Consider the following 72089-nt stretch of genomic DNA (forward strand, 5'->3'; position numbering starts at 1 on the left):
ATTTTCATCATATCAAACTTTAGTTGTGGTGCTTCCTCCCCCCAACAGTGGTATCAGAGCCCTCGGTTATTCTGTCTATTTTATGCGAAGATACTATCTGTGAATAGTAATTTTTCGTGAATAGTAAAATTCGGTGAATAGTACTATTCACGTGAATAGTAAATTTTGGTGACGGTACAGTTTGTCACGACTGTTCGTAAAAATATTCAAAAACGATCTAGAAGGGTGTAAAGCAAATAACAATGTCGAGTACAACAAAGTTTGATGTTGAAAAATTCAATGGGACTAATTTCTCATTGTGGAAAATGAAAATAAAAGCGATATTGAGAAAAGACAATTGCTTAGCTGTAATTGATGGCAGGCCCACAGACTTTGTTGATGACAGCAAGTGGAACGACATAGACAGCAACGCAGTTGCTGATCTACACTTGGCACTAGCTGATCAAGTGTTGTCTAGTGTAGCGGAAAAGCGGACGGCGAAGGAAATATGGGATACCCTTATAGGGTTGTATGAGGCCAAGTCTTTGCATAATAAAATCTTCTTAAAAAGAAGATTGTATACTCTTCGAATGGCAGAGTCCATGTCAGTTACTGAACACATCAATACTTTGAATACTCTATTTTCGCAACTTACAACAATGGGTTGCAAAATAGAGGGTACTGAACGTGCGGAGCTTCTACTTCAAAGTCTGCCTGACTCGTATGATCAACTCATCATCAACCTGACGAACAATACAGACAGTCTAGTTTTCGATGAAATTGCAGCTGCTGTCTTAGAAGAAGAAAATCGGCGCAAAAATAAGGAAGATAGACAAGCAAGTTCGCAACAAGCTGAAGCTTTGATGATGGTGAGAGGAAGACCAACGGAACGTGGCCCCAGTGGGAGTCACAATCATGGCAGATCTCAATCAAGAAGTAAAAAGAATATCAAGTGCTACAACTGTGGCAAGAAAGGGCACTTCAAGAAAGATTGTCGGTTCAAGAAGAAGAGTGAACACCCTGAGCCATCAAATGCTCAAGGGAATATTGCATGTACCTCGGATGATGGCGATATTTTATGCAGTGAGGCAATATCAAATAATGAAGGCAGAAAACGTTTTGCTGATGTCTGGATCATGGACACAGGAGCAACATGGCACATGACTTCCAGGAGAGAATGGTTTCATTAATATAATCCTATCTCAGGAGGGTTTGTGTTCATGGGAAACGATCATGCTTTGGATGTTATTGGTATTGGATCCATCAAAATAAAGATGTATGATGGCACGGTTCGCACCATCCAGGAGGTACGACATGTAAAAGACTTGAAGAAGAATCTATTGTCTTTAGGACAACTAGATGATAATGGATGTTCGTATAAGACTCATGGTGGAGTCATGAGAATATCCAAAGGAGCGCTTGTAGTGAAGAAAGCAGAAAAACTTGTTGCAAATCTATATGTGCTTAAAGGTGAAACACACCAAGAAGGAGAAGCATCAACCGCCTCAGCAAGTTCATTTGAAGAATCAACGATGATGTGGCATCGTAAACTTGGCCATATGTCGGAACGAGGTTTGAAGATTCTTGCTGAGCAAAAACTTCTTCCAGAGCTCAAAAAGGTTTCACTACCCTTTTGTGAGAATTGTGTTACCAGCAAGCAAAATAGACTAAAGTTTAGCAGTTCCTCTGCTAAAAGCAAGAAAATACTAGATCTGGTTCACTCTGATGTCTGGCAAACACCGGTGGAGTCTCTAGGAGGAGCGAAATATTTCGTGTCATTCATCGATAATTACTCCAGGAGAAGTTGGGTGTATCCAATCAAGAGGAAGACAGATGTTTTTCCAGTTTTTAAAGAGTTCAAAGCGCGGGTGGAATTTGAATCTGAGAAAAAGATCAAGTGTTTAAGGACAGATAATGGAGGAGAATACACTGGTGATGAATTTAATAACTTCTGTAAACAAGAAGGTATTAAACGGCAATTCACGGTGGCATATACTCCACAACAAAATGGAGTAGCAGAGCGGATGAACAGAACCTTGTTGGAATGGACAAGAGCTATGTTGGCAACTACAGGGTTGGAAAAACCATTCTGGGCAGAAGCAGTCAAAACCGCTTGTTATGTGATCAATCGGTCACCATCAACCGCAATTGATCTGAAAACGCCAATGGAGATGTAGACAGGAAAACCAGCTGATTATTCTCGCTTACATATATTCGGAAGTCCTGCTTATGTTATGTACAACACCCAAGAAAAATCAAAGTTGGATCCAAAATCCAGGGAATGCATTTTCTTAGGGTATGCTGATGGAGTCAAGGGGTATCGCTTGTGGGATCCCACAGCCCGCAAGGTGGTAATCAGCAGGGATGTTGTATTTGTTGAAAACAAGATACAAGCAAAAGAAGGTAGCACTTCAAAAGAAAAATCAGAGACTACTACAGTTGAAGTTGAAGAATTAGAAGAAGTTCCAGTTTCTTCTGAAGCAGCACCAGAGCACGAAGAACAAGAGCAAGCTGAGATCGAAACTCCAAAAGTTCGACGGTCAACAAGGGAGAGAAGAGAACCATCTTGGCACTCAGATTATTCTATGGAGAGTAATATTGCATACTGTCTATTAACAGAAGATGGAGAGCCTTCAACCTTTCAAGAAGCTATAAAAGGCCAAGAATCATCTCTGTGGGTGGCAGCAATGCAAGAAGAAATGGAAGCTCTTCATAAAAATAAAACATGGGATCTTGTTCAATTACCACAAGGAAGGAAGGCCATTGGAAACAAATGGGTCTACAAGATCAAACGCAATGGTAATGATCAAGTGGAGAAGTATCGTGCAAGATTGGTGGTGAAAGGATTCGCTCGGAAAGAAGGTATAGACTTTAATGAGATATTTTCTCCGGTGGTTCGACTCACAATAATTCGAGTGGTCCTGGCGATGTGTGCTACATTTGACTTGTACTTGGAGCAGTTAGATGTTAAAACTGCATTTCTTCATGGAGAGCTTGAAGAAGAAATTTATATGCTCCAACCAGAAGGTTTTGAAGAACAGGAAAAAGAGAACTTGGTTTGCAGGTTGAACAAATCTCTATATGGTCTCAAACAGGCGCCGAGATGTTGGTATAAGAGATTGATTCCTTCATTATAAGCCTTGGATACAACAGACATAGTTCAGATCCTTGTGTTTATTACAAGAGATTTGGTGATGAAGATTTTGTTATTTTGCTGTTGTATGTTGACGATATGTTGGTAGCAGGCCCCAACAAAGATCGTCTCATAAATTTAAAGGCACAGTTGGCTAGGGAATTTGAAATGAAGGACTTGGGACCAGGAAACAAGATTCTAGGGATGCAAATTCACCGAGACAGAAATAATAGGAAGATTTGGCTTTCTCAAAAGAACTACTTGAAGAAAATCTTGAGACGCTTCAAGATGCAAGACTGTAAGTCAATTTCTACCCCACTTCCTATTAATTTCAAGTTATCCTCAAGTATGAGTCCTAGCAATGAAGTAGAGATGATGGAGATGTCTCGAGTACCGTATGCATCAGCAGTGGGAAGTTTAATGTTCGCCATGGTATGTACAAGACCTGACATTGCACAAGCAGTGGGAGTGGTTAGTCGATACATGGCTAATCCTGGAAGAGAGCATTGGAATACTGTTAAGAGGATCCTAAGATACATCAAGGGTACCTCAGATGTTACAATGTGTTATGGAGGATCTGACTTTACTGTTAAAGGTTATGTTGATTCAGATTATGCAGGTGATCTTGATAAAAGCAAGTCCACCACAGGTTATGTGTTTACTCTTGCTGGAGGAGCTGTAAGCTGGGTTTCAAAACTGCAATCTATCGTGGCTACATCTACGACGGAAGCAGAATATGTAGCAGCTACACAAGCTAGCAAAGAGGCAATATGGATGCAGATGTTACTGGAGGAGCTTGGGCACAAACAAAAGAAGGTTGCTCTGTTTTGTGACAGTCAAAGCGCTTTGCATCTTGCAAAGAATCCGGCATTTCATTCAAGAACAAAGCACATACGAGTTCAGTATCACTTTGTCCGTGAGAAGGTGGAAGAAGGCAGTGTGGACATTCAGAAAATTCACACGAATGACAACCTAGCAGATATGTTTACAAAGCCGATCAACAGTAATAAGTTCATATGGTGTCGATCTTCTATTGGCCTAGCAGAAACGTAACATTGCAGTAGTTGGGTAGAAAGGATGGTGTGAAGAGTTAATTGATTCTCAATTAAATCTTCAAGTGGGAGAATGCAGAAGTCAAAAAAAAGAGGCAATGCAGAAGTCAAAAAAAAGGGGCTGCCTGCCAGCACCCTTTTTTTGACATTGGTTGTTGAATGTATACAATTTGCTGCCAACAACTCTTACACGTTTTTGAAAACGCGTATACGCGTTTTCATTCTCCTATAAATAGAGGGCCTCTTGCCCTCATTTAAATCATCCCAGAAAAGAGAGAGTAAGAATACAAAGAGAGTTTTACACCAAGATAAATATTGTAGTCTTGAGTGTCCTCTTTAGTAGTTGTTCCTTTTACAAGAGAGAAGTGTTAATTGTTGTTTTCTCCTTGTATTTGAGAGCTGTGTACTCCATATTTTATAGTGAGATCCTTCTACCCCGTGGTTTTTCCCTTCTACATTTAAAGGGGTTTCCACGTAAAATTTTCGTGTCCAATTTATATTCATTATTCTCATCATATCAAACTTTAGTTGTGGTGCTTCCTCCCCCAAACACTACAGACAGTTCCTATTTGGATCAAACTACCAGGGCTCGATTTCAAATACTAGAGCAAGAAAGGACTAAGTAAGATTGGAAGCTTGATAGGTCGACCATTAATGGTGGATCATAATATGGAGGAAAGAAATGGGCTGGATTTTGCTAGAATACTGTAGAGGCTGAGATGGGAGAACAACTACCAGATGAGGTGAGATTTAAGAGTGAAAAAGGGAAGATGATTGAGCAGAAAGTGCAGTATGACTGAAAATCAACACTCTGTAAGTTTTGTGATAAATACGGACATAGAGAGGAAGTGTGTAGATTGAAGAAAAAGGTGCCAAAGCCTACTTAGGCTCCTCCAAAGCAAGTAGCAGGGTAGGTGGACGAGCATAAGAAACAATGGTAAACTACAAGAGGGAACCAACCAGAGAGGCAGGCAGGGGTCGTGATACATCAGCAAAATAGAATAATGCAAGGTGAACAAGAAGAAAGTAGCAGTAATGAAGGAGGGCAAACACCTTCTAGAATAGGGAAGACAACTCCCAAGTTTCCTCAAGGGAAGACATCACAGATTGAGAGTATCAATTCCTTTCAACTATTACAGAAGAAAAAGGCACAGGATGGTATCAGTGGGATAGTGGGTGGCCATATATGGTTAACTTGTTAAGCTGGAATTTGAGGGGGTTTAATGCTCCAAATAAGCAGAAGGAGGTAAAACTCCTTTGCAATGAAGAAAAGGTAAGCTGCAAATATGTTTGCTGGATGGAAGTACATAACAAACTTGGACAAGCACTACAATGGGAGGATATGGGTAACTTGGAGGCCTGATTACTATGTCCTAAAACCTATAAATATGACTGTTATACATCATTTTAACTCGAGGTCAAACGGTGTACAATATATTGGTAATTTCTAATTAATTAATTTAAGGAGTCGTCACCTAATTATTTTAAGGTAAATTAGGATGCCTTAATAATTAACTAATTTAATGCTAAAGTTAACTCCAAATAATGGTCTACTTTAATGATTCTAGTTAAGGGTTCCAGTTATCCTAAAAGGAAGGTGTTAAGCATTTTTTAAAATTCGTTAAAAATGATTACCGGTCAAATTTAGGTTAATTAAAAGAGGATTATAAAATATATTATTGAAAAGTTTAGAAAAATATTAATATCTATGATAACTAGATTTAAATTAACCTTAAGAAAATTTTAAAGTAAAAACAAAAATTAAAAATATACTAATTTCACATAAAAACTCAAAAAAAAATGAAAGAAAAATTATTATAACTTTTAAAGGAATTAAATTGGTTAAGACTTGATTTTTTTTAAACAAGTCCGAGAGCTTGAAAGAATGCGCATAACTTGCTGGATCTTTGCTTTTGAAACCAAATAGATGAATCAAATATATTTTATTAGAAGAAAAATATTTTCATACAACTAGTTAGACAAGAATTTCTTAAAGCTAAAGCAATCAAATTTTCAGCATTATATAATATGCATTTTTGCCTAAAAATATTTTTATTCACTTGAAAGCTATGTTTTATCTTCAAATCAGACCATTTAAATTTTCAAAAAGGAGTTGCGTTTTTTCTTTTAACAACGTGTCCATATTACATACTAAAAATCTGCATGAAAAAAATGCTAAGAAAAGGTGTATTCTTGCACCCAAAATCTTCCTTTTAAATACTCAAATTGCTTCACTTTAAAGCTTTTTAAAAAATACATTTTTTAACCTTAAAAATCTGTTTCTCAAAGTCGTTAAAAATATATATTTAAGGCTTTTAATTTATCGAAAATAGATATGAAAAAGCAGATGCATATCTACTTGAAAAAAAAAGTTCAACCTTCTTTGCAAAATTTTGCTGTCATAATTAGAAGAAATAAGTTAAATAAATAAAACTAAAATAAAAGCATCGTTCCAAATGAATATACTAAATCCAATATCTAAAGGCTGGATAGGTGAGTGACTACATCTTACTATCGTTCTTAGTTGGTTTGTACAAATTCAAACACAAATAAAAGCAAGCATAAATATTAGTGCTAAAATGTGTAAAACATTAACCAAAGCATAACACCATATGTATGCATAAAAAATATAAAGCTTTGAAGTGAGGAGGAAGTAATGGATTTTTCATTTTGGAGTGAGCAAATCACTATAGACTCGAGCCAAATGCATATATCAATCGCTTCTCTGATTTGGACAAAGATGGAGTCATGTCACAACTCCAAATATGCTCTCGAGTGTACGTGTAAATAAAAAGAGTAAGAGATTAGTAAGACAACTTACCTTATGAAAGCAAATAAAATTGCACAAGAAATGTAATATCTAAGATATGAGACAAGCAAATGTCAAAACAAGATAACTTTCAATCCAATTAAAAATAGTTAAATATGAACACACGTCTATGGATGTTCAAGGCATATATTGTAAGCATTCTTGAAACAAGAAAATTCACATACATTATCTGCTAAATAGGTATACAAAAACTAAAAATATGCATAAGGACGCAGAAGAGAGTTGATGGCGGTACACATTACCTAGTGTTTAGGGACTAAGCAGTAGCAAAATATGTAACCCTTTTTAATCACGCTTTTACTAAGTGAACTGATAACTTGAAACAAAAGAGACGTTCATTTATTAGCTAATCATTAAAGAAAATAATTACTATTTTTTTTTAGTTTTGCAAATGTGAGATACTCATATATAATGTTTTAGAAAGATGAATGTACAAACAAAATGGTACTATATGTATGGCATCTGATGAGTGACAGTAACAGAAATATGTCTTCATCATCTCCAAACAAAACACGGTTACATTTTTAATCACTCAATATCCTAACTAAATTAAGTAAAATTATTTTGGACACTTAAATTTTGCATCACACATTGATACAGAGGCTTAACAAAAGAAAAAGAGGAAAATATATCTATTGCGGGGCAGTGAATGGGAGCACTTCGGTCATGAATCTACCCTCGCTCTTCAAGTAAAGTCAAGTGCAATAGAGAGAAAATTCAAAAATTCTTTGCAAGAAATATTCAAATAAAGTGTAAGAATTTGTGTGTTAAAGCTTGTTTTTTGGCTCAAGATTTTTGTCCATGCTAAACTTGTTTCTTGCCTGCCTTTTTTTTCCCCTAGAGAATGAACCCCTCCTCTTTATAAACTTGTTTGGTTAACCCTCTTTCTATTTGTTGATATCTTTTCCTATAAAATAATACAGAATGGGCCAACTTATATTATATTGGGAAACGAATATTATATTTTTTTGAATAAAATAATAAAAATGGACGGATGAATATTATATATATATATATATATATATATATTGGAACGTTCAAGTGGGGACAAAGGGTGATGGATATTGTTGGGCAGTGGAAAGATTGTATGGGTTAAAGTATATGTGTAAGGATGAAAGTTACTAATATGGAGTATGGAATATATTAATGTTAGTGTGTTGTTGATGTTGTTGTGAAGGGAAAAGGGGGGGAGGGGTGAGTTGTTGGAATATTTTAAAGGATAATAGTGTAGGTGGTCGAGGGAATACTTTGGGGTTGGAAAAAAGTGGTCACGTGTAGGGGTTCAAATCTAAAGGGAGGTAGAACCTCAGAAGAATAAGAAAAAGGCATTATCAGAAGAATTGTGTGAAATAAGTGAATTTATCCAGGTAGTCTGAAAAAGGGAGATAGAAATGCGCTTATTTGAATATTGATTGGGGGAATTAAAGAATTGAAAAATATTGTCTAGTAGTGTGGGTTAGTTGGTGGTATATTTAATATAGTATTATATATTATAGGGAAGGTTGACAATTGAATTGGAAGTTGGGTCTAATTGTATAAAGGGCGAAATTCATTGGTGACCCCCTAAAGTTGGCATCAGTTTTCACTTAGACATCTCAACTAGACGTTGTTCATTTTAGACACCTCAAGTAAGGCTTCGATGTGTCATTTTGACACTTTGTGCTGACTTGGCATATTGCGTGTGCTACACCCATTTTAAGCGCGTGAAGAACGTTTTTTCTTTAAAAATGATTTTGTTTTTCTTCTTCTTCTTCTTCATTTTTTAGCATTGTTTTGAGAGATGAACATCATTCCTATTCTTTGTTCTAGTAAACAGTTACTCCAACTTTTATTCTTCCATCATTTATTTTTTTAGAGCCCATTTTCAAGGACCATTAAACAACCATCTCTTTTTATTTCTATTTTTTTTTACAATTCTTAATTTTGGTTGATTCTGATTCGAAGTCTCTCTCAGCCCGTCAGCCGGTCTTCTACTTTTACGACAAATTGGAGCTGATTCGAGACACCCTACATAGCTGGGAAGATGCGCACCACTATGGTGGTCATTTTGGCATTGGTTTTGTGCCATATAGTTCGCCGGAGCTCCTCCGCCGCCACTGTTGTAACAACCCCTAAAATGTTGTATGTCGGTATTTCAATTCTCGATAAAAATAATACAGCCTCTGTATTTTGGGCATAACTTTTCATAAGTTGGTTCAAATTAGGTGATTCAAATTTCTAGGTAATCACAACATCCTTACCTACAACTTTCATGAAGAACATAACTTCAAATTCGGAGTATAAGTAGGTCAAATAAATTAATCTTTGCAAGATATAGTGTTGTGACGAAATTAAGTGTTGATAGAAGAAAATTCATATCTCACTGTAGGTTGCTCCAAATTGGTTGATTCTTGAACGATATGAAACTAGACTTCCATATCTACAATTCTTATGAATAAACCAAATCCTAATAAGGAATTTATCTTATTCAAACGTAGCTTCGAAAATGAGTATTCTGTTAAAAAGAACTCATCTTACCTACCATGGAAACATCTAGATGCATTTGACATCATGCATGACATAAATTGTCCTCCATTTAACATCATCCATGACATCAATATATTCCATTAAATTTTCAGATTTTTCTTTATAATTATTTTATTTATTGTTAGGTCCCTCTTTCCCACCTATAAATACCCACCTTATTTCCTCATTTTATTCATCAAGCTTTCCTAAGCATTTCTTCTCTCTATATACTTCTTCTCAAATATAGTTTTAGTTTTAGTAGTATAAAAATACTACTCCGGTTATTCTTATACTCCGGGTAGTACACAAAATGCTCCGGCGAGAAGAAAAGGCTAGGGATCCAAGAGTATTCCAATTCGGAGTAAACCTTCGGATTTAAGGTATGTAAGGCTTTCATAGCATTGGATTGAGTTCGTCCATGCGCTCAATAATTAAATTTATTATAATTGAGTTATAGTTGAGTTTTATTCAAATCTTGAATTCTAGATGAATTAATTCTTCTTCTATTGAGTTTGATATATTTATGCATTAATATTATTATTATTGTTATCTCTCATATTATTGGAATTATTGTTCATGGCTACTTTCCCATGAATCCTAATTGATTTGATGTTCATGAATATTTTTACATATGTTTTGAGTAAAGATGTTGGCTTTTTATTATTTTTATTGATAAAAAGAGAGTTATATGAATTAATACTATATATGTATTTTATTGAGTTTTGAAAGAGTAAAAGAGTTTAATTTGAATGAATTTGAGAAAATGATATTTTGAGCAAGATGTTTTGATGAGATGTAAATGATGTTTTTGGAAGTATAATGATTGATGAACATGAAATGAGATGAGTTTGATGATTTAAATTAAAGTCCGATGAGACTAGATGATGAGTTTAATATGAGCACATATTTTGGGAGTAGTATTGAGCACCGAGTTGGGTAAGAGTTTAATTGACTCAAACCCCAGAACTACGTAGCCAGCGTAGGATGGAGGCTATGCCTCTTAAGTCCCAAAAAGAGGACTTTGATGAATGGATCCAAGATGGTGATGTCCTTTACCCTGGCAAGGTATTGGATGGATGTGGCAACGACATCGCTTCGTTGTATCATCGCTAGCTCATAAGTGATGGTTGTCGATTAGAGAAACTCCCAACTGAGTAAGCATTGCTTATTACTATTATTTTTATTATTATATTTTAAACTTGCATTACATATTCATGTTGAGATGATGTTGAGTTCTGAGCTGAGTTTTATTGAGAGGAGTATCTTGATATCTATCCTTACCTTCCTGCCATTTTACATACTCGTACATTCCACGTACTGACGTCATTCGACCTGCATCGTTTTATGATGCAGATACAGGTGTTAGAGATCCTCAACAGGCGCATCGTTGAAGATCATTTCTTTTCAGCTATTTGGTGAGTCCTTCTTGTATTCGAAGGAACTCCTTATCCTTTTATTATTGTTGAGTGTGATGTTTCTTTTGAGGTAGCCATGGACATGTCATTGGCACCATCTAAGAGTATTAGAGGCTTCATAGACAGAGTCTGATGATGTAATCGGAGTAGTTCTCCTTAGAAACTACTTCTTCTAATAATTATCTATTTTTCCTTTGATTATGACAAGCCCACATTAGTATTCTTAAGTCTTCCGCTCATGAATAAATAAGAAATGAGACCAAGTGGTTCTCTCAGAAGTCAGAAATGGTTTTTGAGTGCCGGCCACGCCTAGGGTACCCTCTCGGGGCGTGACAACTGTTGTCAGAGGTCTTGGAGAAATTCGACAACTTTGGTGATGATTCAAAATGGCGCTCATGGTTTAGAAGATGCACTTCATCATTAAGAACATTTTGGCATTTATTTTGTTTGATTTGGGTCGACGGAGCTCCGGCGCCACCACCATAAAACTCACCGCCGACGATTTTACCATTAGAATTGCCTGAAAATTGGCTGAGAGGTACTTCATGAGGTCGCGAACAAACCCCAGTAGTGTTGGGTCTCGAATGTCACCGGAGGTGCCTCGATTTTGAAGGCGGCGCTGCGGCGATTCACAGGCGATTCTGTCAAAGATCGCCTGTTGAGAACTCTGTCTATGCATAATTTTTTGGTCTAATTTTTGGACCATATGTAGCTCTTGAAATGGAGATTCATCTCCTATGGCTGGTTTCATTCGAATCATTCTAGTTTTTTGCAGGGAGATGATTTCGCTGTGTTTCATTATGGTTTAGAAGAGAGAAAATTGAGAGAGAAACAGAGCAGGAGAAGATTGAATAATTTGGATAGTTGTTAATTTTTATTTTTTTAAAAAAATATTATTTGAATTTTAAAATACCACGTGTCATAAAGAGATTGGTCATTTTTTATTCAAAAGTCATTATTTGATAATTATTTTGATATATATATATATATATATATGCCACGTGTCTTTATTTAATTCGCTGCTTTTGACACGTCAGGCGAGTGCATTACACACACTTAATATATTTTGGTGATTGTCAAAAAAGTGTCAAAATGACACATCGAAGCCTTACTTGAGGTGTCTAAAATGAACAACGCTTAGTTGAGGTGTCTAAGTGAAAGTTGGTGCCAATTTTAGGGGCCACGGATTTCGTGTTGGTCAGCACATTTAATTGTTGTGGTCGCGTTTATGACACTTTCTGCATTTCATATCAGGTTTTCTCCAACACTTGAAATGAGGATGATTTCTTTTCCTACAATGCTGACAAGGTGGAAATTTTCCGCCTTTATTGTCACTACTGAAATTGCTATCAGTTGCAACACCTTCTGTTGACGTAGCCTAGCCCTTATTGAACTTTTTCTTCTTGCCTTTGCCTCCAGAATTGAATTGTTGCCTTGCTTGCAACGTAGCTTCAACAGTTGCCTCGTTCCTCATCATTCTTTTTTGTTCCTGTGCTTGTAAGGAGTTCAAAAGTTCTGCCAAAGTAATATTTGACAAATCTTTTGTATTTTTCAATGAAGCAATTGTTGCTTCAAACTTTTCAGGTAAAGTAACAAGGATTTTCTGCACAATCCTTGTATCAGAAAGCTCGTCGCCAAGAAACTTTACCTTATTGGCCACACTAATAAGTTTTTCTGAGTATTCCTTAATTGTCTCATATTCCTTCATTTTTTGCATTTCAAATTCCCTCACCAGGTTTAAGACCTTGATGCCCCTAATTCTTTTATCTCCATGATATTCTTTTTCCAGAAAGTCCCATATTGCCTTAGCCGAGCTAAGAATCATGATTCTAGAAAAAATATTAGGAGATACTGTAGCATAGAGACAAGCTGTTATGTCGGAAATAGACGATTTAAAATTAATTTCAACTTTATAGAGAAAAAATCAATTTTAGAACAGAAGAGTCGCCACTTAATTTTTTAAAGAAATTAAGAAAACTTAATTTAAAAGACCCTAACAGATTTAAGTCTTAAAAATTCAGAGAAAAAGGTACGAGGTTCATATTACTATTTTAAGAAGGTTTTAGCACTTAAAATAGCCGCTAACATGCGGTTGTCCGACGATTTGAAAATTATTTGACTAACTTTGGAAAAATGTGTAAATAGTAAAGGTAAAAAAAAATTACTTGAGTAATAAATCAACTTGAAATAATTTATCAAAATACATACTCTATTAAAATGACTAAGTAAAGGAATTTCAAATATATTTAAAGAGAGCTAGTATATCTAATGTAAAATAAGGAGAATTACTTGAGTCATTCGGAGAAAATTAATTTAGAGAAAGACACTTTAAACTCAATTATTTGAAAAAACATAACTTGAAACTTTTAAGATAATTTGAAAGAAAATTATATTTTGCTAAAATGTTTAAGTAAAGAAAACACTTAAATGAAATCAATTTAAAGAGTGAATTAACAGAAAAATGATTTCTCTTTTAGGGAGTTCAATTAAGTTAAACCAAACTAAATTATCCTCTTAAGTATAAATAAACGTAAATAAATAAATAAATTATTACAATTCGAATGAATAAAGTATGAGAATTTGACCCAATACTTAGTTTCTGTACGTCTGGACTAAGTTGTTGGGCCACCTGCATTTTAGGTCTTAGGCTCAATTTCCTTGTTTATCACAGTTGTGTATACATTGTATATCAATGTATACACTGACTTTATACCAGTGTATTCTGACTGTAATCTAGCGATATACAACTGTACAACGCCCTTCGAGACCCTACTGAGCCTCCCTTAGACCTGCGTATCAGCTTCCGAAATTTGAACAATGATGAAGATGACTCGAAGAAGAGGGAATGTTGGGCTTCCACCCACCAAAATGCAAAGAGGGAGTCCCAATGGACTCAATCCAAGGTTTCACATGCAACGAAATTGAGATAAGGATTAGTAACTAATCATAGTAGGATTCTACTAAAATAATTAACCTCGATGAATAGTAATAAGTTCTAGTAATAAGTTCAACTTCCTCACAATAGCTTGACAAACATTCAACATATATTCATAATAATTCATCATGATGTAAAGATGTCCAACACTGTAAGCATCAAATGGATAAGCCAAAATATATATCCTATATCACAAAAAATGAATCAAGGACCAATCATATCTAAAAAAGGTCAATTTTAAGCATACTGGAAGGAACAATCATAAGGAATGATGTATATGTATATTTTTTTTTCAATCCATGCATCATACACATTTCAATAATCATTTGGGTGAAATCATATAGCCATATCACTGGACAAAATCAGATAATTGATGCAAAGATCTAATCCTTCTCCTTTAAAAGCAAACAAATCAATAGTTACAACACACAAGGACAAAGTAATATTAATATGCAAATTCAAAGAGGTAAAAAAAAATAAGATGGAAGCACAGACATCACAGTGAACTTAAACATGATAGTATCTAGTTTAAACTTAGAACAACATAATATTAGAACCTACGCACTAAATAAACAACCAGTCTTTGGAGAAAAAACATGCATTTTAGAGCAGAACATATTAATTTAAAACATGAGACAACCATTTGAAACCTCAAAATTTAGCATGGTAGTTGAAGACAGGAAAATACACTTCTCATAACAAGAGGGGAAGATGTGATTCAAAATCAAATTAGATTTTAGACTAACAAACAAGCTGTTGAGATGATTCATCTTTTATTTCTCCAAGTTTTAAGTTGAGAACATATATGCTCAAAACTTCATACATCATCCTAGAAATACTTGTTCTCTCAAAAATAGCTTATAATTTTAGAAAGGTAGTCACATAAAGAAAAGTCGTAACAAGAGCAAAAGACACAATCGAGATGGACTCAAAATCAGTATAACAAAGAACTAATGGATAATGTCCATAATGAAATCATTTTGATTCTCTCTGAGAAGAAACGCAGTGCTAAAGAATGAAATCAAAGTGGCAATTAAGGACTAAGATATTAAATGATTATGAGATCGTAATGGGAAAAAATGAGGAGAAAGTGTGATAAACACACCCAAACCATAAAATATCAGTAATGACTAAAAAAATAACATGATTAGGAATATTTCAACAAGATGCTAATATATGATTCCAAACACACAACTTTTAACAGAAGATGGAGACTATCACAAGTTCAATAGATATTTTTCACAAATCATATAAATACATCTCGTTTTCATCATTTGTAACAACACGAGCAACATAATGAAATTCACAATAAATCAAAGACAACACATACGGAATTATATCGACGGGTAGCAAGGAAAATAATAAAGATAATTAGGCATAAATTCAAATCATAATCAAAATAAAAGACCATTAGCAAGAAATAAGTATAGATAGAGAGTAATTTTACCCTTTTTGGAGCAGTAACCGGGACGACGAGTTGATGGGAATCGACTTCTACACCAACTTGGAGTACCAGTGACGACAGAGAGCAGTAAAAGCCGAGTGAGTATAAAAAAAGATCTATTCTTGGAGATTCACAAAAAAAAACTTATGAGCTATGAGAAACTTTAATAATAACAGGGGATTCCAAAGACAGAAAGAAAAACTATTTGTCAATTTCTCTTCCCCCTTAATGACAACCAAATATCCTCTATTTATAGCCCCCCCAAAAAGGTAACAATTTGAATCCTAATATACCAATTGAGCGGAACATCTCAAATTGATTGGAAAGAAGGAAGGAGAAGTCAAGTAAGAGAAAAACATACCCCTGAAAATCTAGATTCGATCTTGACATTCTCAGATTCAGATTAGATTTGAGGGATATTTTTCTAACCCAAGTCAATAATTGAGGGCTCGAGAGGAAGAGATTAACATTTGGACGGAGGATTTGAAATGTCGTCGGGGTTCGTTGTTCCTGTCGAGAAAGAAGACAGAATAGTGTGCGAGTACGCGTGATTTTGTACGCGGATGTGTATGCTGAAGGAGTACATGTTGCTCTGTAGATGCACGAGCTTTGAAATTATTTGATTTGGCCGATATTGGAATTAAATTTGGAGAAAAGGAGTGGGTTGCTATATGTATTATTGTATGTGTAAGGTTAGATAATTGGGCTGATGGAAAAATGTATTAAGAAAATAATTGCAGGAGGATTGTAAGTATAGGTGTCAATTAGTATGTGTCGTTATGTTGTTGTGGGAATGTGTATGTATTGACATGTATCCACGTGTTGTAGAGGCTTAAATGGGTAGGTTGGGCGTTATTGGGTAGGAAGTTGTTTAGTTGTAGGTATTAATTAGGAAATTCGACTAAAAAAATTTAATGGGGCAAATTAACATTAGTTAATTAACGAGCTTCTAAATTTTGACAAAGTAAAATAATTACTTTAATTTTTAAACTAATTAGCTTGAATAAAATCTATTAATTAAGCCAAACTATTTAATAAAATATTTAATTAAAACAAAATCTTTTTTTTGAGACGGTTTTCGAATAATCGCAAAAGTAGTAATTAAGGATTTTACTATAGATAAATATATATGTTCCAAAATTATAAAAATGACAATTAATTAAGAATAACAAAAAAAAATATTTTGGATTTTTGCAAGCAAATTATTTTAAAATTGTTTTAAATGAAGAAACTTGATTATTAATTTATGTTGTGGAGGGTCAAAATTGGGTGTCAACACAAGCTTTCGCCTTCGACTTCGACTTCCTGGTCTTCTTCTCTTTGTGAGTTTTTATCTGAGTCATCGTAGGATTGCCTAGTAAAGGAGGAACTTCATAGTCCTCCTTACTGCCTCCCAAAGATCACATGTATCCATGTATGCTTACATACTAATAGCCCAAACCTGATAGTTTTCTCCATCAAAAATTGGCGGAGCAATTGATGAAAAACTACTCTCACCCTCATAATTCTGCAATCTGATTTTATGAAATGGTCTAATTTAGTGTTTTGGGTTTCACTCAGTCAATATAACTCACAAAATCTCACAAGTCCCTTAAAAACTAAAGGGCTTTGATACTAATGTTTTTGTTAACAAAGGAGAACAAAGGCTCATTAAAGAAGAAAGAGTGAAAAAGTTCATATTATTGATCTTCAGAGACTGAATATATACATTCACATTAACTAAAGATGCAGCAAAGTACTCCTAAACAAGTACTACCTGAAATAAGGAATTAATTTTAAAAATAGCTGATAGACTTTTAAACAAACTAGAAAAGGGAAACAACTAAAATATAGGTGCAGTAATCCAACTTCCAACAAACACCGCGATAATTGAGGCACAATAACAAAGTAACTGCAGTGTAAGTTTCTACTCCTCAACAGACGTTTTGTATTAGGAGATAACTAGTATTTTGAGTTTTTCATTCAATTGTTTGCTAGTTCATGTTGGTCTTGGGAATTGATGATATTTTGAACTGTGATAGGGAAATAATTTACATTGTATGTGGTAGCCAGTTGGTTTAGAGTTTGGATTATTTCTCATGCACTCCATATCACAAAGCTGACAGAAATCATAAATGTTCGTGTCAATAAGATAGCAAAAGTTTCTTAACCTTAGGAAAAAAAAAAGGATGCAAATGAAAATCTGAATAGTAACAAGTAGTGAATCTAGCTCTTAATGGATATCTAGAAATACGAGTTTTCTTATCTTAATTTGGCAAATAGCATGATGGAACATATAATCTTTGATTTGATCAATTCTTTGCAGGTTCCTCCTGTTTTAGAGTTGCTGGAACACCACTAGAGAATCTTATGCCCACGGTCTAGATGTTCATATCATTACAAGAACTTGTTGCCCACCTACCTGAAAACTCTATATTGGTGAAATCAGTCAACAACAAATACCAAAAGTATTTTGATAAAGAACTCTGGTATCTCATATATACATCTTCTCCCGACTTGGATGGGAAAACAAGCCACACCCTTGCCAGTCCATTTAAGCCAGTCCAACGAGCTTCTCACTGACCTCCCATAGCTTGCGTGCCTTCTCTGCATCACTGGCTTCTTTCGACAGCTGGTTCTCAAACGAGGAGGAGGCACTGTTCCAACTCCAGTAGACACCAGATTTTGAAAGACTTGGATCACGTACTACCTGAATTTAGCACAGATGATTCAGTGGTATTCTTCATGCACTAGTTGATGATTCAATACAAAGGTGTCCAAGTTTGCTAATTTTGACTAACCTGTGCAAGTCTTTTTCCTGCTTCTTCTTCAGATACATAGCCTTTGGTAATATACTTTTGAAATGGTGGGAAGAGAGCCCTGAACAAGGGAATGTGATTCCTAAATAAACCAGTTTCAGCAATGCAGCCGGGATAGAGGGAAGCAAAGGCAATCTCGGTCTCCTCGTGGAAACGCCTATGGAACTCTTGCATGGTAAGCATGTTACAGACTTTGCTGTCTTTGTAGGCTTTGGCACCATCAAATTCTCCCCCATCAATCATGGGTGAGCAGTTTAAACTATTCAACCCTCCTGAAAGTCCTCGTAGATCTCCCAGATTAGCCTTTGGTGGCACATTTCCAGCCAAAGTATTTGTGTTTCCTGATTCAGAAAAATTATAGTATTAGATTCCAATCATCTTGGTTTCCTTTAATGATATGATAATTCACAAGGAGAAGTTGTAAATGATGTCCAGCATCTTTTTTGAGAAGGTAATATTCGTACTAAAATAGCTCTAAGTGCTACAAAAGTATTTACTTCCGAAGCCCAAAGAACAAAACAGTGTTTTCTCCCCTCAATATATGCTGTCCAGCACTTTATTTGACGTATCATGACGTGTAGTTTCTCCATTTTCTGTCTTGTGTATATCTACATATGTTAGTGCTTAATTACTTATAAAGTAAAGAACATCTACATGCTAGTTTGTAGAATTCTAGCTGTACAGCTTTGATAATTTGTTCCTAGCTTACATCAGGTGACCTGAAATTTAGTTGCTCAATGAAATCGAGTATGCTGGACATGAGAGCATAAGCTTTGCGTTTCAGACCAGTACCTGTAATGGAGCCAACAATTATAAGGCGCTTTCGTGGGTAATCTGATTGCTTGAGGTCATCTAGCAGCAACCTTGAAAGTAGGAAATGTCCGAGATGGTTGGTGCCCACGCTAAGCTCAAAACCGTCAGCAGTAAAAGTTGGCTCTTTAGCAGTTGGCAAGTACACTGCAGCATTGCATACTAGCGCATCAAGTGGCCTCCCTGAACGTCGGAAAGTATCAACAAATTGGCGGACACTTTCAAGGGAAGCAAGATCCAGATGCATGACAGTGTAGTTTTCCTTTGGAATGCCCACTGATTTTGCTGCTTTCTCAGCCTTGAGGAAGTCCCTACAGGCCATTATAACATGCCACTCTCCTGATTCACCTATAGACTTTGCTGTAGCTAGTCCTAAACCAGAGGAGGCTCCAGTAATTACCACGTTGCCTTTCCTGAGGGTTTTCTTCTGTCCTGAGGTAGACTGGGTGATTGCAGGAGTGGTAGCAGCTGTTTGTGCTCTAATAGGTACAATTGCTAATTTCCTAGACAATTCCTACATGATATGCGGTATGTTACCTCACTCTCTATAAAGGAATGAAACAGTGAATGATAAAGTTTATTTCATTCTCCATATAGGAATTAAGCAGTACATTTCAAGTGAGAAATGTTAGAGAAATGCAACAAAAGAAGGTCGGTTAATAAACTTGGCCTTTAGTCATTTAGAGATCGGTATTTGCACAATTTGCATCTCCATAAAGGCATAACAATATGTTTTTTCTTGCTTTAGTGAGATATTTCTATTCATGATTTGACGAACAAGAGTCAAGCAACAAAAGAGGTGAATCAAGAAAAAGGTCAAAAATATGTTTCTGCTTCAAATGGAGTAACCAAAACTCTAATAGATCATCAATTGTGTGTTCTAGACTAACCCAAAAAGAATTTTGTACTCAACTATTTGCGCTGTTGCTGTTTCTGCTTCTTGGGCTCTTACTTCTCTACTCTGGTAAGTAATTTGACTTCCTAAAATAGCTTTCCATGAAGAGAAGAGACTCTAACTGTGCTTCTTGTGCTATAATATACATTTTTCATTTAGTAGATAGTTATTTAACAACTTGCACACTAAGGACATACACTTTTCAACTTTTTTTTCCAAAAAACTGTTTGGGTGTACATTAGTCTGTTTTTCACTCCAACTTGAAGTTGAGTTTTTCAAGTTTGAAAAACTAGTTCAAACCACTTCTTCAAATAAAGTTTTTTCCGGGAAACTTAGTAGCCCAATTGATTGGCTACCAGAACGTTCACTGATGAGTATTTGATTCCCCATTTCTCCTTCCCCTACCCCCAATTTATTTAAATTAAAAAAAAAAAAAAAGTTTTTTCCCCTTGCAGAACTTCAACATTTGCATGTCTAAGCACAACTTCTATTTCCAAATACGCCTTTTCAACTTAACTTCAAATACTATTTTTTTCCAAATATCATCAAATTCATGTCCAAACGCCTATTAAATACAAAGATTTAACATAAAGACTGTATTTTTATGATACCTTGTTTCCTGCTGCAGGAGTAAATTTAGATTTCAGATTGCAAGACAATGCAACTCCAAAGAAGCTACTGTCCTTGAGATTGGCACTTGATGATTTACCCTGCCAACCACAATGAAGCCTTATAAAATCATTTTCAGGTCAGTAATTAAGCTAAGATAATTGAAAGTTTGCAGCTTTACCTCTTTGTGGAGTGAAAATGCAGATGGAAGCAAAGATGCTGCTTGAAGAGCCATTTTGGACCCTTTTTGTCAAATGATTTTTATCACTCAACTCTCTGCTTACAAAAGTGTGATTGGGGGAGTGGGGGGTTCTGGAATGATTTGGAGGTATGTAGACTTTTGTAGTGGAAAATCAGATTACAATGATATTTGGGTTTTGGGACAACGATAAGATGGTAATCTGAAGATGCCATGTCAGCTTCCTCTAGCCAATCAATGCTTGAGTTTGGATTCTTCTTGATATTTTAGTACTCCATCTATTACATAGTAACTGAATTGGTAAGAAAATGCAAATCTATTAAGGAAAAAAGTTTAGGATATAAATTGAACATTATTTTTTATTTTCATCATTTTAGTTATTTTTAAATTATTTTTGAAAATATAAATAATTCAAAGAAAATTATAAATATGAGCAATTAGCTCTCTTGAAATTATCACATAGAAAATGTAAATAAGGGACAAAAATGGAAAAAATTTAATTATTTTGAACTTTAAACAATTCACTTATTTTGAAGAGTGAAAAAATGTCAACAATTCACCATTTAATTTAAAATATGGAATGGAATAGAGGGAGTGTTTACTACCAAGGCTGATTAAACTGGGCTGGGCCTAAAATATTAAGAGGCCTACATTTTTTGTAGTAGAAAGAGGCCAAATCAAGACTCGAGAACTATAGGGCCATTGGATATTACCAATCTAGAATTAAAATATTTTTTTGGTGTATATAGGACTACTTTTTTTTCCCTTCCCAACGAATATGGACTTCTCTATTTCTTGAAAAACAAAGTCATAAATGTGAGGTTTCTATTTGTCATAGAAGTTGATGGACAAAAATATTAATTTCGGGGTCCATTAACTTGTGAAACAAAAGGAAGTATCACACAACTAGTATTACTTGTGTGAGGATTTGCTATATGGGTTCAATTTGATAACATTATTATTAGACTTCATTTATTGAATTTGATCTAGCTATGTTACAAATTTCTGTTTTCACGATTTTAATAAAGAGAGGTTGGGACATAGTAAGAGTGATTTACTGAAATTGGAAAGAAAAAGATTGAATCTTAAAAGTTTGAGCATCTGGCTAGCAAGATCGGGAGAGTTAGTGTCCTCTTAAAAAGGAATACCCAACCTCTGGGATCAGCTTCGATCACAAGGAGAGAAGAGCTAGTGGACCATTTGATTGGAAGATGATTTTACATCAACAAGTATAAAAAAAAAAGAAATTATTTAGTACTTATTTTTTATACTAATTTAAATTGTGTTACTGTGTCAGAAAAAAGATAGTTATACTGATTCGGTATATTCTAAAAGACATTTAATATGTTAGGTGGAAATTAAGTGAGAAAAGAAAAACACAAGTGTAACCATAGTATTAAATTCAATAATTAGGGAGATATTACTGATTTTATACGAGGAAGGAACAGGTGGACCTTTCCGTCTCTTTATGTATTAGCCTTTTTTCTAATACGTATATGCTTTGAATATACTGTTTGTTGAGAAAATACGGACTAACATAAAAATATATATGGTCAAAATAGTGGAAATAAAATGGGAAAATAATGACACCAAGAATTTTACGTGGAAACCCTTTTAAATAAGGGAAAAATCACGGGCCAAGAGGAGCAAGTGATATCACTATAATAAGGAATTTTACATTGGGTAGTCACGAGTACAACACTCAAAGTGACCATAACACACTCAAAAATAATAATACTCTTTTTGTTTTCTGCCTTACTAAAATATCGTTCACACTCTATTTTTCTTCATAGACTGTTTTCTTATAATCTATGAAATACCTCACTTTGCTCTCTAATACTTTTCCTCTCTATCTTGGTGTGTTCTTACAAATGAGCAAGAGCTCTCTATTTATAGAAAAAATTGTCCCTATTATGTCATCGGTGACATCATGAAGAAACAAATATTTCAAACTTTGGTAGGTTTATTCGTGAGATTTAATTTTACAAAAATGGTAATATTTTGGTTGTTGAGATTTGCCAACTATCAATTCCATATTTTTGACTGTCTAATTTTAAACCTTGCAACAACGTAAAAAATATTTATGACATAGGATGGACTTCTACAAATCTCCCCCTCCAATTCCATGCACCAAAAGGAGGTATTCTCGTCTTATCAGAGAGAACTCATGCCAACAAGTTCTTTTCATAATTCGAATTTGTCCCTTGTTATCACTTTGGTCAGCATATCTGCAGAATTCTCATTTGTAGATATCTTTTCAACCTGCATAGATTCATCTTCTATCTTTTCTCGAATCTAGTGATATCTCACATCTATGTGTTTTGTCCTTGCATGGTACATGTAGTTCTTGCTAAAGTGTATTGCACTTTGACTATCATAATAAACGACATACTCCTTTTGATACAAGCCAAGCTCTTGAAGAAATTATTTAAGCCATATCCTCTCCTTGTCAGCTTCAGTAGCTACAATATACTCAGCTTCAGTTGTAGACAGTGCAATACACTTCTACAACTTTGACTTCCATGATATAGCTCCCTCTGAAAAAGAAAATAAATATCCAGTAGTAGATTTTCTGTTATCAAGTTCACCTGTCATATCAGCATCTGTTTAGCCCTCCTTCAAGATTGGATTTGATCCTCCAAAACACAAACATTTATCTGAGCTTCCTCTCAGATACTTGAGTATCCACTTTACAGCTTTCCAACGTTATTTTCCTAGATTGTCGAGAAACCTACTAAAAACACCAACTGTGTAAGCAATATCAGGTCTAGTGCATACCATTGCATACATTAGACTTCCGACGACAGAGGAATATGAAATTTTGTCCATGCTCTTTTTTTCCTCCCCAGCTGTAGGACACATTTTCTTGCTCAACTTCATATGACCAGCAAGAGGTGTGCTAACAGGCTTAGTATTCTTCATGTTAAAGCACTCCAGTACACGTTCAATGTACTACTCTTGTGACAGATAAATCTGTTAGAAAAATACGGACTAACACAAAAATATATATGGTCAAAATAATAAAAATAAAATAGGAAAATAATAACACCAAGGATGTACGTGGAAACCCTTTTAAATAAGAAAAAAATCACGGGCCAAGAGGAGCAATTGATATCACTATAGTAAGAAATTTTACACCCTGTAGTCACGAGTACAATACTCAAAGTGAACACAACACACTCAAAAGGAATAACACTCTTTTGGTTTCCCACCTTACTAAAATATCGCTCATGCTCTATTTTTCTTCACAGACTATTTTCTTATAGTGTATGAAATACCTCACTTTGCTCTCTAATATTTCTCTCTCTTATTTTAGTGTGTTTAACAAATGAGCAAGAGTGTCCTATTTATAGAGAAAAAATTTATTCTCTTTGATGTTATTGATGACATCAATTAAAAATTAAAATTCAAACTTTGTTAGGTTTCTTCATAGTCAAAAATGGTAAGATTTGGTTGTTGAGATTTTTTTTCCAACTACCAATCCACATTTTTTGACTCACCAATTTTTTAATCTAACAAAGAAGAAAAAATTGGGGCATGGGATGGATACCAACAAATATACCCTTCCATTCCCAAATACCAGAAAGAGGTATCTTCATTTTCTTAGATAGAGCTCATGCTTACAAGTTCTTTGCACAATTCGAGTTTGTCCCTTGTTACCACTTTGATTAGCATATCTACAAGATTCTCATTTGTAGAGATCTTTTCAACCTGCATAGATTCGTCTTTTATATTTTCTCGAATCTAATGATATCTTACGTCGATGTATTTCATCCTTGCATGATACATGGAGTTCTTGCTCAAGTTTATTGCACTTTAACTGTCACAATAGACGACATACTCCTCCTTATGCAAGCCAAGCTCTTGAAGAAATTTTTTGAGTCATATCATCTCCATGCCAGCTTTAATAGTTGCAATATGCTCAGTTTCAGTTATAGACAATGCAACACACTTATCCAACTTCGACTGCTATGATATAGTTCTCCCTAAAAAAGTAAATAAATATCCAATAGTGAATTTTCTGTTTTCAAGGTCACCTGTCATATCAGCATTTGTATAGCTCTTCAAGATTGGATTTGAACCTCCAAAACACAAACATTTATCGAGCTTTCTCTCAGATACTTGAGTATCCACTTTATAGCTTACCAATGTTGTTAAAATCTTTAATAGTTTGATTCTCCATGAAGACGATATCGCGGCTTCTTATAAGCTTCTTCTCAATTAGACCATATAACCTGTAACCAATTCATCAAAGCCATATCCAAAAAAGATGCATTGCCATGTCTTGGCATCTACCTTTAACCTCTCATTTTTCGGCACATGTATAAAAACTTTGCAACCAAATACTCTCAAATGGTCATAGAAAACATCATTTTCATACCAAACTCTATTTGGAACATCACTATGCAAAGCAACAACATGAGATAAGTTAATAACATGAGCAGCGGTCAATAAGGCCTCATCCCAAAAAGAGTTCGACAACTTTGCTTCAGAAAGCAAACATCTAATTCTTTCCATCAAGTTCTTGTTCGTCCTCTCAGCTAACCCGTTAAGCTGAGGAGTCTTCTGGTATTCGTCAAATGATCCTCAGTATTCGTCATCATTATCAGTATGAATACATTTCATTTTCTTTTCAGTTTCTCTTTCAACTGAAGCTTGAAACTTCTTAAAGACACCTAACACTTGGTCTTTAGTCTTCAATACATAGACTCAAAGTTTTCTCGAGCAGTCATCAATAAAGGTGATAAAGTAGAGTGTGCCACCCAATGTCCTTTTTTTCATTGGACCGCATAAATCAGAGTACACCAACTCAAGCAACTCTGTCTTTCTTGACGGAGGTTAGACTTAAAGGAAACTCTATTTTGTTTTCCAGCCAAACAGTGCTCAAACTTTTCTAATTTAGCATTTTGAAAATCTGACAACAATTTCTTCTTGGCAAGAACATTAAGTCTTTTCTCACTGATGTGGCTAAGCTTCTTGTCCCATAAAGTTGAAGAGTTATCACTCTCAACTGCATTCACCATATTGGTACAAGTAGAAGTCATAGTCCAGTATAGACCACGACGTTTGTTATCACGAGCCACAACCGAGAAACCCTTAATGAGTTTCCACTTTCCACCACCATTGATACTAACATATTCTTCATCATCTAGAACCCCAACAGAAATTAGGTGCAGACGAACATCAGGTGCATGTTTTACATTATTCAAAACTAATTTAGTTCCAACACTAATTTCCAAACAAATTGTTCCAACACCAACCACCCTAGATACAATCTCATTACCTATGCTCAAGGTTCTAAAGTCACCAGGAGTATAGCAAGAGAAGAAATTCTTCCTTGATGTCACATGAGATGCAGCACCAGTGTCCACAACCCAACTTGACTCATCATAAGTAATATTTATCAGATCCGCATCAAGGACTGTCACAAGATCTTCGATGGAGATGGTGGCTAGGCAATTTTCATTATCATCTTCTTTATTATCCTTTCTGTCTTTGTTCTCCTTCTTCAATTTTCGGCAGAACTTCTTTATATGTCCTTTCATGCCACAATGATAACACTCAATATATTTAAGCCTGCCTATGAATTTTCTCATATTATGTTCTCTATTATTAGAACCACGACTCTTGTTTTTCCCCGTATAGTCAGTTATCAGGACATCCGACAAAGAAGAACCTTGAGATTTTCTTTTCATCTTTTCGTTCAAGACACTACTCTTGGCGGAATCCATAGAGATCACACCATCAGAAGGAGAATTTGACAATAAAGTTCTAAATGTTTCCCAAGAGTCTGGTAGGAAACTAAGTAAAAGCAAGCCTTGAATTTCTTCGTTAAATTTAATGCCTATAGCAGATAACTGATTCATAATTCCCTAAAAATTATTTTAATATATGCCATCGGAGAATCATCATGATATTTTAAACTAAACATCTGTTTTATTAAGAATATTTTATTGTTCTCAGTCTTCCGAGCATACAAACTTTCAAGATGCTTTCATAGGGTACGAGCATGTGTCTCACCATAAATATGTTTCAACACATTATCGTCAATTCATTGCCTAATAAATTCACAAATCTGTCTATGCAACAAATTCTACTCTTCATCTATTTTATTATCAGGCTTTACAGTGGTAAAGACTAGTTGATAAAAATTCTTGACATAAAGCAAATCTTTCATTTTTCCCTTTCAAATGGAAAAATTAACACCATTCAAAGTAACCATTCTATTTGTGTTGGCTTCCATCATTTTCTCCCAAAAATATATAATTGTTGCAAATCAAAGTAATTTTTTTTTGATGTGGAAGTCCAGGCTATGTTGCAATCACAGAGCATATTCAGATAAAACCTTGTTCTGATACCAGTTTGTTGGAAAAATACGGACTAACACAAAAATATATATGGTCAAAATAGTAGAAATAAAATGGGAAAATAATGACACCACGAATTTTAAGTAGAAACCCTTTTAAATAAGAGAAAAAACACGGGTCAAGAGGAGCAACTGATTTCACTATAGTAAAGAGTTATACACTGGATAGTCACGAGTACAACACTCAAAGTGACCACAAGACACTCAAAATGAATAACACTCTTTTGATTTTCCACCTTACTAAAATATTGTTCACACCCTATTTTGCTTCATAGACTATTTTCTTATAGTCTATGGAATACCACACTTTGCTCTCTAATATTTTTTTCTCTTTATCTTGGTGTGTTCTTACAAATGAGCAAAAGTGCTCTATTTATAGAAAAAATTGTCCCTATTATGTCATCAGTGACATCATAAAGAAACAAATATTTCAAACTTTGGTAGGTTCATTGGTGAGATTTGATTTGACAAAAATGATGATATTTTGATTGTTGAGATTTGTCAACTATCAAGTCCATATTTTTGACTATCTAATTTTAAACCTTGCAACAAAATAAAAAATATTTATGCCATGGAATGGACCTCTACACTTCCATGTATTGTAATTTTCACTCTTCCTTCTTTCTTTTTCTTACTTTATATTGGTCTTAACTTATTTTATTTCATGTTAGAGTTATTTTAGGATGACTTCTCTGATGACAGATTATTCCCTTGCAGAACAAGTTCTTTGAACATTATTTTCTATCACAATATTGTGGACTTTATGTGTCTAATTAATTCTTCTCGACGTTTTCCTTGTCAAATGCAATAATTGTAAGAAAAAAATAAAAAAATCACTACGAAAACAAAGTCAGTAATCTAAATATATAAATAGTCCTATGTTTATGTATATGATTGATTGCTGAATAAAGTAGAAGCTTGTGTTAACATCAAAATCGTATTGCCGTGTCCTAATTGGATTTTGTTTTGGTCATTGCTCGTATAAAAGAAGTTTTGCAATTCTGATTGTTTAATGAAATAATGTTGAGTTTCTACATCGGTGGATTATAATTATTTGATCTCTTTATATAATTTTAATTTTTGAGATTAAGTTATACTTGATGAACATTTTTTTATTGAGTTAGGCCCATCACATGCAATTAATAATTTAATTAATATCAGATATTCATTTTATATTGTCCATGCATAGAACTGGAGAAAATCGTTGAGTTCCTATATGGATGGGTGACTAGGAGTGTGGGGTGTTGAGTTTTTACGTCGGTGAGTGATGAGTTATTTGATTTCGTAATGTAGTCTTGGGTAATCGTCACTTTATGAGCTAACTCTTGAGGTTGAGTTGAATCTGTTTTCATCAAATGATAAAAAAGGGCAGCCCGGTGCACTAAAGCTCCCGCTATGCGCAGGGTTCGGGAAAGGACCCGACCACAAGGGTCTATTGTACGCAGCCTTACTTTGCATTTCTGCCAAAGGCCATTTCCAAGGCTTGAACCCGTGACCTCCTGGTCACATATAATTGATAAAGATTCAAATTTGAAGTTTATGGATTCCTACAACCACCTCAAGTTAATACTACAATAATATTTGAATTCACAATAACATATATATATATATATATAGAACTCAAAAGGTACATGGGTTTCCGTGAACTCGTAGACAGGCTTATACATCCATCCCAGATTGATAATATATATACTAAGATACATTGATAAGTATTTACTATGTTGTCAATGTATACAAGTTAAATTCATATTTTAAAGCATATATTAAAATGATAATATGCCATGCTTGATGGTCATTAATAAATTAGAGTGTAATTAATATAAAATTAGTGGAGATAATAGGGGTTCAGCCGCTCCATGACATCAAATGTTTGGCATGCTTTAGTTCTAAGCTAATTAAGGTCACTTAGCGAAATCTGTAGCTATCCAATCCAACCAAAAACATTTTAGATATTTTTGTCTCTTTTTTTTTAATATTATTATTTGTTGACAATTTTAAAACATATCATTTTCTCATCACAGGCTACATTGTTGTCCTAACTAAAAAATTAAGATGATTTCATGGGCCGGCAACTGGGGCCCCATTTCAATGGATTAACAATATAATTAAGGACTAAAAAGCATGTTAATGACATGTTATTAAATGGATTGACTTTTTTCAAAGGGGTAATCCAAAAAATATGCTGCTTTTTAACAAATATTCCTGAGTGATGTTTAACAAAAGAGTCGGATTGAAGATTTCAGGGTCAGTTTGGTACGCGGATTAAATTATTTTAGGATTATAATTTTTGGATTGATAGTGGAATAAAATAATCTCAAGCTTGATCTTAGGATAACTTTATATCGTCAATCAAATAAAGTAAAAATCTAATTCCAAATTTGATCATGAGATATTCCACCTTATCTAGTGACTAAATGACCCCTTAGAGAAGTGGATGCACTTCCTAATATATTCAAATATTTTTGTAAAAAAAATGATCACCCAGGGTAGAAATCTCGTGGGTATCCTATTTGGACATTGTTATTCAACATGTACTTATTTTTTAAAAAAAAATTGCAAGTCTATCCATTTCAGAGTATAACTTCAGACACATGGTATGTAAAGCTTGGCTTGACAAAGTGTAACTTAAAACAAAAGTTTCATAGGATTGAAAGTTTAGACAATTTGTCTGAAGTTCAAAGAAAAATAGTTGAATTTCAATTATATGTGCATGAACTTCTGAGAAAAATGACTGAACTTTAGCCGGTTATACCTTTGACATTTCAGACATTAGGCTTTGTCAAGACTATCTCCAGACACCACATTATCTGAAGTTATTTTGAAGCGGCTAGTCGTGCAACAATTTTTACAAAAAAGATGAGAGCTAACTAGATTCTAAAAGTTCAGATCGCCAGTTCCATATGGTGTCTAAGATATGCTATTAGTCATTCATCAGAAGCGGATCTAGAATTTCTAAAATATTGGTGCACCACTAATGAACCAAGCTTCACCCCATACTAATACTTAATTCAGCAGAGAGACCATGAATTCACGTGCACCACAATTTCTAGTGTAAATTTGCCTCTGCATTCATCACATATACTAATGAAATATTAGTCCTGGAAAAATGGGGTGGGCAAAACTTGCTAACCATATTTGAAGTTGTTTCTATCACCATCATTATTATTTATAGAGGAACAGAAAAGGAAACAAAACACTAAAAAAGTGAAATGTTTTTTTTTTTTGGCTAATGCCAACCTAGACTGTTATGGCCGTTTCTTGAATGTTGAGCAGGGACCATTATTTTAACACCTTTTTGTAGAACAAGCATGTTCTGCTTTGTTGTCATGCTTGTTACAAATTACTTTTTTTTTTTTGCACAAGAAGAAATATATCAATCAAAAGAGGAACACTAATATCTTCAACAACAACAAATTACAACATATAGATCTGAAGTGAAGATCAATACATATACAGACACTTCAACTTCCTCCATCCTCGCGAATCAAAAATGAGCTCATGATGGAGGGACTGTCGAGGGTAGATCATAAAACTATCTCCCTCGACGTCTATGCTAAGATAATTTAACTACTACAAATGAAAGAAAATATAATGACACCAACTACTAGCGTATGGTCTCACTAAATGTGATACATATGTATGAAAGTACTAGAAAACAAGTAAAAATTGTCACTTGCAAGAAAAGGCTTTAAATATGCAGCCATTTTGCAGATATGACAAAGTATGGTGGATCAAGTGGAAGAGGGTCTAAAAGATGGCATAGTAAAAGAGTTAAAAAGGGCTCTCTCCTATTGCAGCAATTAAGAAAAAGAGATGAACGAAGACGGTGTATGAACTCACAGGCCTGACCAAAAAGATTCATCCAGTGGATGAATCCCGCGGAGATTATCTAAAAGAATCTCCTATGGACAAAGGGAGTTGTGAATCTTGAAATGGTATAAAGGGTAGTCTAGTGCACGTGCAAGGTCCAGGAAAGGCCCGAATCACAAAGTCTATTGTATGCAGTTTTACCCGCTTGTTTCCATGAAATGGTATGTGACACCTAAATCCTAACGGGACGAATGTATGAGAAAAGTTGAATCTAAAAGAAAGGCCTCATGGGACATGAAGGTGAAGATGGATCTCTATTAGTATCATGATGTTGATGGGGATCAGAATTATAAGGCTCTTGCTGACAGAAATTCCCAAAATGAAGATTAGGTGGAAACATGAGGTTATTATTTGTGTCCAAATCATCCCAAACTGGACTACCTGGACCCCAACCTGCTGGTATTGCATTGAACCAAGCCTCAGCCATATCACCCCATACTAATTCAGATGATTGTGAATTAGTAGTAACCTCACTTGATCCAATTCCTGAGTCCTCGTCGTGGTTATCACCTTCTGGTGGTGGCTGTGGAGGCGGTGACGAAGGCAATTGTTCATTATTTATAGGTTGTAATTGAAGACTTTCTGAATTTTGTTCAGGCAGTGAAGATTCATGAGGAGTAATTGGAGACGACGGAGATGAATTATGCTCAGTAGATGGTTCTCCTCTGTCTTTACCAATAAAGAGTTCGGGGAAATTGAGCTTAGCATTGTCTCCTCTTAGCTTATACGCCTCGCGGTCATAAGCCATAGCTGCATCTTCGGCTGTGTCAAAAGTACCAAGCCAAAGACGAGTCCTATTTCGAGGAAGACGAATTTCAGCTACCCATTTTCCCCAATGTCTCTGCCTTACTCCTCTGTATAGCTTCGTAGTTGAAATTGGCTGTACTTGTACCTGTTGAGGCCTATAAAATCCCCTGCAATCTTGCCCCAATCTACTCATCATCATCATTCTTCCCCTCGGACTTAAATTTAGCGTTTCGTTCCAATACTGCAATAGCTGCTGTTGATTCTGTGATGGTCCTAATTCTCCTGCAAAATACGGAGGGTAAAGACATTGTTGAGGTGAAAATGAGATCATTTGCTGCTGATTTTGCTGCTGTGGGTGAAACAGAGGCGTCGCGTTCGGTCCCAATTGGGATGAACTTTCCATGGACTGGTGCGTCCCATCATAAGCAAAAGGGAAAACGAGCCTCGACGATGACGGAGGAGGAGGAAATGCCATGGATGTGGGATTATTATAAGGAACAGAGGAATTTAAAGCCGATTGTTGAACAGAGGATTGAGAATATCCTTGGCGTTCTGGACTTTTGATTTTCTTGAAACGCCTGTTAGACATGGAAGCTTCTTCAAAAACTGGCCTCCTTTGTTGTCTTTCAAATGTATTATCATCAAAATCCATTTGTTCTTCTTCCATTGCCGCCATCCTTGATTTTCCCCTGTCCTCTGATTCAGCCATTTCCACTCACTATTCGCCGCTCGCTCTCTTGAGCTCAGAGTAAATAATGAACTCAACTCTTGAATATAACTGGAAATGGTTTAGAAACTAAAAATTAATGAAAACCCAGTTCATAAAAAAGGTATCTAATCAAAACTCAGATCTTAATTTGGTCTAAAAACAACAAAAAATAATCTTAGTCAAAACAAGAGAAAACAGAGCAACCATCCCAAAATGTATACAAGAAATGTTTTTTTCGGAGAGAGAGAGCGAGCGGCGTCGAGAAAAGAGAGACGAGAAATCCAAATTTTGTAAGTAATTTATATGAAAATTGCAGTGTAAGATTGAAGATGGAGAGAGGAGAAGAGGAATTTGATTTTTAGATATGAGAGAGGGAGAGGAGAAGGGGGAAAATGAGAGTAAATATAAGAGAAGGGCAATTGACAAATGAAAAGAGTCGTATTCTTAGTTTGGTTTATTTGGGACCCACGCGGCTTTTTCTTTTATGAATTTCCTTTGCTTCCACTCTAACCTTCTTCAACTCTGTTCCCTCCACTGTAATCCCCCTTTTCTATTTTCGACCAAATATGTAAATATGTCATTTAATTTAGTTTTTAAATTTGAATGTATATAAATAATCACTTAAATTTATATAAATTTGAATAAGTAGATATATATATGTCCTACAAACGTAATTTATATATAATATCGCGTAGGATGAGAATCGCTACATATATGATGGCACGTAGAACACGAATTGGTATGTACGATGCATGTGTCTACTTGTATAACACTATACAAGTTTAAGTGTCTACTTGTGCACATCTAAAATTGAAAGGCATAGACGTCAAATAAGATCAAGTTAAAGAAAACGTTTGTGTGTTATACATTTTCATTCTCTTTCCTTCTCTTATCTAGCTCACAATTCGAACGGTGTCGAATAGATTGATTGGAAAAAATTTGAACCAATGAAAATAACTGACTTATTCAATAAATAAGGAGTTGATTAGTATGTTAAGGTGGAGCTAGTATTCTATTATAGATTCGGTAGAAATCAAGGGTTCATCAAAATCCTCTTCAACGAATAATTGCACTATTTATATTGTATTTGACAAAATAACAGCTTGTGTACGTGACAGAAAGCAGAATAAAGAGTACACATGTGGCACCAATAAAGGATGTTTGAGGAAATTGGTTGGGTGGAATAGCCGGGCTTGAAGATATGTTAGGTGAAGATAGGCTTTGTTTAGTTTTCGAGATCATAGATTGATCATCATCGAAAAGGAGGGAACTCGTGGCCCAAAGATAGAGCAGAACTCGTGTCCGGATGATGTAGCAAAAAGGACAAAAAGACGGATATACCAGATATGATCGTAGGATATCCTGTCTGCAATATAGAAATATAAGTTGACACAAGTAACAGTATTTCCACGTGAAAATCAACCATTGATCATAGTACTTTAGGGATCTAGTGGAACTTCTCTATTGGTTGATGTATTACCTTTGTAATCTATATATAATAGTTTTAACACAATTGTATGGAGATTGGATTCTGAAGAATACAAAAGCAATATATTGATATTTTTGTACTTCAAATTTTCCTAATTTCACTAAGTCTTTACTTCGCAACATTTTTGTTCTGAAACGATATTGGAACTAAAACTAACATCACTCTAGCCTCTCCAGATCCAGTGCAAGCAAATATCATTGAAGCTGCTTCATACAACTTTTCTTTATTATTTTTATGCTCTCGTTTAAATATTTTAACTTAATTACAAACATATTTAATTGCTAATAGTCAAATTTAACGAATTAAATCAAGACGTGTGTCCTTGACCTAATTACATATTTAGTTGTACTATTTTTCCCGTAAACATATATATTATAAAAATTATCTTTTTATGTATATATAGTAAATGTTGAATCTCCTTCAATTTTTTCGCATATTTATACTTTTTTATATTTGTATCCCCTTAGTAAAAAAAACTTATCCCGCTACTAATTGCAATTTATACAAAATTATTCTGTTGAATTGAAAATTGGATTTTCTTTTAACATTATAACCACTATGAAACTAGGTTGTTAAATATGTGATAAATGATATAATGTTTGAAAAGGAATTGCTGGATGTGATACGCATAAAAGAGAGGAAAACGGTGTTTTAGGTAACTCAAGGAATTAGACATGTATGGACTTTATGGGTTTAATATCTCACAGGAATAGGAAGATACACATTATTGCAAACATAGTCACTTCATTTATTTTAATTTATTCATTATTTCAAAAAATATATTTTTATTTTTACTTGTTATTTTTAATATATCAATTTTTTTTAATTACTTTTCATATTTATTCTTAATATTAATTACTTATTTTTTAAATTATTTTTTAAAATTTAATACAAAATATCAATTAATATGAACATTATGAATAAAACAATCATATGAATCATTAATTTTTAATGGACATGCAAAATTCAAAGTGAAATTAACGGAGGAATATAATCAAAAAATTAAAATTTGGCCCAATAAAATTGAATTATGTGAGCTAGGGCAAGAGTGGGTTGGTTAGAAGTGCTCCAATATGAATAGACCAATGAGAGCGCGCCACATATGTAGTAGGGTGACGACGTGGAAAACATTGGTGCAAATAGCAAATCCGTACAATGAGGTGGCAAGTTACAGTTGGTTGTTGAAAATGGACAAAAATATCTCAAAGTTCCAAAGGTGATCAAAATTCATTGTTCCATAATAATGTTTGACTTATTACACTAACCACCTTCCTCCTATTTAGTGAAAGCACATGCTTTTCAATAGATCCTACATGTGTTTTTCTTTCCTTTTTCACTATTTATTTTGGGAAGGTGAGGGTTGAGTTGTTAAATAGATGGATCGAACTGAATTTAACAGGTTAAAATAAATTAAGTTAATATATAAATAGATGGGTATTTGATCCTCAAAGTTATTTGGATTGAAATAAGTTAGAGTGATCATTATGAATTCGTTTACGGATTATGAACTTCTAGCCCGAATAAAAAGCAACGATGGCATTTGAGGAATAAGTTAATACATTTTGTTGGAATGATCGTTACGTATTGTTTTATAATATATCGAATTATATTATATTGTGTTGTATTTGTATCGCATTATTTTATTTTAACGAATACAATGTTTGGACATATTGTATCATCTTGCATCGTTACATAATATCACATATCCATAATTTGAATGATAAACTTATCAGAAAACTAGGATATAAGGTAAAACTACTGTGAAAAAGTAGGATAAAGGATAAAGTAGAATTATTAAATAATAAGTAAAGACAAAATGAGAAGAAAATATTAAGATAACGAAGCGATCACACAAAATTGGTCACTACACAAAATGGGTGTTTTCGTTATACTTAACAATGAGTTTATACGATACAATAAAATAAAATTATTTAAATAACAATCAAAACAAACTATATTTAAACTAACAATACAATACAAAACAAACAAGATGTTGGTATCATTTTCGAGTTCTTGGGTCTATGTTCATTGTATTTGCCCTCTGAGGAGTCGTCTATTTTTAAGTCTAATACTAAGACAGATATTTGACGAAATGATAAAAATGATCTCTTATATTTAAAAATAGATTTACGGGGGTCCTTTAACTAATATCGTAAATTAAAAGTGTTAAATATGTATTTAAAGGATCATTACAAACCTACTCTCAAATATAGGAGATCACTTTTATCATTTTCTCGTTAATATCTATAATCAAGCCTTCGTTTTAACTTTACTTCCTCTCCTCCCCTTCATTCCCTGATATAATGAAAAACATATTTGTTCTGTTTTAATTTATTTGTGTTATTTTTTTAGTCAAAACAATTTATTTATTCTAACTTTTACACAATATGTTTAATATTATAACATTAAAGATATTTAGATATATATTCTAAATTTAATTTAATATTACCAATTTAAATTTTTTTACTTTATTAAATTCTATATCAAATTAAAATTAAACAAAAGGGCATAATATTCTTTTAAAAAAAAACTTACAAGTAATTTGAAGTTGGTAAATATAATTGAGTTTGAGAGAACAATCATTGGGGGAAGCTGAATGACAAAGGCGTGGTATTACAATATCCCACGTAATCACTAACTTTCGGCAAAGGACTTAAATATATATATATTTTTTAAAATGTCAGGTTTTTTTGTACTCTGTTCGTCACATATTAATTATTTATTTTCTCCTTTATAAAAATAAAATGATATAGATTTATAAACTTGTGTACATTTTTAAAAACAATTAATTATAAAAGTAAAGATGAGAAAAATATAATTAATTTTATTTTGATTTTATAAATTAAAAACTAATTTAAAATGATTACACTATATTTTAATTACGTGAATAACTAATATGAGACGAAGATAGTAGTCAAATCGTTAACAATTTTCCCAAAAATAAAAGTCAACCAACAAACCGGTGTCTGTTGAGTGGGTCGGCAAAAATCGGCACGTGTCGGTGTTCACCCGGTCACTTCATGTGGGACCCTGCGACCACAGAAAATAAAAGAAGAAAGAAAAAAGCTACTGTAATTCTCTTTGTTTTGTCAACATAAATATCTCAAATTCTTTGTAAAATTAATGTTCATCTTTATAATTTTATTCATTATTACTAATTTACTATAGAAAGTTGAACATAAGAAGAGGATTTCCTCTTTTGTGATTAGAATTGTTTTAAATTGTTACTTCCTGTTATAAATTATGTGAACTTATATTTAGACAGTAGTCATATTATTTTAAGATAGAAAGAAAAGTTTAAATTAAAAAAATTCAAAAATATAAATGAATCATCCTCTTTAAGAAAACAGAAAAGAAAAATATATTCACATAAATAGAAACAAAAAATGTAACTGGCTTGCATACGTGCCCAAGAGAAATCAAGCCTTCAACAAGGAGGATAGAAAAACATAAGCAAAATTTTATTTCTACCATTGGATCAAGAAACTATTTTATTACAAGATTCTCGATAAATATTTCTCAATATAAACATAGAATTTTTGAACAAAAATTACTGAATTATGAGAAATCCACTCTCATCACCCTAGATCTACCCTCGAAGAGAGGTGTGGTTTCTTTAATTACCAAAAGTGATTTTAATAAATTTACTTTTATGTTTTTCTACACCAAAAAATTTTGCGACATAATTATTATTTATTAGTATTAATTAAAATATACTATTAAATCTACGACTCATTTAGCAAAAGCTAAGTACGTAATTAATTAAATTAAATTAAATTAAAACACCAGATCCGATAAATATTTCCTTTTCTATTATCGATTGCCCAAGTGTGACGTTTGCTTGATGAAAAATTAAGTAGTCCATAATCATGTTCAAAGACTTTGGAGAGATATTAGACTACCTAGACTTGAAAAATAAGTGACAACCGACCTAAAGAAAAAGAGGACAAAACATTAATGTTGGAAAGACATTAAAAGTTGGGAGCTACGATTATTATTTAATTTATTTTGATTTAGATAATTTCAGCTAAAGTAATTTTTAAAAGAATTAATAATTCAATTATTTATAAATTAGCTTGCTCAAATTCATTGTAACCTGTCCATTTGATCCAAATAGTTAACACAATGGAAACCAAGAGATTTGTGGAGAAGCTAATGGATTAGCAGAGATTAATTTCATTAATTAATGTGAGAAAAGAGAGAAGTCATTATCTTAGGGCCATCCATTAATGATGAAAACTAACCAACCAAAATCTATCTACATAGATTAGGTGTCCAAAGCATGCATGAAAATGTCATGCAAATTAATCATGAAGGGACTGATCCTTCTATCCTAAAACAACATTATTTGACCATGGAAATATCTTTAGAACTAGCATCTTTCTCATCCCACAATGAAATTTTCTTTCTTCTTTTTAATTTTTCTACCTTTAGACTACATATTGGATGAGCCCTAATTAATTTATATTCGTAATATCTAAGGTTCATCTAAAAAAATATATTTTTATATGTAAAATTTGAATTCGAGATCATTAATTAAAGATAGAGGATTTTTTTCCGACTCACCACAATCTTTACTAATAATAATGGATGATGGTGTTAGGTTTGCTTCTGACAAGATAAGGAGTAAGAGGTAGCACGTAAAGTTAGAATATGTGACTGATTTTTTAAGGATAAATTTAAGGGTAATTTATGAATTTTTATTTTTATGGAGATAAATTTAAGATTTTGTAGGCGTTAGACCATGCAATTTGGGATCTCAATTTTAAGTTTGATTGGAAGAAATAGATGTGCATTTATGGAATCTTCATAAAATTTCAACTTCAATTTCAAATTTTAATGTTAATTTGATTCTAAATTCCCCCAAGAATATGATTTCCAATTTCAAAATTTGATTTTTAAAAAAATATAAAACTTAACCCATAATAAATTTTGTAAAAAATAATACTCATGCTTAACGTGAATATATCGTTTGTACCGAGTGGAAAGACTATATATATTAAAGAATAACTACTATTGTTGATTTTTTATACTACTAAATCTTTGTAAATCATTAATATTTGAAAGCTTGAAATAACATGTAGGAAGATATGTGATTATTAATATGTCGTGCTATGATATTTGATACCAGGGGTTATGCACATGGAGAGGAATGGGTTCACATGCACCCATCCTTTCCTCCTTAACCCATGTGTAGCACTGCTATTTTTCTAATTAAGTTCTTAAATATGTATAGGTGAACCTATTGACAAGTGAGTACTTTAGTGTATTGATGAGTTTGTATAAATAAAGGGGTGCATGACCTGTAGTTTTGGGGTTCGAACTCCTTTGTCCACAATATTTTAATTAATATAACTAATAAGTGCAATGGTGCCCCCATGTTGTTGTAATCCTGGATACACCTCTGTTGATACTCCCTCTAGTCCATATTAAGTGAATTGTTGGGGTATGTCCACACCCCTTAAGAAAAATATTTAAGAATATATACTAAATGCTACTTTCCACTATTACCCTTATGATTATTCTCAAATTATTCTCCTATAAAATGTAAAGTTTATTAAGAACATCATTTAAAAGAAGAGTAAATATGAAGGGATAGGAAGTTATTCATGCTAGTCAGGGCCCGGGAGAGAAGGGCACACGATGTGGATCAAGTGAAGTGCATTAAAGACGAGCACGGAAAAGTATTTGCAGAGGAGACCCTTATCAAACAAAGATGACAGTCATACTTCCATAAACTTTTGAATGACAGTGGGGACACAGAAATTGTGTTGGGAGATTTGGAACATACAGGAAGGAGTCACGATATTGGGGGTTGTAGCAGTATTACGGTCGATGAGGTTAAAGGTGCTGTTCGTAGGATGCGCTGGGGAAGAGCAACCGGACCTGACGAGATCCCTGGAGAATTTTGGAAGAGTGCGGGCTTGGTAGGTTTGGAATGGCTGACTAGGTTATTTAATGTCATCTTTACGACTGCAACGATGCCCGTAGAATGGAGGTCGAGCATCATGATCCCTCTATACAAAAACAAGGGGATAGCCAGAGTTGCGACAGCTACAGAGGTATCAAGCTTCTAAGCCATACTATGAAAGTGTGGGAAAGAGTGGTGGAGATGAGGGTGAGGAGAGGCGTGTCTATTTCAGAGAATCAGTTCGAATTTATGCCGGGACGCTCAACTACGGAAGTCATCCATCTTATGAGGAGACTAATGGAGCAATATAGGGAAAGGAAGAGAGACTTGCATATGGTATTCATCGACTTAGAAAAGGCTTACGATAAAGTCCCACGAGAGATACTATGGAGATGTTTGGAGGCTAAAGGTGTACCGGTAGCGTACATAAGGGTGATCAAGGACATGTACGAGGGTGCGAAAACCAGGGTAAGGACAATAGGAGGGGACTCAGAACACTTCCCGGTGGTGATGGGGTTGCATCAAGGATCAGCCTTTAGTCCATTTCTATTTGCCTTGGTGATGGATGTATTGACGCGACAAATTCAAGGTGAGGTGCCATGGTATATGCTTTTTGCGGACGACATAGTCCTCATCGATGAGACTCGTAGCGGAGTTAACGCTAAGTTGGAAGATTGGAGACGCACCTTGGAGTCTTAAGGGTTTAAGCTGAGTAGGACTAAGACAGAGTACCTAGAGTGCCAGTTCAGTGAGACACCTCAGGAGGTTGGCGCGGAAGTTAGGCTCGGGGACCAAGCCATCCAAAAGAAAAGTAGTTTTAAGTACCTCGGTTCTATAATGCAAGGCAACGGGGAGATCGACGAGGATGTCACACATCGTATTGGGGCAGGATGGAGGAAATGGAGGCTCACCTCCGGTGTGTTGTGTGACAAGAAGGTGCCACCACAACTTAAGGGCAAGTTCTACAAAGTGGTGGTTAGACCAGCTATGCTATACGGGGCGGAGTGTTGTCCAGTTAAGGTCTCCCACGTGCAAAAGATGAAAGTTGCCGAGATGAGAATGTTGAGATGGATGTGTGGGCATACCAGGAGCGACAGGATTAGAAATAAGGATATTCGAGACAAGGTAGGAGTGGCCTCGGTGGAAGACAAGATGCGGGAGACGCGACTGAGATGGTTTGGGCATGTGAAGAGGAGAGTCCCAGATGCACCAGTGCGGAGATGTGAGAGGTTGGCCATGGATGGTTTCAGAAGAGGTAGGGGTAGGCCGAAGAAATACTGGGGAGAGGTGATCAGACAGGACATGACGCATTTACGACTTACCGAGGACATGACCTTAGATAGGAGGGTGTGGAGGACACACATTAGGGTAGAAGGCTAGCACATAGTGGCATTTTCCCCCCTTATCCGTAGGCGTATTAATGCACTATGATTTCTTGTACTTTGATTTATGGTATTTATGTTACTATCTAATAATACCTACTGTTTTTTGTGCTTTGATTATTTCGTTATCTACTTATCTACTTTTAATATTCTTGTCTGACCTTTTTCTATGTTTCTATTGAGCCGAGAGTCTTTCGGAAACAGCCGTCCTACATTGGTAGGAGTCAGGTCTGCGTACACTTTACCCTCCCCAGACCCTACGATGTGGGATTTCACTGGGTTGTTGTTGTTGTTGTAAATATGAAGGGGAAAAAAAGCCCTAATAATTCTCTTGAACTTTGAAAAAACCACTTTGGACTATGGAAAAAGTTCAAAAATATATATAATATGGACTAGAGGGAGTACCTTATTTATGAACTATTATTCGCTCATTTTGTAAGACACTATAAAGTTGGACAATTTTTGATATTTTTCATAAATTGTTGGACTTTCATATTAATTAATAAAAATACAATGTAAGAAGTCAAATCGAAATTGTATGTCTAAACAAAATTCAACTTCAAATCAACCTGATTTCGAATCACAAATAATTTGAAATCATGTCCTAACTAAGAATTAAGTATTTAAACACTCTTGTCCACTTCAAACCACATCTTAAACTAATGTTACATTAGAATAGTAATAATTGACAAAGAAAAAGACTACTTTCTAGTGCAGTCGTAGGTTATAGACATTAACTCAGGTTTCGTCGAAAGCTGGGAATTAACAACTTGAAGATTAAAGCTTGATTATAATTAAGTAACTAAACAAATAAATAATCCCAATTGGTCGGCTGCAAATAAATTAATTAACTAGTGTTTTGTCGACGAGATTCGTGTTATCATGAAATTTAATTACTAAAAAATGACTATTAGTGGCCATTTGGATGCCATTTCATTAACCACTATGATGCTAGTTAATTAAGATTCTCAACAAAGTCTCTCTAGATTACATATTGAAGAAGAAAGTAAAAGCTTTTTTTAAAATTAAAATAAGAAAGTCAATGCTTATTATGGTTATTTAGAAGAGGCCTACTCTATTTGATATTTCATTTTATAATACAATAATAATATTTAAAGGAATCAGATAAAGATTGACTTTATAGAAAGTCAATTCCTCGTCATTAAAGTCTAGATAGCGTCAAATGTCATATTCTTAATTATGTTGGTACAATGATATTTTTTTACTTCTAAATATCTCATATATAATTATTATTTTTGGTAAATGTGAACCCAATGGGCGTGCTGGCACGATGCAAAATATTCTCTATGAAAATAAAAGGGTGTTAATTGAATTTGCTAGATTTGTTGTTGTTTAGACAAATTGATAATTGAAGTTTATTTTTTATGATGTATGAAATTTATCTTTTAAATTTGAGCTTATTTGGAGTAGATTTGAGTATCGAAATTCGAAGAACAATTTTTTTTATTTTGTGCGAAAAAATTCAACAGCACTTCAGATATACATGATTGAAGTTTTAACCAATTTTTGTGTGTATTTTAGTCATGTGTGACTGAAATGACATTTATCTCTACAACCTTAATAAAAAATGTCTGAAGTTTGACTTTGTTAAGACCCCAACTTCAATAATAAAATGTCTAAAGTTAGCCTTTACAAGTCGGGCAAAATTTTAGTAAAAACTGTTTAAAGTTTAACTTGTAAAGTCCATAAATTCAGCCTCGTTAAGCCATACCATATTTTAGACAAAAATGTCTGATGTTTGACCTTTACAAGGTCTCACTCAGACAAAAATGTCTAAAGTCAAGAATTTGAAACTTCAATCACATTACCTGAAGTTGTTCATGAAGTGGATAAACTTGACAAAAATAAGGAGTAATTAAAAAGCGAGCGCAAATTAAATGGTGGCTCCAGATGTGAATAATTGTGCAGTTCTGCCATAACACCAAGATAATGTTTGTATTGGGCCTTTTAGGGTAGAAAGCCCATTTCAAAATTTGGATCATACGAGTCCATATCAATTTTGTACATATTGTTCCTTGTTCCTCCTACTCCACTAACAACATAGACAAGAAGAATTAATTCCTTTATAATTATATGTCAAAATGAAAAATAAGTGCTCTTGAAATAATTTTTTAAATTGAGTCCCAAATCCTTAAATATTGAGAATTTGAGATATAAAGATTGAAATTTGAACTTTTGACTGACTTTCTTTCGTGTTTGAAGAGAGACCTGTCTAGAACTCCAAACCTTCGAAGGAAGTTTTCAAATCAGATTGATTGAAGTTAGACTTGGTCAGTTCTCAAAATCAGAGCCAAGGATTGAACTGGAGCTAAAACTTCAAACTTCAAACTGAAATCTCATGTTTAATTTCAAGTGGCTAAATTTAAATAATTACTAATTTTGGCTATGTCTTAAATAGTGTTTTTTTTTCAATTGGTTATTTTTGCACTTACCCTTGGATATGCTTGACACATGGGCTAGTACTTGACGGTTCATGAAAAAATAATGTTCCCTTATACCACATGCCTAAGCTATGTTGCTTGGACTCTTAAAAAAATATAAATGGGTGAGTGTATTTTTGGTGGATGCGGCAACAAAGTAAAACTTTTGGCAGAAAACATGTTTTAAATAAAAGGAAAAAAATGATGAGTAGTAATTATCTGCTCAAGAATATTATATCAAAGCTGCAGCAATTACTAAATCATTACTCATTTCACTCCAAGACTTGCATAAAATCACCAAAACACTCTCACACACACAAAGAAAAATAAAATTTAAAAATCTATGTACAATGCAAGTATGCTTGTGCTAGTTATATGAACAAAGAATATAGAAAAATATAACTAACTCATGGCCGTGTTATGGTAAAGCCATCGATATAACACTAGCATTTCTTTTGCAATTTCTCTTTCTTGAGAGCCAAGAATGTAGCTGCTATTTCGTCGTAGTTTGGTAGCTTAGGATGGACATGTCTATTTTCAGATGATCCATTTTCAGGCTCTTGAACCGCGAAGGAACTTGACCGAAGAAAGTTTTCTGTGAGGCCATCTTTAGGCCTTTCAATAGGCATAGTCATTGCCCTCAAATAAGGGGCCTGGTTTTCGTTTCTTGCCCTTTGATATGTCATTCTTGATGTTGATGACACTGTTGAATTACAAGTTTCTTGGCTTTTCGATACCTCCTCTGTATCGTGTTTTACAGAATGATCCCTCATTGATTCAACATTTTGATTGCTAAAATCCTTTGTAGTTTTGACTCTTCTCCTTGGCACGCGAAGAGGAGATTCCCCGTTACCTTTTTCATCAGTGATCCAGTAATAACATGGATGTTCCAAACTGCAGTGATTTTCCATTGCCCCATTGCAGCTGGAATGATCATCGATGCACTTGACAAATGTCATTGTGCTTCTGAATTTGACATAGCAGGGTTGATCTTTACTGTCATGTGCAAATGTATAATAGGATTTCTGACTTTCCTCAACAGAACTCTTCCTTGAACTCCTTCTCCTGTTTTGGCGTTTCAGTTTGCTATCAGAGCTCTCAGGTAAGTTTCCGTAGTAGATTGTACTATCAGTGTCTGACACAATTGAACCTGATTTCCTTCTCATTCTTTTTCCAGGTATCGTTCTGTTCTTCCTCGAGGTGTTTGATCGTTCTTTAGCATTCCGTGACTCAATTTTTTTCTCAATGCCATCAAATTTGCTTCGAGTATCTATCTTTAGTCGCGAAGGAACAAAAGGGGCTTTAAACATGAATAGCCTTTGATCCTGGAAGTTCACATCTTTCTTCACAGCAGACTCAAATTCCTGAATGTCATCCAAATAGATGATCTGTTCAGGGAATTCAGCTGAATCTCCTGTAGAAGATTCTGCAGCTCTTCTCTCTACGTTTTGCTCCGAAGTAAAGGCATTAATATTCCCCTTTTCCCTTCCTGTGACACGTTCAGAATCTAGAACTCTTTTGTTACGATGATCCTTCAAACAGTTTACTGAATCCTTACAGGACTTAGTTGTTGAGAAACGCATTGAATTTTCAGTAGAAAGTAGTTGTTGGTGAGAATCCGATGGATCATCTAGAAGTTTCTTGCGTTTAGATGAATTATCAACACATACAACATTTCCTTCTGTCTCTGTGATTTTGGGATCCGTAAGCCTCATTAGTCCATCTTCCTTGTTATCAGCTGCAGCATTACTGATTTCATTTACCTGCAGTTTCTTGGCATTAGGAATTGGGTGGTGCCAATAAGAATGAAGCAGGACAAACATGTGTTTTTTTCCTTAGGCTATTCCGTCACTACAAGAAAAACAACAATTGATCTTTACACAAATAACCGGACATACTTACTTTTACTTTTTCTAGCTGGTACACAAAGACAATACACTTATTATACACGATCATGCACATATTATACATATATAATACATTGGCAGGCGATTTTTAATTTAATCAGTTGGGTGAACGGCTATTTAGGTTAATTCTTCTGTTTCTAAACAGTAAAAATCCATCCCTAATCCAATTTAACAACGGATTAGCAAGAAATCATCATAATATCTTGTTAGCTACGTATTAACAACGGATTATGGATTGTACGAATACTTACCAACTCATCTAGCGATTCGCGTCTGAATTCAAGAAGCAAAGGTCCTTGCTGATAGCAACTCCTTGCAATTTCATCCATCAATCTGTATTTCTCTTCTTCTGATACAGAACTTTTACATATATAATCCATTATCTATAATCAAAACAAAAGGATCAGAATTCAAAAAATCAACAAGTTACAATAATACTCTATGACGTTTTAGGTTTCGAAAAAATCCTTAACCTGATGGTTCACAAGATTCCCAGGAAGTAACTGAAGTGCAGATTTTTCAAATATCTGACCATAACGTTCACTAAAAAACTTCCGAATCGCTGCAAGCTCGGGCAAATCCCCGAGTCTTGCTGATGCAAATATGAGACTTGACACTACTTCATTGATGTCATCGGGGAGGTCCCTGAGGAAAATTAAACAAATATGAAAACCATATATCACTAGTCATTATATTTGTATAACATTGAAATGCTTGTTGTTTCTTACTTGTGTTTCCGAATATACGGTAGGTTAATGATTATAAATTCACAGTAATTCTCCAGTAAGTCATACAGTGTAAACTTTCGTTCATCCAACCAAAGCTGTTCAACCTGAAAATCGTGCGAAAACAAACAGATTAATCATCGATTCTGAAAGTAAAAGGAACAAATCATGATATAAAGAAAGAGAAACAAAAACTTCACATCAGTTATATATCTGACACACAGGTGCTATAACATTTTTCGAGAGTCAAACAACATAGGTTGTATGAACAGAGGAATATATTAGGCCAACAGGGGAATTCTTGACAATTTCGAAGCAAAAATGAGAAATATAATTCTGTTCAAACCATAATTATTTATTTGAAGAATTCATATTACACTTACCCTGTCAATGACCATTTCGTAATGTCCATTTCTGAGTAGCTCAGATAAATCACCCCTCAACTGCTTGATAATACAACTTCTCTTGTTCTTCAGCAGTTTAAGCCGGCACTGAACCCTTCTAATCAAATTCTTACTGTAACAAATAACAACTATGTCTCAATTCCAAACAAACACTTTCAATCAAAATTCTTACCGCTACAGAAAAGAAAAGTTGATTTCTTATATAGTCACTCAACTAATAGTTATTATCTAAAAAAATCACTTTATTCAAAGAAAAATTGAAATAAAAAAAATGACGATTTTCTGAGATAATAACACTATTAATTGAATAACCATACGAGAAATCAAACCCTGAAAAACATAACCAAAAGTAAACATAAGTTGGTATATACTTACCATTTATAAGCTTTTGTCCACCCAAAGAGTAAATCAAACATGTCTGTTGAGTTCCTCCAAGCTGACTAATTGATGTGGCTGGGGACAAATTCACACTTTTGGGGTCCTTATAAAAAAAGTGAAAAATTAAAGCTGGTTCTTGGGCTAATTAAGTTGGGTAGTTTAATTTAGGAGAAGGGGTTTAGTGGATTTGGAAAAAAATCAACAACTAATTAGTGTTTAGAAACTGCTCCACTTATTTCTCTACCATCAACCCCTTTTTGTTCTGTCACGATCGTTAATCTTGTTACTTTCTTCCCGCCATTAATTGTCTATTACTAGTAAAGTTGTTTGGTTTGAGAGGTAAGGGATTATTATTTTGGAATTAAATTCGGGATTAGTTTATCACACATTTGATAATATTTTTATTTTTAAATTCAAAGATTACTAATTTTGTGATAATTAATATTATGATTGTAGTATTATTTTTATCCACCCTATAAATATAGGATGAAAATGACATATTAGTCCTTTTCCAAAACTCTAGCCCACTTAATAATTTCGTCATCATTAATTTTAATATTATCATTTCATTATTATTAATTCTGGGAGAACTTATTCACTAAAAAAAATCAACCCCTTAATAGATTAACTTTATCGATGCCACAAAGCATAAAATACAAAGGATTGAAATAGATTGACGATCAACTTAAATAATCTAATCATAACTGAATTACGATTGATTGAATGTTGTAATAATTTCCACCAAGGAAAAAAAAGAGGTTCACATTTCCCTTAATACATATTACTTCCTCCGTTCAATAATAGTTGTCCATTATTGAATTGACACACATTTATTAAATTTACCCTTTGAATATATTAAATTTAATGCTTTGAAAAATGTATTAGATATTGAATAGTACTCCCTCTATTTCATATTAACTGAATTTCTAGAGTTTTTTCATTGTTCAAAATAGTTGAATTATTCAAAGTTCAAGAAAAATCTTTGAATCTTTTTCCATGTTTACCCTTTGCATTAATGAAGTTTTGTAATTTTCTAGGAGTTAAACTACATTACTTGCAAAGTTATACTTCAATAAGAGACTATTTGTATTTATAATTTCACATTTAATTATATTTATGAGACTGATTAACCAAAAGGGTAATAGAGGAAAATATGGTTCAAATTTTGTCTTTGAATATTTTTTTTAATATGTGTGCAGTACCTTAGAAATTCAGTTAATATGAAATAGAGAAAGTATCTAATAGCAAGGGTACAATGAATACAAATGGATAAATAATTCATTGATTTTTTAAACTGAACAAGTATTATTGAATATCTATTTTTATTATAGTAGACAAGTAAAAATGGACTGAGGAAATATTATCCAATTTTATGTAAATGGACTGAGGAAATCTTATCCAATTTTATGTCTCTTGAGCTAGGAAATATATTTATCTATTCTTTTTCTTGAATAGATCATGCTAACATGGGAATATATAATTGGGTTCCTTAAAAAGCACGCAATGATTTCTTGTCACTCAGTTTTAATTTGTCAGTTTAATAGTAGTCTTTTATAAAAGAATGTCTTTTTCTAATTTAATAATTCTTTAATTTCAATGTTCATTAAATTAAAAAAATATTTAGATACATTATATATATTTTTAATTTAAGTTAACAAGATTTAATATTATTTTTTTATCTTATTAAATTTCTTACTCAATCAAATTAAGATAAAGTAAATCAAAATGGAAGAACTAGTTGTTTAAATGGTATTGCTTTGAGTCAAACGAACAGTTTACCAAATTCGACACATTTTGGAGAAAAAAAAAAAGTAAGGCAAAAATAAATAATGGAGAATTTAGTAGAGGAGAAGGCAAGGAGTTGTTAACCAACTGCAAAATAACTGAAACATTTCATTAAAATATGGAAAGTGACATATGAAAATTGAAGTTGTATGTGTCCCTCCGTACAAATTAAAATTGTTTTTGAATTTTTGTCAGTAATTCAAAGTGAAACAAGTGAATACATATTATTGCTGTTATTTAAATTTCGAAATTTTATGGCAAAACGTATTTTCTGGCAATTAACTCTAAAAAGAGTTAAAAAAAAAAAAGAAATTGTGGCCAAATGCACGCTTCGACTTTATGAGTTTAGGATCAACAACAGTAAGTGTTTGAATTTATTTTGTGTACATGTTTTTTTAGTCTTTAAGATATATACAGAATTTGAGATAAAGTTATTGAATTAAGCCAAACTCATATGTTAAAGCCTACCTATGCCCCTGTACAATATACATATTGTGTTTACGCTAAATTATATTATAGTTTTTAAGATTAATTATAAAATTTAATTAAAAATGTGTTAATGAACAACGATTAAGTGATAATCGTATCATGTAGAGTAAAAAGACGTGTATTTATTGAATATGTGTAAGCATCCAAAATGAGTGAATTTAATTCAGTTACCATTTCGTCCACCATTATATTTGGTACTAATTAAATTCTTTTTTGTTAGCTTAACCAGCTTGAAGTTGGAAAGTTTGAAAATTAGGCTAGTAGGTAAGCAAATTTGCATTTGGTTTTACTTAAACTGCATTGTTTAATTAGATGACCCAAAAGCCGTAACAAGTAGTGTTAGTAAATTATAGTACGCGTGCACTGCACTAATATTCGAGGAAGTAGCTTCTGACACGAGGAATATACAAAAAGAGTTTAACTTATATCCACCGATAATACAGACAATTTCTTTACACAAGCAAGTAACTTAATGGAAAAATACCTTTTACTAATGAGTTCCTATTATCAACCAAATAATATCAACCAAGTAAAATGATTGTCCACTTAAAATGGTGGATAGTCCATTTACTTTTTAAGTGGGTAAAATGTCCATTAATATTTTCCTCCACTTGTAAATATGGCTATAAATATAGCCTTAAACTTCAATGTAAAAACACACAAACACATAACAAAAGAATTACTATTACTCTCTCTATATTACTACTCTCTCTATTAATACTTTCTATATACATATTCTCTTGTTCTTCTTCCTTTATAAAATTGTCAAGTTAGTTAATTTATAACACGTTATCAGCACGAAGCTCTAATTTTTCAGAAAATTAACTTCTATATCAGGTATATCTACTAAAGAAATTTAATTTTTAAGTTATCTTTGTTACTTTCAAATTAATTTTCATCATGTCAAACTTGTCAAAATTGGAATTTGTGGCACTTGATATTTCTGGTAAAAATTATTTGTCATGGGTACTTGATGCTGAAATTCACCTTACCGCTAAGGGTCTTGGTGATGCTATAATTGAAGGAAATACAGCATCAAGTCAGGATAAAGCAAAGGCTATGATTTTCCTTCGTCATCATTTAGATGAAAGCCTAAAAATGGAATACTTGACAGTGAAAGATCCACTTGAATTGTGAAAAGACTTAAAAGGGAGGTATGACCACCTCAGGGCAACGATATTGCCAAGGGCTCGTTATGAGTGGATGCACTTACGGTTTTAAGATTTTAAAACCGTAATTGAGTATAATTCTGCTGTATTTAGAATAACTTCCCAATTAAAATTATGTGGGGAAAATATAAATGATGAGGACATGTTAGAAAAGACACTAACTACTTTTCATGCCTCTAATGTAATATTACAGCAGCAATACCGTGAAAAGGGTTTTAAAAAATACTCTGAATTGATATCATGCCTTCTGGTGGCTGAACAACATAATGCCCTTTTAATGAAAAATCATGAAGCCCGTCCCACTGGAACTGCTCCGTTATCGGAGGCAAATATGGTAAAAGCACATGGCCAGTCTGAAAGAAGACATAATAAATATCAAGGTCATAATAATGTGCGTGGGCGTGGCAATGGCAGAGGACGATATAATAATCGTCGTGGTGGTGGTCAACATAAAAGGGAGAACAATATCAGTTCTCAAAATGGCCCTTCAAAAAGTAACTGTCATCGTTGTGGCATGAAAGGCCACTGGAAAAATGAATGTCGGACGCCTGAGCATTTTGTAAGACTTTATCAAAATTCTTTTAAAAGAAAGGCAAATAGAGGTGGTGCCTCTTCTTCTAATGCTCGGATAGAGTCACACTTGGCGTTCGAAAATAATGTTGAGGCAAGGCCTTTGAATAATGATAATATTGAAACAAATCTGGCCTTAAGGGATGATGATTTTAATGACCTCAATGATATTACTCATTTGGAGGTTGAAGATTTTTTTAAGGATCTTAATTGATGTTTAATTTCATGTTTTTCAATATGTTATCATGTACTTCGAATTATTGTGTTTTTACGTTTATGTATTTGAAGAAAAATAATAATAATCAAGGTCACATTTTTATGATAATTGTATATTGTTTATTAAATTGTGCTATTTTACAATATTGTAATTAATTACTATTAGTGTGCTATTATTTAATCTTAATATCATATTGTTACTAAAAATAATATTCGCCTTATTTAATGTCATTATACTAACTGTTTATTCTTGTTAATGTTTTAGACATTAATAATATATAATGATTGTATTATTTTTGTCAATAAACAAATTATCTATACATGATGAATATTATATTAATGTTTTATAATATTTTATATTTATTTTTAATACTTGTGTATAATATTTATTTAAGGTTAATAAGTATACAATTCCATAAACTAAATTATTGTAACATTCATCATAATTGAATCATATAATTTTTTAAATTCTAAATTACCATAATTTAACTTTTAAAAAAAAAAAGGACTTATGTTTTTCTAGCAAAATTGTTACTTATTTTATTTCTTACAATGCATTTTTATTTTATGAAGATAAATAAATTTATCAGTCTTCAATTGGATTCAAGATGAATAATGGAGATATGTGCATTTTGGATAGTGCCACAACTCATACGATATTAAAAGAAAAGAAATATTTTTGTCATTTGATTATGAAAAAGGACTATGTCAATACAATATTTGGTAGTACAAAATTAATTGAAGGCTCTGGAAAAGCAACCTTATTACTACCTGGAGGAACGATATTGGTAATTGATAATGCATTATATTGTAGTAAGTCTCAAAGAAACTTATTAAGTTTCAAGGTTATTCGCCAAAATGGCTATCATATTGAGACTGCAAATGAAGGAAAGGTTGAATACCTTTATATTACTACAATAAATATGGAGAAGAAAATTGTGCACGAAAAATTACTTACACTTTCTTCTGGTTGTACCATACAAATATTGGTACTGTTGAATCACATGCCATTGTAAACAAAAGGTTTACTGATTCTGATGATTTTATCATTTGGCATGACCGGTTGGGCCATCCCGGTTATAATATGATGCGCAGAATTATTGAGAATTCACATGGGCACACTTTGAAGAATCAGAAAATTCTTCAATCTAAGGAATTCTATTGTGTTGCTTGTTCCCAAGGAAAACTGATTATCAAACCATCAGCAACTAAGGTTGGGATTGAATCCCCTGCGTTTCTGGAACGTATACAGGGTGATATATGTGGGCCAATTCACCCTTCATGTGGACCATTTAAATATTATATGGTCTTGATAGATGCATCTACAAGATGGTCACATGTGTGCTTATTATCAACTCGCAACATGGCTTTTGCGAGATTGTTAGCTCAAATTATAAGGTTAAGAGCACAATTTCCAGATTATGCAATAAAGACAATTCGTCTTGATAATGCTGTATGGGGGCATGCTATTTTGCATGCAGCAGCACTTGTGCGCGTAAGGCCAACAAATTATCATGAATTTTCCCCATTACAGTTAGCGTTTGGAAGGGAGCCAAATATATCCCATCTTAGAATATTTGGGTGTGCGGTATATGTCCCAATTGCTCCACCGCATCGCACAAAGATGGGTCCCCAAAGAAGGTTGGGAATATATGTTGGGTATGAATCTCCTTCTATTATAAAATATCTGGAACCTATGACTGGAGATTTATTTACGGCAAGATTTGCTGATTGTCATTTTGATGAATCAGTATACCCAACATTAGGGGGAGAACATAAGCAGATGAAAAATGAGATAGATTGGAATTCATTGTCACTATCTCATTTAGATCCTCGAACAAATCAATGTGAGCAAGAAGTTCAAAAGATGATTTATTTGCAGAATATTGCAAATCAACTGTCGGATGCATTTACTAACCTTCCACGGGTTACTAAATCGCATATCCCAGCTGCTAATGCTCAAGTTCGAGTTGATGTCCCGGTAGGACAACTTATTCAGGCAAATGAATCTAGACCACGCTTAAAACGTGGAAGACCATTTGGTTCCAAAGATAAAAATCCTCGGAAAAGGAAAGGAATGAATGATCAAGATGATCATAATTTGGAGGCGAGTGCTCAAGAAGAGCCCAGAGACACAACAAATGGTGATACCACCGAGGAGGTCCAAGTACCTGAAAATAATGAGAATGAAGAAATCTCAATAAGTTATGTCTCGACAGGAAAACGGTGGAACCGAAATAATATTGTGGTCGATAATATTTTTGCTTATAATGTTGCCATTGAAATAATGCAACAAGATAAGGATCTTGAACCAAAATCTGTCGATGAATGCAGACAGAGAAATGATTGGCCAAGATGGAAGGATGCAATTCAAGCAGAGTTAACTTCACTTGAAAAACGTGAAGTTTTCGGATCAATAGTTCGAACACCTGAAGGTGTCAAGCCAGTAGGGCACAAATGGGTTTTTGTGCGTAAACGAAATGAAAAGGGTGAAGTCGTAAGATATAAAGCACGACTTGTAGCCCAAGGTTTTTCGCAAAGACCTGGCATTGACTATATGGAAACATATTCCCCTGTGGTGGATGCAATTACTTTCAGGTATCTAATGAATTTGGCAGTTCATGAAAAGCTTGAAATGCAGTTAATGGACGTGGTCACTGCCTATTTATATGGCTCATTGGACCACGACATTTTTATGAAAATTCCCGAAGGGTTCAAAGTGCCTGAAGCATACAAGGATTCTCGAGAAAATTGCTCAATAAAACTTCAAAAATCCTTGTACGGGTTGAAACAATCAGGGCGAATGTGGTACAATCGTCTTAGCGAATATTTGCTAAAAGAAGGATATAAAAATGATCCAATTTGCCCTTGTGTCTTTATGAGAAGGTCTGGATCTGAATTTGTCATAATAGCAGTATATGTTGATGATTTAAATATTATTGGAACTCCAAAAGAACTTTCAAGGGCAGTAAAATGCCTGAAAAAGGAGTTTGAAATGAAAGATCTTGGAAAGATAAAATTTTGTCTTGGTCTACAAATTGAACATTTTACAAATGGGATATTTGTCCATCAGTCAACATATACTGAAAATATTTTAAAGAGATTTTATATGGATAAAGCACACCCATTGAGTACTCCAATGGTTGTGAGATCTCTTGATATTAATACAGATCCGTTTCGGCCTTATGAAAATGATGAAGAACTTATTGGTGCTGAAATACCATACCTTAGTGCAATTGGTGCATTAATGTATCTTGCCAACAATTCTAGACCAGATATAACTTTCTCAGTAAACTTGTTAGCAAGATTTAGTTCTTCACCAACACGCAGACACTGGAATGGAATTAAGCATATATTCAGATACCTTCGAGGTACCATTGATATGGGATTGTTTTACTCAAATGATTCCACGTCACAATTGATTGGTTATGCAGATGCGGGATATTTATCTGATCCCCATAAAGGTCGATCGCAAATAGGCTATTTATTTACATGTGGTGGTACAGCTATATCATGGCGTTCAACAAAGCAAACTATGGTTGCCACTTCCTCAAATCATGCAGAGATAATAGCCATTCATGAAGCAAGTCGAGAATGTGTTTGGTTAAGATTAATAACTGAACACATTCAAGAAACATGTGGTCTTTCTTTGACAAAAGACGCTCCAACAATATTGTATGAAGACAATGCTGCATGTATAGCTCAACTGAAGGGAGGATACATCAAAGGAGACAGAACAAAACATATTTCACCAAAATTCTTTTTCACTCATGATCTTCAAAAGAAAGGTGAAATAGATGTCCAACAAATTCGTTCAAGTGACAATTTGGCGGATATGTTCACCAAAGCATTGCCAACATCAACCTTTGAGAAAATGAGATACAAAATTGGAATGGTCGTCTTCGAGATATTAAGTGATATTTTCATCAGGGGGAGCAAAATACGCGCTGTACTCTTTTTCCCTTAGTCAAGGTTTTGTCCCACTGGGTTTTCCTGATAAGGTTTTTAATGAGGCAGCACTCAAGGCGTATTATCAGATATGTGTACTCTTTTTCCTTCATTAGGGTTTTTCCCACTGGGTTTTTCCTAATAAGGTTTTAACGAGGCACATTTCTCGTGGACATCCAAGGGGGAGTATTATCAACCAAGTAATATCAACCAAGTAAAATGATTGTCCACTTAAAATGGTGGATAGTCCATTTACTTTTTAAGTGGGTAAAATGCCCATTAATATTTTCCTCCACTTGTAAATATGGCTATAAATATAGCCTTAAACTTCAATGTAAAAACACACAAACACATAACAAAAGAATTACTATTACTCTCTCTATATTACTACTCTCTCTATTAATACTTTCTATATACATATTCTCTTGTTCTTCTTCCTTTATAAAATTGTCAAGTTAGTTAATTTATAACAGTTCCCAACTATTTTTCAGCTTATCTCTTTCTTTTTTTATTTTTAATTTCTTAAATACTTCGTCCCTAATCCCACTCTCTCTTGCCATAAATCTTTCGCGTTCATCTTCTAAGTCCATTAATCTTTGCAAATTGACACCTATTTTCACAAATGAACTTGTTTGAAAAAAAGAATTGATCGTTCGTATTGTTGTAAATTTCTTTTAAATTTCTGGATGCAAATTTATTCACTATCGAGAAAAAATATTTCTAATGATCATTAAAATAATAAAATTATAGTCTCATTGTATGATGCAAACTTGATAAAAACTTGTCATAGATGTTTGGATGCAATTTTAATGACTATCTAGAAATCTTATTAAACTTTCGACAATTAATTTTAAAAGTGTTATGGAAGAATTTGTTGGCCTCATTATAAAGAAATGTTGCTGATAATTTTTTTGCCGTGGAGTAATTATTTTAAAGAGTTTTTTACTCTTAAAATCAACAACTATAGAATAATCATAAAATTTCTCTCTATATATATTTTGATCAGAAAAAGTTGATGTATTCCATATTAGAATAGAACTGTTGATTTCTATAATGGTGTGTTGCGGATTGTTTTAATCATGTTAAGAAATTAGAATAAAACGAAGAAGATATGGAACCCTTTGTATAATTGGTAAACAATAAATGTAGAGTCCTAGTTATCTTCTACCATTATTTTTCTTATCTGTAGTTTAAATGTAAAAGAAATTTAAATTCTTAAAAACTACTGGTAATTACCCATTTAGTTGCTTGACCGTGCAAAAAATCTTTATACCATCGGTGGATATTAGTTAAACTCTATACAAGAAAGACCTGTTTTAGATTCCTCAAGTCTCCATGGTCGTTTTTCTTGACATCTCATTTTGTTCTTCTAATGTAATGCTATCAGTCACCTCATATTACCCCTTATTGCACATATTGTGTAACATTAAAGAATTAATACATATGCAACTCTATTTGCGGAAAGAGCCAATTTTTTTAAGTCACAATAATGAAAAAATTGTGTCAGTTAATTATGTTGCTGCACAAAGTAAAAACTTAGTGCACCGGGCTATCCTTTTCTATGTAGATGATTGACAAGTTCAGGATTGGGATAAATAACTTAGACCAATAGAAACTTTATATACATTCGATCATAAGTAACAAGGGAATGTAAACTGTAAATCAAAAAGTCTACAAAAATATGTGGATTCTTAATTAATCCTTATATACTTGTATGATATATTTCAAGAAACTGGCTCATTATTGATACAATTTAAGAGAGCCAATGATTCGTTTCTCTAATGTAAAATGAACCAATAAATACAATCGTACGTACACACTTATTTTTTAAAAAAAATAAAATTTGTACGTAAAACATCGTAGAGGAACGGGGGAGATAGATGTTATCAGAATTTAACGTCGAATGTTGGTTTGCTATTTTCAATCTCAGGTTTCTTTCCTGGCTTCAAATCATGCACAGTTAATGTGACATTTGCAAACACATTGAATTGTTTTAATTTAAAATCTCCCAAAACAATTTGGACCGGTACCTTAACCATTACCTTTAATGGAATTTTCCCATTTTTCTCATTATCTTGTAATGCCTCATATAGCCCTGATCCAAATGTACTCTTCCCCGTTAATTCAATTTGGAATATAGTTATATTGTTTTGACCTTGATGAAATGCTGGTAATTTCCCAGTACAAATCGTCGAATCGCTATATGTCACGTTAACCGAGCTAGCTTCCCCGTAAATAAACCCTATGGCTGTGTTGGGATTATCGGCTTTCATCGTTATGATAAGATCCGCGTTCACGCTGAAATCAGGTTGATACCCGAAATCCTTAACATCCAGGGATTGAAAATCGTATATGGGCATTTTAGGCTTGTAGTACATGTAGAAATAAAAGGCTATGGAGGCTAGAATAATGATGAGTAAAAATAGGACGCAATAACAACAACAGATGCATCTAATGCAAACATTTCCTCCTTTTCGCTTTTCCTCGTAGTAATACTCCCCGCCATAAGGCGGTGGCCTTCCGTATTCCACCATCGCGGCGTACGGTGGAGGACTGGAGGAAGGAGGAAATTAAATCAAGAATAATGTAGTTGTTTTGGTGATGGGCCTATTTATTTATCAATGGAGGACCACCACTTTTTTTTTTTTTTTAAGGAAATAGAGTATTAAAAAATTCAAGGGAAAAGGGAGCGGTAAAATTTGAGCAATGGATCCTATTTATTGGATTGCTCCTTTGGTTAAGGACATTGTTACATATGTGTGGTCAGGGTTAGAGCTAAGGTGTAGTGTGTGAATCCCTTCAACACAATATTGCACTCTATATATGCCGTTATAAAATTTTATTATGATATATCATAGATGTTGAATCTTCTTTGCCTCTTTCCGTATTAGCATTACTTTTTTCCTATTTTGAATGTCTTTTATAAAAATTATGACTCCTCGCCACTAAGAGTAGATGGTCATTCAATCATTTTAATTATCAAAAAATGGTCATTCGGTGTATATTCATGTATATTCAGTGTATATTCATATATATTCGGTGTATATTCATGTATACTCAGTGTATATTTGAGGTATAGATTGTATTATAATGTATATTCAGTGTGTATATATTTGAGGTATAGAATGTATCATAATGTATATTCAGTGTGTAGCTCATGTATAAGTAATCTCTATTGTATAGTCAGTGTATACTTTCTATGAATTTTGACAAGCTATATTGTATAGTCACTATATATTTTCTATGATTTTTGGCTATTTTTTATGTTAATAAAACATGATTATATTTTTTGTAAACTAATTAATTTATTGTATATATTTAAAATTGTTCCGAATTAATATGCATACCTTACAAAAGATATATAATACTAGTGAAAAAAATGATAATTTACAATAATGCAGATAATTAAAAAGCTAAAATCTGAATTGTGCAAGTTGGATGCAACTTCCATCATGTACGTAAAGCAAATTTATGCATTTCTCCAAGAGCAAAAATAACAAAATAGGCGTAACGCAGTGCCTACGTTCTTTCAAATTACTTCTTTTTAATGTTCTATATACACGTATATGAAGACTAGCCAAACTTGTTTCCCTCCAACTTTATATCAAACGTAGCTTCCTAATTTGAGCATGACAATTATCTATATAGGTAAAATTCCAGGTATAGAAAACATAACATTCAATCTTTATTTATTCAAAGTTATGAGAAACTTTGTACACTACGAATCAAAAAGTCTACAAAACTTTGTGGGCTCTCATCCTTATACACTTCATGAACCAATAAATACGATCGTACGTACATTTGCATAAAAAAGAAAAACATTTTCAACGCGTAAAACGTCTAAGAGGAAGAAAGAGGAGATTTTATCGATCACTTTGCTAAATTGAGCACGATTTTGCCTTGTTCAATCTCAGATTTATTGCCTGGCTTTAAATCATGCACATATATTGTGACATTTGCAAGGACACTGAATTGCCTTAATGTTTTATCCCCCAAAACAGGTCTAAAAGGTATCTTAGCCAGTACTGTTAAAGGGATTTTCCCATGTCTCTCATTATCTTGCAATGCCTCATAAAGACCTGATGAAAATTGATTTTTCCCATTTAATTCAATTTGCAACATAGTTATATTCTTGTGACCATGATGGAAAGATGGAAATTTTCCCGAACAAATCGTCGAATTGCTATATGTCACGTTGATGGAGCTAGCTTTGTCGTAAATTATACCGATGGCCTTGTTTGGATTATCGGCTTTCAATGTTAGGATAAAATCCACGTTGAGGCTGGAATCAGGATGATACCCGAATTCCTTAACATCTAGGGCTTCAAATTTGTAAATTGGCAATTTTGGATCGTAGTATGTGAACCAATACAAGGCAAAGGCCACTACAATAAGGACGAGGAAACACAAAACGCAATAGCAACAACAGATGCATCTAACACAAAACTTTCCTCCTCTTCGCTTTTCATGGGGATAATAATCCCCACCATAGTCATAAGGCGGAGGCCGTCCATAATGCGCCCCATACGGTGGTGGATGATGCATTATAATGGAAGAACGAGGACGAGGATGAGGTGGAGGAAATTAAATTATGGATAATGTAGTTATTTTTGGTGGTGGACCCATTTCCTAATGGATAGAGGACCACCACTTTTTATTTTTATTTTTTTCGTTTTAGGAAACAAAGTTATTGTTATTTCAAGGGAGAAAGGAAATGTTAGTTTGAGTAATGAATCCTATTTATTGAATTGATCCATTGATTAAGGACATTGTTACATATGTGTGGCTAAAGATTATCAAAAATATTACTCCTATTTTTTGGTTCTCTGCTTGTTGCATTGTAATGTTTACACCTTTCTTGGGATTTCTTAGGCTCCTTTTTTATTCCCATGTTGAATTAATATTCATACCTTACAAAAGATATAAAATACTAGTGAAAAGAATGATATTTACAAAAATAAGTCATAACTAAGTACTACCTCCGTCTCAATTTATGAGACATCGTCTAACTTGGCAAAAGTTTAAAAAAGAAAGGAAAAATTTTAAAATTTGTGGTCAAATTTACTCCTTGTGACATTCTTTTTAAAACTAACTAAAAAAGAAAGTGTGTCACGTATTTGAACAATAGAAACGAGAATGAAATTAAAAAAGAAAATACATAGAATGATTGAATAATTCAAATCATGCAATCCAATAAACTAAGCATCTCGTTCACATAAAATTTGACAAAGGGCTGCACCCCAAGGATTGTACAATGTAGGTAATGATATAGCCAAGATTTTTCACTAGGAGTATCAAAATATAAAAGAAATAACCACACTGGCAGAACAGAGTTCACTTTGACAACAATTTTCTTCATCTTCGTACGTCTCGAATTGTCGTCATAGGTTTCAAGCTTGTATCTTTGTAGGAAAATGTGGCACTTTCGTGCTCGTTCCCTTCTATAACTAAGCGAGCTCCATATTATTGGGCTTCTTAGCTGCGTTCGATTAATCCTTTGCACCTTCATAGTCGTATTCCGGGGCCTATGAGCACTATCATCATCATCATCGTCACCAATTTCTCTTACGATGATTTGTGATTGGTCCAATGGCTCGTATCCATCGACCCTTCTGCTAAAACGTAAAGACTTATTATTTTCTAGATTGTTCATATCTGATTAAACATGAAATAGAATCAAGGACGAATTTTGTTATTTAGCTACAAAATTTGTCCTGTTTGTTTGTTTTTTTAGTTGTGGAAATCTAGGAACGGATGAGAGATTAGCTACAAATATATAGTATCTAGGAATAACTACTAATCAATGAGTACTACTACAATTGTTATTAGTACTTAATAGACATATAGTTTTATTTAAAATGGGTTAAATGTTAGGTTTGACTAGTAATCTTGCCATTTTTTATGGATCTTTTTTTTCCGTATTTTATTGATGACTATACGTAATATTAAATTACTTGTCTAAGGTCGACAAATGCATAACACACAGTAGTAATAAGACACATGATCCATTAGAAAGGATGTTGACATTTTTGGCAATTAAGTTATTAGAGGATCTTTGACATTTAGTTGGAAAAATGATTGCCGTGATGAAATGCTTCAGGGACATATATTACTCCTTGCCGTTTAGTTTTACGTTGTATTTACTTCATTGAGTACAAAGTTCAAAAAAGAAATACACCCCTGATCTCAATTAACGTGACATAGTTTAACCGATCAATACTTCAAAATTATTCTTAGAATAAATGAATTTCAAAATAAAAGAGTACATTTATTGCTAAAATAAGTAGGACTCGACAAGGATAAAATATTGATAGACTACTGAACCTATAAACGAAAGTTTAAGTAAGAAATTAGAAAGAGGACAGAAACTTGTATGAGCAGCCAAGTTTTGACCGTATGTAGGCTTATATTTTTCCTATGGATGTGTATTAAGATTTAATTGTATACTATATGCTTATTTCAACTATTAACAAAGATAAGGTACTTATTATAGCATATCATTCCATCTCATTTAAATGAAGGGCGGCTAGTTGATTATGTTGAAGGCTACATAGTTGGTGAGTTCCCATGTTTCGGGAACAACGGCACATGTTATCTCCTTGCCAATTACTGGTGATATTAAGAAAATGCGAGTTGTTTAACATTTAATAAACAAGCATCACTACTAAAAAACTTGTAAAAAACGATCAAAAAAAAGCGACGGACTGCGTCGCTCAAAAAAGCAACGTAATTTGAAATTATATGTCCGTCGCTATTTTTGGTGGATTTTTTAAATATATTTAAAAATTAATTATAAAATAAACATAACGACGGAGTCCGACGCTTTTATTTGAAAATAATTAAATATAATTTTAATATTGCGTCTCCGTCCGTCGTATTTTATTATATTTTATTTATCATTTTTTTTAAATAAGCGACGGACAGCGTCTCTAAGTCCGTCGCTTATTTGGTCAAAGGCGGTCAAATATTTTTAAAAAGCGACGGACAGAGCGACACTGTCCGTCGCCCCATCTGAAATATTTCAGAACAGAGACCCGACTTTTTTCTCATTTTTGGTCTCTCTCTCCCTCTCTCTAAACCCTCCCCCTTCTCTCTAAAAATTCCACCCCCACCCCCTCTCCGCCGCCGGTCGCTGCTACCGCCGCCACGCCTCCCCCGTCGCCGTTGTTGCCGTTGCCCCTCCCCACTGTCAACCTCTCTCTCTCTCCGTATTGTTAATAAGGTTAGTTAGTTTTAGGGTTTTAATTTTGAAAAAAATTATTAATTTATTGATTTGTTAGTTAATTTATTATATTTAATTTGTTTAATGTATGTTATTAACATAGTTAATTTGTATATGTGATTTTGAATTAGTGAATGTTAGAAATTAGATTTTTGGTACTTTGTTTGAGTTGGGATTTTTTTTTTGAATTAAATTGTGAATTACATATATTTTTTGGAGTTGGAATTAAAGTGTTGTTGATATTCAAATGTTATGTTAAGTTGGTTAGTTCTTGAAGTGAGAATGTGAATGAAAATTTTAGGGCCTTAGTTTGAATTGTGATTATTTTTTTTTAATTAGATTGTGAATTGGGTATTGTGTTAGTTAGACTTGAAGTATTTTTGAAGATAAAATTACGGTTAGAACATGAACTAATTAGAAATTAGAATTTAGAAGTTTTTATGTTTGGAAGATATTCAAGTTAGAAAAACATTGGGTTGAATGATTTTTGATGTTTGGAAGATATTCAAGTTATGAACTTGGACTTTAGGATTTTTGAACTTAGAATATTTTTTTGATTTTTATAAATTGTGAACTTTAGACTTTGGAACTAATTAGGACTTAGATGCTTAAATTTTAGGATAGTTGAATATAATATAGAACTTGACCTTAGAATTTGAATTTTGAAACTTGAACTTAGAACTTCGAACTTGAAATTTTATTGACTTTTGAAATCTTGTTCAATTGTAGTACTTATGAACAAATTAAGATAATAAGAGTTAGACCATATTCATAGTCATGAACTTAAACTTTAGGAATTTTGGAAGTTGAACTTTGAAATTTTTAGGTTTGTATATGTTTGAATTCTTTAAGCTTTAGAAGTAACTAGAACTTAGACTTTAAAACTAATTAATTAGAACTTTATGTTGTCATGAATTTGAACTTTAATTAGATACTTGAATACTCCTATTTTAGAACTTTAATTTGTATATACTTGAAACATGTAATTTTGTTCTTATTTAACTTAGAACATCTGATTTGAATTAATTAGAACTTGAATAATTTATAATTTGAACTTAATTATAAGTTGAATTAATTACAAGTTGAACTTAATTATTATATAAATTAATTAATTATAACTTGAATTTAATTATTATATGAATTGATTAATTAGAACTTGAATTAAATAGAATTTGAACCTTAATAATTATAAGTTGAATTAATTATAAGTTGATCTTAATTATTATATGAATTAATTAATTATAACTTGAATTAATCATAACTTGAATTTAACAAATATATGAATTAATTAATTATAACTTGAATTAATCATAACTTGAACTTAACTAATATATGAATTAATTAATTATAACTTGAATTAATCATAACTTGAACTTAATTATTATATGGATTAATTAATTATAACTTGAATTGATTAGAATTTCAACTTAATTATAAATTGAAATAATCATAACTTGAACTTAATTATTATATGAATTAATTAATTATAACTTGAATTAATTAAAATTTGTAGTCTCGATGAATTGTAGTCGTTATGAACTAATTAATTAAGTTTGAATATATGTAATTTTGTAGATGGATCATTGTTTGTGGATGTATAACATGCATTATGAAGTTGGTGATGGTTTGAAACCTGAATTTATTGACGGTGTAAGAAGTATTATCGATCATGCCATGACACTTGATGTTTTTAAGCGAAATGAATTGGTTAGGTGTCCTTGTCGTGAATGTAGGGGCTTGAAATTTTTTAATCCAGATATAGTTATGGTTCATTTGTATGGTAATGGATTTAAGCCTAGATATTTTGTATGGATTGATTATGGAGAAATAAATGGATTTAATAATAAATTTTATAATCTGCTGTCCGTGGATGAATATAATATGCTTGCACCACTGTCACGATCCAAAAATGGGCCGTGAGTGACACCCACACTTAACCTCCTAGGTGGGAGAACCAATGATACAAACTCCAACTAGTAAATATAACAATAATGCAGAAGCTTAAATAAATACGTTTTTCCCAAAACCTGAAAGTCATCACATTATGGACATCTAATTTCTAAAACTAAGTCTGGAAGTATCAAACACTAAAATAAATAAATAACAAAATGTGTCCGAAACTAAAGACACCATGCCGTAACCGAGAAAATCTATCACGAGCTAGAAGGATAGCTCACCCTGAAATCCGATGATCTTGAGACTGACTAGAGTTGAGGTCGGGTCAAAGTCGGTGGAACACTCGCTGCACTCCACAAAATAAAATAAGAAAAGATACAAGTAGGGGTCAGTACAGGACAACATGTACTGAGTAGATATCATCGGCCGACTCAAAATAGGAATTAATATACATAAAATAATAGTGAAAAATCAACCATAACACTTAATAGGAGGCAACCAATGAATAATTACATAACCAGTCAACAATATAAAGATCACACATGAGGACTCAAGCCTCCACATCACACTCTTTTGGAAAATGAGTTATGGAGATTGGGTAGTATTAAGTCATTTTAATTTATTTTTCTTTAATATTACTGTGCCAAAACGTGACACTCGATCCAAATATACCATGTAAGAACGTGACACCCGATCCAAATATATTATGTCAGAATGTGACATCCGATCCAAATATACCGTGTCGGAACGTGACACCCGATCCAAATATAATTAATTTATCATTCTTCATGATTAAATTCTACTTCATTAACGATATTTCACCAAGCCTTCTTTATTCAAGGCACCATTTTTGATAGGATAAGTTCAAGATTATGAATTTCATGGCCTCGGAATTTTAGACCAATCACAACAACATATCAACAATCCAAACCACAACAATTAAATGCGTAGTAAACTTCACACATATCACTCAATGAATATCAATCACTATTAAGAGTCTATCTATGATATAGAATAAAAACCATAACCTACCTCAACAGAAGAATCAAAGTCAAGCAAGCTAATTCACCGGTGATTTCTCTTTCTTCGATGCCTCGGGACTTTTCCAATCTATCAAATATACAATATTTATAAGTAAACTAGTCCGTAGACACCAATATTATTTATATGTTTAACCTAGACCCCACAACAAACCCAACTCTATAATCAATTCTCTAAAATTCAAGCCTAGGGTTAAGTCTTAGTTTCTCCAAAATCATAACTCTAATAGTATTTACATAATATGATATACCAATTATTTAATTACATATCTCAATATATCAAAATGTGAACCATAATGTGATAATCTGTAAGAAAATTAAAAGATTTATCAAAATCGAAATACAAAAGAGTACCTCAATTCGCTGGAACAACACCAACTCAATTCATTCCCCCTATATTTCTCTATATTACTTCCAAACAATCCCTGTCCAATTATTATTTATTAGCCTCTCGCACCATTACTTAACAGTTAACCAACAAACTTTTCACAACAAATTGAACTCATATTACGATACTTGGAATTTCAATTCAACTTTTCTTTAAATTCATCCAAGAACTAATGATGACCTGATTTTCCAATATATAATGCATTGTTCAGTTGAAAAGAAGTTTGGTACCTGCTCGTTCTTTCGACTACGCCTTGATTATGCCGTATCTGGGAACTTCTTTTCGGAGGTTACCCTTTTTTTTTTTTCTAAAAAAATAATATGAACTAAAAGTCACAAATTCACTAACCTATTTTAATATATATGGCCAAGTGGTATAAGATATTAAATAAATTATAAATTTAGCCCACCAATTAAATTAAATATTTAAAGTTACCCCCTAATTAAATAACCTTAGTTATCAATTAGTCCAAATACCCATTAAAAGCTTACGGAATGAGTCTTTTATAAAATAAAAAGCTCCAATTTTCAAAATGACCTAATGGGTCATTACAACAGATACCAATTTACCCACCGTTCGTCCCCGAATGGCCAAAAGAAGAGTGAGGATAGAAAATGGTACCTGACTCGACGAACAAATATGGATATTTTCCACGCATATCAGCCTCAATCTCCCAAGTGGACTCGTCAATCGGACGATTCTTCCATTGAACCTTCACAGATGCAATCTCCCTTGACCTCAACTTACGGACCTCCCTATCAAGAATTGCTATAGGCTCCTTCTCATAAGACAAATTCTCATCAAGCAAGACTGAATCCCAACGAATAATATAATTTCCATCACCATGATATTTCTTTAGCATAGACACATGAAACACTGGGTGCACTCCAGACAAACCTAGAGGCAAAGCCAATTCATAGGCCACCTCTCCAACACGCTTAAGAACTTCAAACGGCCCAATATACCTCGGACTGAGCTTACCTCGCTTATCGAATCTCACCACACCCTTCATGGGTGAAACCTTCAACAACACTTGTTCTCCCTCCATAAACTCCATGTCCCTGACTTTTCGGTCTGCATACTCCTTCTGCCTGCTCTGAGCTGCTAGAAGCTTCTCCTGAATGATTTTCACCTTCTCTAACGATTTCCTCAAAAGATCAGTTCCCCAAGGTCTCACCTCTAATGCATTAAACCAACCAATAGGAGACCTACATCTCCTCCCATACAACGTCTCAAACGGAGCCATATCAATACTCGAGTGATAGCTATTATTATACGAGAACTCTGCCAGGGGTAGGAACTGATCCCAATGACCACCAAAATCTATCACGCACGCACAAAGCATATCCTCCAGCACTTGAATTGTCCTCTCAGACTGCCCATCGGTCTGAGGATGAAATGCAGTACTAAGATCCAATCTAGTACCTAACTCAGCATGCAAGGTCCTCCAAAAGTTAGAAGTAAATTGTGTACCTCTATCTGATATGATAGAAACCGAAACTCCATGTAATCGAACAACCTCGCGGATATAGAGTTTGGCTAACTTCTCTGCATCATAAGTCACCTTGACTGGAATGAAGTGAGCAGACTTAGTTAACCTGTCAACAATCACCCATATAGAATCAAACTTACCCAATATCTTTGGAAGTCCAACCACAAAATCCATTGCAATCCTTTCCCATTTCCATTCAGGAATGGGCATTCTTTGAAGTGTCCCTCCAGGCCTTTGGTGCTCATATTTTACCTGCTGACAATTTGGACAATGAGTAACAAAATTAGTAATGTCACACTTCATTCTGATCCACCAATAATGTTGTCTCAGATCGCGATACATCTTGGTTGCACCAGGATGTATAGAGTACCTCGAACTGTGAGCTTCTGCAAGAATAGTCTAAATCAAACTATCAATACGGGGCACACATACCTGCTCCTTAATCCTCAATACGCCTTCCTCATCGTTCACAGCCTCTTTGGCCTCTCCCTGCAAGACCATATCACGAATCCGGCTCAGCTTCTCATCATCAAACTGCTTTTATTTAATCTCGTCTAGAAAAGAAGATCTTGCCTCCACATAAGCCAAGAATCCTTCTTTCTCGGTTACTTCCAGCCTCATAAAATCATTAGCCAGAGTTTGAACCTCTTTAGCCAATGGACGTCTGGAGACCTGCAAATGAGCTAAACTCTCCATGCTCATTGCTTTTCTGCTCAAGGCATCAGCCACTACATTAGCTTTTCATGGATGATAAAGAATAGTGATATCATAGTCCTTTAGCAATTCCATCCACCTCCTCTGCCTCAAATTCAAATCCTTCTAAGTAAATACATGTTGTAAACTGCGATGATCTGTATACACTTCACATTTTACCCCATATAGGTAATGTATCCACTTCTTCAATGCAAATACAACCGCAGCCAACTCTAAATCGTGAGTGGGGTAATTACGTTCATGCATCTTTAATTGCCTTGAAGCATAGGCAATTACATTCTTCTCCTGCATTAGCACTGCACCTAAACCAGAATATGATGCATCACAATAAATAATGAAATTCTTACCTTCTACTGGCAGGGCAAAAATCGGTGCAGTATTCAATAAGGTCTTGAGTTTCAGAAAACTCTCTTCACACTCGTCCGACCATATAAATGGAACTTTCTGCTTGGTCAGATTAGTCAGCTGGGAAGCAATGGAAGAAAATCCCTTGATGAACCGGCGATAGTAGCTAGCCAAACCAATAAAACTCCTTACCTTTGAGACACTAGTGGGTCTTGCCCAACTCTTCACTGCTTCAATCTTCTGGGGATCCACCATTACTCTGTCCTTAGAAACCACTTGCCCTAAGAAAGACACCGAATCAAGCCAGAACTCACACTTCGAGAATTTGGCATATAGTCTTTTCTCCCTTAACAATCCCAGAACAATTCTCAAATGCTCTTCATGTTCTTTTCTGTTCTTTGAGTAGATCAATCTATCATCAATAAAGACAATTACAAAGAGGTCCAAATATGGCTTAAATATTTCATTCATTAGACTCATGAAAGTAGCAGGAGCGTTTGTAAGCCCAAAAGACATTACCAAGAATTCATAGTGTCCATACCTGGTTCGAAAAGCAGTCTTTGGTACATCTACTGCCTGTATTTTTAGCTGATGGTAACCAGACCTCAAATCAATTTTTGAGAAAACACAAGCACCCTCCAACTGATCGAATAAGTCATCAATGAGAGGAAGGGGATACCTATTTTTAATAGTCACCTTGTTCAGCTACCTGTAGTCTATGCACATACGAAGGCTACCATTCTTCTTCTTCACAAATAAGACTGGAGCACCCCAAGGAGAGATACTCGGTCTAATAAAACCTTTACCCAATAACTTCTGAAGTTGGGCCTTCAACTCCCTCAACTCAGCTGGGGCCATTCTATAAGGTGGAATGGAAATAGGGCGAGTGCCGGGCTCCAAGTCGATACAAAAATCTATATCCCTATCAGGTGGCATACCAGGTAAGTCTGCGGGGAAAATATCCATAAACTCACGCACTATCGAAATAGACTCAATCGATGGCACTTCAGAACTATCATCCCTAAGATGTGCTAGGAAGGCTAAACAACCCTTACTCACCAACCTCTTAGCATGAAGAAAAGAAATAATCCGAACTGGGGCGGGAAGATAGTCACCCTCCCACACCAACTGATCCATCCCGGGCTTGGCTAATGTCACAGTCTTAGAATTGCAGCCTAAGATAGCAAAATTTGGAGAGAGCCAAGTCATACCCAAGATTACATCAAAGTCAACCATCTCTAGAATAATCAAATCTACATAAGTTCTGCTCCCCACAAAAGTCACAAGACAAGACCTATACACTTTCTCAACTAGCACAGACTCATCAACAGGTGTAGAAACACAAATAGGCATGTCAAGTAAGTCACAATGTAAATCAAGTCCATCAGCAAATGCGAAAGATACATAAGAAAATGTGGATTCAGGATCAAACAATATGAAAGCCAAGCTATCGCAGACCAGAAGAGTACCTGTAATAACAGCATCGGATGCCTCTGCCTCTGACCTCCCGGGGAAAGCATAACAATGGGCTCTGTCACCTGTCTGACTATTTCCTTTGCCGAGCTGTACTCCAGTAGTTCCAACCTGCCCGCCACCCCGGCCGAACTGGCGACCACCACGATTTTGGCCACCACGTCCTCTAGAATGATGGCCCCTACCATAGCCATCGCCTCCACCTCTAACTGCTGTGTTATAACCAATATTTTGCACATTAGGACATTTCGGGATAACGGTAATAAGTCAAGGGCAAGGCTATTGTTGATCTTGTTGGATACAAAATTCTTATGACTAAATTGGAATTTCAACTTGGAAATATTAGAAAAAGTAAGGGGCAAAAATTGGAATTTCTCATGGAGGATGTTATATCCCGTATTTTATACGGTTGGATGTTTTAAGGTAGCCGTGGTAAAGTTAAGGGAATGAACATCTTCCAAAATTTATTTAATATACAAGTTGGATATGAATATTATTTATGATCATTAATAGTGTGGAAATATTGGAAAAGGCAAAGGGAAAAAAGGAAAATTCGCAAAGTGGCCTATGGTAATATTGTGGAAGGCTAGGGATAAAATGAGAATTTCACAAAGTCTTCAAGAAGACTCATATGGGCCCCACATGACACATGGCAGCCCATGATTGGAGAAAAGGGGTGTGTTGGACCAATGAAACCTTGACATGTGTCACCACTTAGATCTTGACATTTGTCACCACTTAGGACTTGACACGTGTCACCACTTGGGGGATGACATGTGTCACCCCTAAAGTAGTATATATATATATATATATATATATATATTAGTCTTATGACTCATTAATTTCCACACTCATCTAGAGTGTTCAAGAGCATGGAAACCGAAATTAGAAGAAAAAAAAAGAAGAGAAGAGAAGAGAAATTAAGGTAGAAAGAAGGAAAGAGCTACGGTTTTGGGAGGAGAAAAAGGTAAGTTCTCCAATTCCGTTCCAAGAATTAATTATATGAGTTATACCATGATGTTATGAAGATATTAGTAATAAAATTTTATGGTTTGAAGCAGTCCAAAACGTTACCAAACAGCCAATAAGTTTCAGTTGCGCTAAAGGAAATTCTGAGGCGAGTTTTGGCGAGTTTTGGTGAATTTCGGGAAAGGTAAAGTTTTAAGTTTTGAACTGGACTTTATGATGATGTTATGAAGTATATTACATGTCTTAAAATATGCTGGAAGTGTAAAAAAATGTATAAGGATGTTTGACGTTGGAAACAAACTAAATGGAAGTCGTAGTAGTTAAATCGAAGTCGCGTAGTGTGTTGTTGTTGTAGTGCTGCAGTTTGGTGGTGGTTTAATTGCGTGTTGCAGGGATGTAAAGTACTCAAAAATGGATGTGGGTGCTGCTGGTTGCAGCCACATAACCCTCCGTTTGGTATGACTACATATTTTATGAAATAAAGGTTAAAAACTCTATTTTGGTACCGTAGTTTGGAATGAGTTGTATAGAGCTTGTATTGTGTAAAGTTGAAGTGATTTACTTGTATACATGCTGCTGGATGTTGTTGTTGTTATGGTTGTTGACATGGTGTCCGAGTTGAAAACTCGGGGATGTTCAAGTTACAGGGGAGATGCTGCCCGATTTTCGGTAGATTCGGAGCTAGTAATAAACTAGTCGAGAGACATAGATAAGGAAATGATTCCTATGGTTACTTGGGTGTAGAATTGGAAATTAGAAAGTGAAATTTTATTAACCTTAGTATTAGTTTCATGTTAAATAGGTTCAAGAGACGATGAGGCGAGCATAGTTAAGAGTAATCCGTAAGAGGTACGTAAAGCGAACCTTTCTTTCTTTTGGCATGTTTTTGACATAAGTATGTAAAGCATATTCTTTCGATTTTCATGTTTTGACATAAGTATTTAAAGCTAATCTTTGTTTTGGTATGGTATTTATGAAACAAAAATATGACTTTTATATAATTTCAAAGAGGTTCCTATTCCTAGAGCCATTAGGATGGCCAATTCTTTGATTTCCAAAAGGTATTTTATTATGCTTCGATACGTCTATATGATTCCAGAAGATTTATTCTGATATAATCCAGGGTAACTTTCGAAAGGTACTTGACATGAGTCTCGTCTCGATTTTTAAATGATAGCTCATTCTAATTATTCCATTGAGTCTTAAATATGATTTAAATTGCATGTAGTTTCTCACTACTCCACTCGTGGATGCCTCAATGCTTCCTTCACTGAGCCTGGGCCAGGATATGTTATCGTGCATACTTCTCTGCATTGTTCGCCGTGTCCCGACGTGAGGGGGTAGGTATGACATGTACATGGGGTGGTAAATGTTATGCCACGGAGTTATGCTGTGCCATGTACATATATGTTTGTGATATGATATGATATGATATGATT

The 72089-nt window shown here is 34.0% G+C and overlaps 6 protein-coding genes across 6 annotated transcripts; all 6 read right to left on the minus strand.

Annotated features, from left to right (window-relative positions):
* Positions 1-12292: 12292 nt before the first annotated feature.
* On the minus strand, positions 12293-12739 carry LOC129891888 (uncharacterized). The gene has a single exon (XM_055967364.1). The coding sequence runs from the start codon at positions 12737-12739 to the stop codon at positions 12293-12295; it is 447 nt and encodes a 148-aa protein (XP_055823339.1).
* A 4776-nt stretch (positions 12740-17515) lies between these two features.
* LOC129891679 (protochlorophyllide reductase-like) lies at positions 17516-20760 on the minus strand. Its single transcript, XM_055967117.1, has 5 exons — positions 20587-20760; positions 20408-20506; positions 18884-19415; positions 18074-18432; positions 17516-17982 (listed from the first exon to the last, which is right to left on the minus strand). Exons 1-5 carry the CDS (start codon positions 20638-20640, stop codon positions 17827-17829), a joined length of 1200 nt encoding a protein of 399 aa, XP_055823092.1. The 5' UTR covers positions 20641-20760; the 3' UTR covers positions 17516-17826.
* Positions 20761-30340: 9580 nt separating this feature from the next.
* LOC129893254 (ethylene-responsive transcription factor ERF054-like) lies at positions 30341-32653 on the minus strand. Its single transcript, XM_055968764.1, has one exon. It carries the CDS (start codon positions 32295-32297, stop codon positions 31053-31055), a length of 1245 nt encoding a protein of 414 aa, XP_055824739.1. The 5' UTR covers positions 32298-32653; the 3' UTR covers positions 30341-31052.
* An 11128-nt stretch (positions 32654-43781) lies between these two features.
* LOC129892251 (uncharacterized) lies at positions 43782-47222 on the minus strand. Its single transcript, XM_055967813.1, has 6 exons — positions 46932-47222; positions 46536-46668; positions 46156-46259; positions 45901-46072; positions 45679-45810; positions 43782-45283 (listed from the first exon to the last, which is right to left on the minus strand). Exons 1-6 carry the CDS (start codon positions 46970-46972, stop codon positions 43964-43966), a joined length of 1902 nt encoding a protein of 633 aa, XP_055823788.1. The 5' UTR covers positions 46973-47222; the 3' UTR covers positions 43782-43963.
* Positions 47223-56997: 9775 nt separating this feature from the next.
* Positions 56998-57656, minus strand: LOC129891094 (NDR1/HIN1-like protein 6). The gene has a single exon (XM_055966349.1). The coding sequence runs from the start codon at positions 57643-57645 to the stop codon at positions 56998-57000; it is 648 nt and encodes a 215-aa protein (XP_055822324.1). The 5' UTR covers positions 57646-57656.
* A 1325-nt stretch (positions 57657-58981) lies between these two features.
* LOC129891889 (NDR1/HIN1-like protein 6) lies at positions 58982-59656 on the minus strand. Its single transcript, XM_055967365.1, has one exon. The coding sequence runs from the start codon at positions 59654-59656 to the stop codon at positions 58982-58984; it is 675 nt and encodes a 224-aa protein (XP_055823340.1).
* Between the last annotated feature and the right edge of the window lie 12433 nt (positions 59657-72089).

This window comes from Solanum dulcamara, chromosome 6 (assembly GCF_947179165.1).
Source record: "Solanum dulcamara chromosome 6, daSolDulc1.2, whole genome shotgun sequence".
Lineage (NCBI taxonomy): Eukaryota > Viridiplantae > Streptophyta > Magnoliopsida > Solanales > Solanaceae > Solanum > Solanum dulcamara.

What these genes read in the sequence shown, in the direction of transcription:
- LOC129893254 (XM_055968764.1), bottom strand. Translation starts at nt 32,297, where the DNA reads ATGGCTGAATCAGAGGACAGGGGAAAATCAAGGATGGCGGCAATGGAA.
- LOC129891094 (XM_055966349.1), bottom strand. Translation starts at nt 57,645, where the DNA reads ATGGTGGAATACGGAAGGCCACCGCCTTATGGCGGGGAGTATTACTAC.
- LOC129891889 (XM_055967365.1), bottom strand. Translation starts at nt 59,656, where the DNA reads ATGCATCATCCACCACCGTATGGGGCGCATTATGGACGGCCTCCGCCT.
- LOC129891679 (XM_055967117.1), bottom strand. Translation starts at nt 20,640, where the DNA reads ATGGCTCTTCAAGCAGCATCTTTGCTTCCATCTGCATTTTCACTCCAC. An exon ending in AATTGTTGGCTCCATTACAG is followed by an intron (nt 18,433 to 18,883) that starts GTACTGGTCTGA and finishes TTTCTGAATCAG; the next exon opens with GAAACACAAATACTTTGGCT. An exon ending in CAGGAAAAAGACTTGCACAG is followed by an intron (nt 17,983 to 18,073) that starts GTTAGTCAAAAT and finishes TGCTAAATTCAG; the next exon opens with GTAGTACGTGATCCAAGTCT.
- LOC129892251 (XM_055967813.1), bottom strand. Translation starts at nt 46,972, where the DNA reads ATGTTTGATTTACTCTTTGGGTGGACAAAAGCTTATAAATG. An exon ending in CCGTATATTCGGAAACACAA is followed by an intron (nt 46,073 to 46,155) that starts GTAAGAAACAAC and finishes AATTTTCCTCAG; the next exon opens with GGACCTCCCCGATGACATCA. An exon ending in GCGAATCGCTAGATGAGTTG is followed by an intron (nt 45,284 to 45,678) that starts GTAAGTATTCGT and finishes AAGAAACTGCAG; the next exon opens with GTAAATGAAATCAGTAATGC.
- LOC129891888 (XM_055967364.1), bottom strand. Translation starts at nt 12,739, where the DNA reads ATGATTCTTAGCTCGGCTAAGGCAATATGGGACTTTCTGGAAAAAGAA.